Source organism: Lissotriton helveticus, chromosome 9 (assembly GCF_964261635.1).
Source record: "Lissotriton helveticus chromosome 9, aLisHel1.1, whole genome shotgun sequence".
In the NCBI taxonomy this organism is placed as follows: domain Eukaryota; kingdom Metazoa; phylum Chordata; class Amphibia; order Caudata; family Salamandridae; genus Lissotriton; species Lissotriton helveticus.
This window is the reverse complement of record NC_136070.1, coordinates 1,153,070,258-1,153,142,346: the sequence shown is the minus strand read 5'-3', so window position 1 is coordinate 1,153,142,346 and position 72,089 is coordinate 1,153,070,258. Positions and strand designations below refer to the sequence as shown.

Here is a 72,089-nt window from a genome sequence, read left to right as displayed (position 1 = left end):
GTAAGCATGTACAGAATTATTTAATGATGGTCATCCGGATAAGATTAATAAGAAGAAGCACTATAATAGGAGTACATAGGTGGAAGTTTGAGGCTGGTAATGGCCTCAAGCCCTCAATTTTGGTCTACATAACGAGTTGCCCTAATTGGTCATGCAGTGGTTCCTGTGAAATGATATACTATGAGGTTATGATACATGAGCACAATCGTAATATAGAGGGTAAGATAATGGCAGAGCGCAAAGGAACAACTAACACACCGATTCCAGTGTAGTATATTTTATGGATTTTTTAAACAATAAAGTTAGGAGTAAACATTACACATCAAAACAACATTTGTGCATAGTGTCCCAAGTGACAAAGGGAACCTAAACCTAAGTGACAATGTGAATATTATATACAAGGTTTCCAAAGTTTGTACAAGTCGACCATTATCAAAATAATTCCATGTGAAAGGCAGCTATATACAATATGTGTTGGGAAAATGGTTTGCTTCTTCTGTCTGTCAAACAATAAAAATAATGGTCGACTTGTACAAACTGTGGAAACCTTGTATATAATATTCAGATTATAATATAATATTTCAGTGGATATGGAAGTGAAAAGAGGTGTATATTTAATTGTATAGACAGATGACACAATACAGAGATTCAACATAATATGTTGGCATCTCTTATTCAAGAGATAACAACCAACGTACCCCCTGTGAGAAGTTGGCCTGGTATTTGATGTCCACAGTTCTGTGGGCACCTTGTATCAGTCCAAACAATCCCTTATGGTGATGGTTGTAAGTCAACCTTATAGACAAGCTATCCTAGGGGTAGCATGGACTAAGAAGCCTTAAAGGCTTAACTCAAGAGGGCATGTGAAGCCAGCTGTTTTACCATATGCAATCCTGTAATATCAAATGAAAGGACACCACACAAGTTATATATTATAAAAATATATGTATTTATTCTCAGAATAATCCCCACTACTCTTTATGAGCAATGAAGCACAAGCGTTTAAACAAAAGCACAATATAACATATGAAAGTTGCACAATTATGGATGAGGCCGGTGGCTACTCAAACCATATATCAAAAAAGTGGTATAACAATCACTAATCGATCAGGGGAAAGGCCTAGGGCCTTGGGCATCGCTGGGACTACACTGGACTAACAGCAGTTAGGACGGGAGTAGCCCGCGGAATTCGGGTGCAGCGCTTAAAGCGCACGCATGCACCAATGCAAAGTCAATGGTGCGTAAAAGTTATCGAGTTACAGTTTTAAGAGTCTTCCGACTGGACTAGAAGGACAAAACTTTAGACTTAGACACTAGAGGTGTAAACCTCTACAGGAGCATCGGCGTTCAAGAGTTACCTCACCCACAGGAAGCGGGTGCACAGGTGCAAAGATGTGTCGGGTTTCGTCACGCAGTTTTATGGTGCCTGGAGATGAAGATGCTGCAGACGTCCAGAAGAGAAGTGTACGGTACGATCCAAGGGTGGATCGAAGTTGAAGAGTACCTGAAAGCAGAGGGGACAGAGTCTGGGTCACTAGCCAGTGACCAGGAAGGAACCAGGCGATGTCGGGCGCAATCAGGTTGATGTCGGGAAGCTTGTCTCCGCTGCCACATGGACTCTGGGGCACCGAGGATGTCCTGGAGTGGATCACGAGCTGTCCCACGAAGGCTCTCGCTGTCGGCGGTGTCGGCTTCCGGATTGGAGCTAACACGCCTTGGCAAAGGCAACCCACGCAGGAATCGAAGATCGCTTAATACTCGGACCAGCAAGGTCAGAGCGGGTGCTCCTTTTCAGGGGAGCGAGGGCCAGTCTGGAGCAACCAGACCAGCGGTGTAAATTCTTAGGTTCGTCGGTTCTGGGGCCACTAGCCAACGGGCAAGCGACCGGACCAACGCGTCAAGCAGGAAAATGCAAAAGGGCCCCACGCAGCACTAGTCGAGTGTAGAGGGGTGAGCTTCGGTGCAAAAGCTGCTCGGGGCTGGAGCTTCTCAAACTCCAATGCACAGCTACGAGGGAGCCTCGGATGCTGCACGGTCAGCGCTTCGTGGTTTTTCCAAGATGGCCGCTCCCACGCTTCAGGTCGCCTCCACGAGTCTCAGCTTTGCAGGGACTGTGGATCGGGCTGTTAGAAAGCAGGCATGCTGGGTCTTGTCGAACTCTGTCGCTAGAGTTCCAGCGGGAACTGCAACAAAGCAAACATCGAGGTGCTGGATGGTGCCTGTTTGCACAGGGTGGTCACTCCTTGACCACAAGGGAGATTCTTCAGTCTTCTATGTCGAGTAGGATGTCGAAGGGTCCAGAATTTCGTTTCATAAGTTTCAGTCAGGATAATCTGATGTGCATTGGCACTGCTCCCACCTATATTCCAAATCTGGGGGCTGGATTACCTGCTAGGTCCCTCTGGGTGCGACCTGGGAAGGGGGTGGTTACACCCCTTTTCCTTTGTCCAGCTTCCCGCCAGGACTGGGGCTGGAGTGCCCCAGAACCGGTTTGGCTGCCATTTGCTTGGGCACACCTTGTGCGCCCCAGGCAGTGTCTAGTTTCTTTCAACCCTCCCTGCTACAATCCACTATCTCCTGTCTGGGGTGGTGTGACACCTCCTTGTGACAGGAGATCCTTTGATCTAGCGTCCTCTGCTGAGTTTCGGTCAGCAGCAGGAGGCCAGACATGTGTCTGTGGCAGCAGCATCCATTTTGTGATGCTGGAGCTCTGGTTAGGATTAACCGCGTTTTCAGTAAAGTAACATGCCTTTTCCCTCCAGAAGGGTGGAATGCTACCCCCGTCCCCAGAACTGGCGAGGGGGTAGTATTCCAAAGTGTATGACACCAAACACCACATGTTTTGATAAAGCCAAACCAAAGTTAGCATTAACCGCGAGGATTATAATGCACTTAAGAGTATATGGTATGGCAGTATCACTGGAACAGCTATAAGGAAATTGTTCCGAAAGATGCAGACAGGCTCAGCTCATGCTAGAGCACCATCTCACATAAAACCAAGCACTCTGCCTCCAGGATTGTTAAGGCCTGCCATAGGAGTGGCTGATAGGTATATATGTGTCCAGATTTAGGTTTAGATATAGGTATACTAAATCTAAGCAAGGGGTGAGTACACCACCTTGCCCCAGCTGTGTGAACAGCCAGTTGTGTCGATTTAAGAACCAGCCAGGGGTGGCAAAAGATATGCTGCAGCCCCTGGTAGGCTTTGGATGCACCTATGCCCTGAGCACCTATAGTGCATGGTACCGGGGCTGACAAGGTGTCCAGTACCAAATTGGTTATGTACCTATAGTACATGGAGTCCATTTAAAGAGAGAGCAGATAGCCTGGGGCCCTGATTAGCAGGATCCCAGGCCAACTAAGTCGAAAACCAGCTAAACACAAGGCAAAAAATCTGGGGTAACCATAGTCAGGTATCCACCTTCCTACACCCCCCCCATACTGGTCCCATAGGGTGCATGAGTGGGACGGCTCTATAGTCACTCACTACTTGGAAGAATAGAATGTAATACAGATTATGAGTGCAATCAAAATGGTAATGGCGTATGGTAGTATTGTTTGAATAGTTTGGCTATCCAACAAAGTAATACCTCAAAGATTCCTGCTGCACTTGCTTCATCAAGAGCTCTAGTTGGAGGGTATTACTTATTAAGCCAACTGCACCCCTGCATCTTACTGTTTAGTGTGCAAGTCTTGCCTTTTGAGGCTTCTATCTTCTGCAGTAGCAAGCCACATGGTCATTCGTACAAATGTCGCTTAGCATCTGATGTCACAACGCCATGCCGCAGACACAGTTCCTTTCATATGTGCAATAAGAATTGTTTTTTGTGAAACTGGCCTGTTGGCCATAATGCATGTTTGATGTTTGCTCCTGTCAAAAAATCAAGTCCATGCACAGGTGCGTAAAGTGAGTGCTAGTCTAGCACAGTGGTCGAAGTGAGCAGGATCGGAGGAGCACAACGAGCCCATACCCTTTTAATGTAAGGAAACAGTCCCCTAACTTTCTATGAAAAGACAACCATCCCAGGATGCTTACTTCAGAGAAATGAATTGCTGCAGCAGCAGTGTAAGGCAGGGAGTATATATGCTGTGAAACTGAAGGTGGGCAGACAGCTAAACAAGCCTTATTGCCAGGGTGAAAAAACACAGCTCAAGAGGTTGTGGTGAAAGTAGCCACACTCTGACCAGTTCCCAGTGCTCAATCCCAGGGCCAACCACCCAGAAATGCCCCATAGTTAAAGCTAACACCAAGGAGGGAGAAGCACTCTTGAAAGCATACAGAGAAGGCATCAATAACTGAATATAAACACTGACTCCCCTAGTATTCAAAATAGGTGCTTGGGAACAGAGCCATATAGCTGGATATAAGTATTCAATGGCACATATGCAATAAAAACAAATGGATACATCACAGAGTGCTATCAGGGAACGAGTGTTTCAGTAGTTCACATTATATAACTGCCCTGGTACACAGGCTGCTGGAGAAGACCCTGGTCGAACCATTCATTTTCCTGTGCTGAAGGCTGAATATGTACATGCAAATTGGTCTTGTCGCTGCTACTAAAACTTGAAAGAAACAGAGGTCAGGGTTGTGCCTAATAGTTTATGGAGGAGGACGAGTAGTAGTAGACTCTAAGGGGATTGCATCTGTCTTCGCTCACAACTACAAAATGCTTTATGTGGACCAGGTACGCCCGGAAAGTGAATCTACCACCCCCTGAGTCGCAAACTTCCCATTAAGTCGGCTAAATGCAGATCTCCATCAGACCGTGGACCGGGTGACCGAAGTGGAAGATACAGTGCATGGTCTCTCTTCTGAGAGTACCGGTCTTGCAAAATGCCAGGGCTTTACAGGATCGCTCGAAGATGCCGAAAACAGGCCCTGGTGCAACCTCCTCCTCTTCATTGGCTTTCCAGAGGGAGCTGTTTCGGCTCCGGTACCCTCCCGTGAACAAAGGATTAGATCCTGGATGGATGTAGACGATTTCTTCCTCTTTTTCGGTCTTGCCTACGCAGCGCACATGTGCTACGTAGGAAAACGACCTTTAGAAATGGCTTGGGCTTTTCAGCTAAAAACGTGCCCGCATTGCATTGCTTTCAATGGCAATGCGAGCACGTTTGGTGATTCCCTTGCGGGAGCGAGCTTTGGCAACATACGTTTGCTCGCTCCCGCAAGGGAATCACTGTGTTCTCTCGCACTCCCCCCGCCCCTCCTACTTGTTAGCCCAGTACTGTTTCAGTTTCGCGGCTGTGTTTGTGTTTCAGCGCTTGTTTTTCTCTTCCGCTTTTCATTTCCCTTCAGTGCCTTTTTCTCCTTTAGCATCATAAGAAGTTTACCTTCAGTTTGCAACTGTCTTTATACATTAGTTATACACTGATGAGTGCCAGACAACAGTATGTTTTTAAAAAAAAAAAAGTTTCTACAGCGAGAGAATGAAGTACTTGGAAACTAACTGCAAGGTGGGAAATGTCTCATTCAACACACTTTGTCAAAATAAACAGTCTGCGTTTCCTACAGTGCATTCACGAAGCGAACAACACTTCAGACACAGCCGCACATGCACAAACAATGTAAGTGTGTGCAAGCCTATCATCTGTATTCCTGTGGGTCATTTTGTGTTGCATGTGTTTACTGTCTGAAGGTTCTCTGCGCGCGCATACTTTCTGCAGTGTTTTCTCCTTGTGCATGCACTATAGAAAAGACAGTTGTTGTCTCCGTTACTGCTTTTTTATTTGCCCGTTCATGTAAACACACTGTCTCTCCAGGTATGGTGCCCTATGCAATGGCCTATTCAAAGGTTACAAGCATTGGCTTTGTCAATGTTTGTTTAATTTACTCTTTGACTAATTCTCAGAACTTGACAGTGTCAAAGAGAGGCCTTCAACCGTGTGCCAACAACTTAAATAACTAGAGATGTAATGAAAATACAATGTTTATAGCTGACTTCAAGACCTGGAGTCTTTCTTTTTATCAATGGCAGTTAATGATGACGTGGCAAGGCCTTCACCCAGTGTTTGTGGATGATGGAGGGGCTGGCTTTCCACTCTTTACTGACTCGCTTACGTCTGGATTTTGTACCGAGGCATCATGAGAGACCCGGAGGAGCATTACAGTGATGCAATGGCAGGCGTCACAGAGAAAAGACGCCGAACTGCATGTCTTCCACAGATGTCCCTGCTTTATTAAGTTACAAACAATTGCTATTTAAAATTATTACAAAGACAGAAAGTGGCGGATCGAAACAGCTTCATTTGCTCGGGCGGTCGTTACAAAGGCATGCATTATATACAGATAGCAGGGGAGGCGGGTGGTGAAGAAAGTAGCAGCAGGTTAGGTAAGGTGAGGCAGGAGTAGTGTAGTAGGACCCAGTCTTGGGAGGGTATATTGTCCTGCAGGTAGGTTAAGGGGACAGCTGGCCTGAATGTCTTTGTAGGAGAACAGAAGGGCTTTCAGCTCAGTTTTGAAGATCTGAAATGCAGTGGTGGTATGTGGTTTCGGTGTCAAGAAGTCCCACATTCTAGTTGCACTACCCACGATGGATTGTGCCACGAGGCATTCCTTTTTGAAGGCCGGAATCTGAACAGCAGAGTTTACGCATTTCCTGAAGGCCTGGCGCCTCCCGGGAGCTTTAGTTCTCTAGGTAGCAAGGAGTGACAGCAGGCGCGCAGTTACCATTGGGCTGAGAAGGTTTTACCCTCTCTCCCCGTCAGGTACCCTGGCATGGGCTGGCAGGGCTGAGGCTACTGGCTTGACCTTCAGCCACAATTAAAAGTATTCCTTGCAATGGGGGTTAAAGCCCGACAAAGCACTGGCCTGGGTGTTTTATTGCTTTCCATAATCTCTGCTGCCTTCCGGTCTCATATTATACAATATGATAATTTTAATTCCATAACAAACAAGCATTGGAATAGCCAATAGGTCTTGCCTTTGGGACCTTATAAGTGTTTAGTCATGCAACAGTTGATGTTGTTGCACCAAGGATTTTGTTCTAAATAACTAAACACTTATAACGTCCCAAAGGCGAGACCTATTGGCTATGCCAATGCTTGTTTATCCTTGAGAGGGTCGAAGGTCTTTGGCCCTGAAACCTCCCATACCCCCCTTCCCCTTTCCGATGATTGCAAGATTTATAAATGATAGAGACAGGGATGCTGTTCTATGAGGTGCAAGGGTGAAGGAGCACCTGATGTTCCAATCCGGCTGCACTATGAACTTATCCTATATGCTTCTTTATCCTGCCCGGCTGCGCGTCATCCATGATTACAAGTCCATATTCTCTGACACCCTGGAGGAGGTTATGGCGTGGCCTACTAAACATGTGTCTCGAACTGTGAACCATCCCCGCAGTGGCATTCGTCCACCCCCACAAAGACTGGAAGTCATCGGCCAGAAGAGACAAAGGATACATAATGACGTAAAAGTTCAACAGTGGCAGAGGGGCACAACAGAAGCTGATGACTCTATGGAGTCGAGGGGGAACGAAAGGAACAACCAGCGACCAAGGTGCCCATGGACCAAGAAGGGTTGCAGACAGACTCTGCTGAGGGCAGGGGCACTTGGCCGGGGCAGGACCCCTATGAGGACTGAAAGGCTTTTCTTGCACACCAGCACCAATGTATCACAATATTACTTGATACGGTTCCTCGGGAAATGGATGGGTGAATCGTTTAGACAATCGAAGTATAACAATCTTAATTTAGTTCTGTGTTTATGTTGGGTTTGGGTGACAGTTTCTTAAGTGTGAGAAGTATAGGGAGGGGGGAGTTGGGGGTATGGGTTTTGTTCTTTTGTTATTTCCTTGATCGATTGATTTGTTTTGTTGCTCAATAACACTGTGTTCAGCAATCAGTACTCACACATTCTGTTCTGCATAACTGCCTGCACGAGACCCACTGGGACCTCCACGTAGGAGGATACCAGGACACACAACACACTGGGACTCATCATGTCAATCCACTACCACCACCACGCGGGACACTCGGTCATGGAGCTGTACTACAACTTGCACATATACTTAATCCAACAATCTTGTTACACCAAGAAACTCATCAACAGGGAAACAACGGTCAGTCCCTGTCCGCAGGGGCTATGACAGAGTGTATCATGCGGAATTCTCCAGAGGTTCGCGGGGTGGCCATCCTTTTCCATAGGACACTGCCCCTTGTAGTAACTAAAGTTGCACAGGACGTTTAAAGCACATACATGATCCTAGAGGGCTCTATAGAAGATACCCCTTACAACATAGTCAGTGAATACATTCCACCGGCCATACACCACTCTACACTGATGACCCTTAAGGAGCTAATAAGTGCCCTGACTCATGGGGTAACAATTGTGGGGGGGGAGACTTTAATGATATCACGGATGACAGGACTGCTATGGATCCATGCGTGGGCCGCCGAAGTAGGGGAGAGGCATGGCAGACTGGTTGGCTTGTTGGGATTAAGTGAATCCTGGTGCATTTGGAACCCTGAGAGACATGAATATACTCATGCCTCAGCAGCACATAGGTTGCCCTCCTCCATTGATTACCTGTTCCGTCCGGCATCATACCTTCTACACACCACAGGGTCACAAATCCTCCCCCAAGGAATATCAGACCAGGCTCCGGTAATAACTCACTTTGGGTCCCTGGTCAAGGGAGATCACCCGGTGTGGTGACTGAATACCTGGCTTCTCACGGACGAGCATTTTACTAAGAATGTATCTGACAAACTGAAAGCATTCCTTCACCTGAATAAGGGTACTGTGGAGTTGGCAGGAAAACTGTGGGGGGCATGCAAGGCTTCGATGAGGGGGTATCGCCTACTCCTATGCCAGGAGGATGGACCGCGAGAGCAGGGCCAAATTATGGACCTAGAGTTGTTATTATTGTCACAGGAAGGGGTGGAGGAGAGTAAACAGATGGCTCTGATGCAGCGCCAGTTGGCAATTGACAGGCCATATGCAAATGTTGGGTGACCTCCACAAGGAGGGTGTACGAATGGGAGAGGAGGGAAAACCAAAATCAAAAACAAGCAAGCTTTTGCACTGATTAGCCACGAAAGAAACAAAGGCTATGGTGGTACCTAGTATAGTAGATGAAGCATGACGAGTCGTGTAGGAATCTAAGGGGATTGTATTGGTCTATGCTCAATACTATGAACTGATTTATGCGGACCAGGTACACCGGGAAGGGGAGTCTACTGCCCCCGTGGTCACAGACCTCCCATTAAGTCAGCTGAATGCAAAGGACAGAGCAGTCTTAGAACAGGCACCTACACACCCATCCTTTTTGCGCTGGCTATCAAACCCCTGGTGGTCTAGGTCTGATGCGATGGTCTGGGGCTAGGTGACAGAGGACCTCATAGCACTATACGCAGATTATGTGTTGCTGTTCCTCTCTAGACCCGCTGAGACTGATCCTAGTTTAATTTATATCCTAGTGACCTTCTGGGCATCCCTCCTGGTACCCATAACTGCCAAGATGAAAATTTGCACCACTGGATCCCCATATGCCGCATTAGCTTTTATTTTTTTTACCTTGGAATGCATATTTCCTTTCAGTCAGGAGTCACATGGAGCATCAATTGTTCCCTAGCAGGGAAGGCCATAGAAGACATGTCTCGGTGGGATAAGCCCCCCCCCCCCCCAAATCCTATGGGCAGAATAGCCCTTTTTAAAATGATGATCATTCCGTGGCTACTTAACGTTTTAAAAAAACTATCGCCTCCATATTTCACAAGCCTGGTTCAACTCTGTGAAGGCCACGGGAGGGGGGGGGGGGGGGGTTATATGGGCGGATAAATCCCCAAGAGTGTTTTTTGGCAAATGTGTTACTCCATTTTTGAGGGAGGTCCCGCCATGGCAAACGTTCACCTCTATTATTGGTTGGCCCAACTACTGACCATAAATGAATGATGCATGGGGAATGGGGATAACTAACATAGCAGAGTGAGCTGTCCCTCCCAGACTTGAATAAAGTGATCAGTATTGTTTAAAGGGCACAGATTCCAACAACCCTCCCAGAACTGACCCACGTGGTCTTCCTGGCATGGAGGGTGGGCTTAGGTGGATAGGTTGGAACTGCAAATTCACACTTGAACCTGCCTAATGGGAAGGCTGATGGCTGGCTCACATAGCAAATCTAGAGGGCGTCAGGGGATTGGACTGCAGAATGAGATCTCATCTGAGAGATGTATGGGATCAGGACTAGATCAGGTCCTTTCAGTACCCCTGCACAGACTTCCAAATGCCCAATTACCATTTTTTTCATTGCTTACAGTTTTGACATGCGCTACTTGAAAACCAGGGAGTGTTGGACGACGTCCCAGAGTGTAGTCCACAAGAGGGCTGCTTGCTTATGGGTCACCTGGGTCGAGGTAGGATTTCGCCATCTACAGGGCCCTGGCACCAAACTCTCCTGACCTGATGGGTCATTTGAGGGTGAAATGAGAACGATGGGTGGGTGCCCTGGAAGGGGCTGAATAGCGAGATACATGCCTGTTCTCCCCCCTCCCCCACCCCCACCTCCCACCTCTTGGCGATACAGGTAAGGCTATGGCTTGTACAGTTCAAATATCTTCACCAGGCATATCTCATACCCCTCTGGCTATGGAAGGCCAGAGCCAGCGTGCCTTCCTCCTGCTACAGATGCCACGGTGAGGGACTTCTACCTTATGGTATGGTTGTTCCCCATTATCACACTTGTAGTTCGTCTGGCACTCCCAAATTATTCAATTGTATACTGCATACAAAGGTTCATTTTGTGCTACTTACTCCTTTAAAGTGCTTTGTCTAGGTGCACTCTTATAAACGAACAAACACATGGAGAAAGTGAGCATTCACTTTCAAATGGAGTTGTGCACTATGTTATCTTGACCTTGATGGTCTCGTCTTGATTTTTTCATCTTTTTCATATGAATAAACTTTTTCACTCTGTGTTTGAAATTTCAATCATTTCATTTTATTTTCATCAATTTTCCAAATTAATTTGCATTACTTCATTTGTTGAAAACATTGAAAATGTTAACATTTAACTTCTACCCAATGCATTTCGGGTCGAAATTGACCCTTCCTCGGGGGTCTGTAAGGGAAACAAGGGATTATGTGAGCACTACAGCACTTTCAACAAGTTAACACAGTAAAGTCATATCAACATGAGTGTCAAACAATGTATCAGCAACCTATTTAAACTGTCCAAAACACAAGCGTTGCCACATGAATTTAAATTTTATCAACGGTCTGCCCACATTTCAAAAATATTTAATGAAAAATACTCAATTCCGTGATTAAAACAAGCGTTTCCACCTTCCACGCGCTAAGCTTTCCAAAAACGATATCACCCTGGTGAAAAGTGCTAAATACTTTAAATAAAACACTTTAAATAAAACAATACTTAAATGAAACAACCATTTCAACCTCACTCGCGCTAAACTTTCTGAGAACGCTGTTAACATGGATAACCAAACGTCTCGATCTTTACTCACAGTTAAATGTCTGGATTTTCGCGCTGTTCTCGTTCAACCAATCGTTGTACGGGTAGTATAACCAAGCTTAATAATACCCATGTCAATCTCTGAGATTGGTCCTCATCGCGATCACGTGATCGCTATTCTAATCTAAACATATTATGTCGCACAAACTAGTGTGTTAAACAAAGGTTTGACTTTCGTTCCGATTTATAAATCTAATGCTCAGGAAACTGAAATTTCTGTCTTTAAATTTCTTCGGGTTTTGCGATTAAAGAATTTCTTCAACAATGTGCAACCGATAGAAGGACCAAAAAGTGACCTAAAAGAATTCAGAACGAAAAGCACATTTTGTGCTCCAACATCACACAAAACTATTGATGCCTATGAAAGAGTCATAAAGAGTGAGATGAAAAAGATAAAATATCATAGTGGGACCAAAAGTAATTTCTCGAGAAAGGAATGGCAAACTTTGAAATCTTTAACTGAGATGACTGAAATAACTATACAAAAAGCAGATAAAGGAGGAGCAATCGTAATAATGGACACAGAATTTTACAAAGAGAGTGTACGTGCTCACCTTCAAGACATTGACACATACCAGAAATTAGAGGAAGATCCAACTAACACATTTTCAGCAACTCTGAAAATTATTTTGGATAGCTTTAGAAATGAAATGGATATCAACAAAAACGTATCAATTTCTGAATTGTAAATATCCAAGGCGACCTCAATTTTACATGTTGCCGAAGATTCATAAGAATGCAACAAAACCGCCTTTCAGACCTATAGTGTCGGCATGTGGCTCATTATCCGAACCACTAGGTCAATACCTAGATTGGTTCTTACAACCACTAGTACAGAAATGGGATACCTATATCAAAGATACCACTTCCTTTTTGAATTTATTGATGTCACTGGAGATTCCATCCAATCAGGAAATTTGGCTCTGCACTATTGATGTGACAGCGCTGTACACATCTATCCCTCACAGCGAGGGCATTGAAGCGATGGAGTGGTGTTTACTCCAAAATGAGATCAGTGGAACGGACAAAGTTTTGCTGCTTGAATTACTTCAATTCGCATTACTACACAGCTACCTTCAATGGGAAGGGGATTTTTACGGTCAATGTAGTGGTACGTCCATGGGGTTTGCGGGGGCACCGTCCTACGCGAATACCTTTATGGCAAAATTTGAATATGACCACATTTTGAACAACGCAGACTGGACACAAAGTTTGATTACATTTAAAAGGTATATCGATGATATCTTTATAATCTGGAGTGGTACAAAAGAAAAACTGATGGAGAATATTCAAGTTTTGAATTCACAACATGAAAGACTGAAATTCACATACCAAATTGATCAGAATGAAATACCATTTTTGGATGTGTTAATCAACATTGAAAAAGGAAAAATTAACACAAGGGTGTACACAAAAGAAACAGATAGAAATAGTTGTCTTCATTTTACCAGCTTTCACCCATACTCCTTGAAAAAACATTTACCATTATCTCAGTTCATACGACAGAAAAGGATAACATCTGACCCCATGAACCTTGCCACCACGTTCGAAAAACAGATCCAAAAATACTTAACACGTGGATATCCAAAGAACTTGCTCGAGGAATCTAAAAACAAAGTACTGACCATGAACAGAGAAACATTGCTACACCCTAAAGAAAAATCCGATATGAAACTCACAGTATGTGTTCTGAAACATTCAACGCAATCAACAAGAATTGCGAACATCATGAGACAACACTGGCATTTAATCACGGATGAACCTGAGTTGCATTCATTATTTTCTCCAGAGATCACTTTTGCATATCAACGGTCAAAAAACATGCAAGAACTATTGAAAAAAGGAACACCTGAGACTTCTGATACAACCTTTAAAGGGATGCAAAGATGTGAGAATTGCATGCATTGCAATAACGTGATGGTGGGAAGAATGATTACACATCCTATGACAGGTAAAAACATTCCTTTATTACATTCAAGCACCTGTGATACCAAGGGAGTGATTTATGGCATCAAATGCCCATGTGGGAAATTATACATTGGTCAAACAGAGCGCAAGATTAAGATAAGAATCACGGAACATAAGAGTAGCATCCGCTTGAAAAATGTGAAATCAACAGTAGCAGTGCATTGGGCTGAAACAGGTCATAACATAGCGCAATTACGTTTCACCATACTGGAGGTGATCAAACCTAGATCTGATCAAGACACTCACAAACAGAGATTAAGATCGGAATATTTTTGGATCCACAAATTGGGAAGTCTATACCCACAAGGACTGAATGACAGGATCGAGCTATCCTGCTTTTTATGAACACTTTGAGAACGCTTTAGTATTTTCCTGCTCATGACATATCATAGAGAGGAGTATCATCCCATTCTAAGATGGCTGCCACATTTTTGATAAAGTCATTTTTAAACTGTCTTTCACTGTTCACATATACCATTCTTGTTTTATTATTCACTTTTCACATTTTTTAATTCATTTAAAGCATCGTACATTTTCATATAGATTTTTTTCACAGGTCCTGAAATAAGTATTCGTTTAAAACCGTCTTCATGTGAATATGTAATTACCATTTTCCAGTTAGATGTGATGCTATATTGCGCATTTACTGTGGTGTTTGGCGAGCATTTACTGTTAAACAACATAATATGTTTAGATTAGAATAGCGATCACGTGATCGCGATGAGGACCAATCTCAGAGATTGACATGGGTATTATTAAGCTTGGTTATACTACCCGTACAACGATTGGTTGAACGAGAACAGCGCGAAAATCCAGACATTTAACTGTGAGTAAAGATCGAGACGTTTGGTTATCCATGTTAACAGCGTTCTCAGAAAGTTTAGCGCGAGTGAGGTTGAAATGGTTGTTTCATTTAAGTATTGTTTTATTTAAAGTGTTTTATTTAAAGTATTTAGCACTTTTCACCAGGGTGATATCGTTTTTGGAAAGCTTAGCGCGTGGAAGGTGGAAACGCTTGTTTTAATCACGGAATTGAGTATTTTTCATTAAATATTTTTGAAATGTGGGCAGACCGTTGATAAAATTTAAATTCATGTGGCAACGCTTGTGTTTTGGACAGTTTAAATAGGTTGCTGATACATTGTTTGACACTCATGTTGATATGACTTTACTGTGTTAACTTGTTGAAAGTGCTGTAGTGCTCACATAATCCCTTGTTTCCCTTACAGACCCCCGAGGAAGGGTCAATTTCGACCCGAAATGCATTGGGTAGAAGTTAAATGTTAACATTTTCAATGTTTTCAACAAATGAAGTAATGCAAATTAATTTGGAAAATTGATGAAAATAAAATGAAATGATTGAAATTTCAAACACAGAGTGAAAAAGTTTATTCATATGAAAAAGATGAAAAAATCAAGACGAGACCATCAAGGTCAAGATAACACAGTGCACAACTCCATTTGAAAGTGAATGCTCACTTTCTCCATGTGTTTGTTCCCCATTATCCACATTTACTGGAAAACAGTCATATATACTTTAACCAGTGTGATGGGGATACATATCAAGGCATACTGGGAGATTTGAAAGATACCCAGGGAAATAGGACACTGGTGGGGCTGGGCATATTGGTGGCTAAAAGAGACATAGTCAGGCAGTGGAACTTCCATGTAGCCCCATCTATTGCCGCATGGACGAATGGTAAGGATTAGTGCATCAATCTGTCAGAAACAATATATATGGCTTGGGGATGTCCCCTCAAATATTAGAAAATCCGGAAGAGACGGTGGACACATTATGGCCTAGACAGATGAGGTTGTAATGGAACAGTTTAATAATGTTTATCTGTAGGATGCTACAATGGGGGGGGGGAGGATGAAGACTAGATTGCATCTTGTAAATGCTATTTACTCCAGAAGAGCAACTGTTTGCATTGTTTTCAATATCGATAAAAATAAAAGTGTTTCTATACAAAAAAAGTTGTTTTACCTTTGAATGCAGTCATATACAAGATGTACAATGTAACATTTTTTAGAAACAATAAATATATTTTAAATGTATTTAATGATTGCCTTATATTTAACTCCAAAAAATGATTTTGTAGCTATTGCACACTCACAGTGAGATGCAACTGCAGACAAAATAAAGTGGGGAAAAAAGTTAACAAAAGAAAAATGTAATGTCCAAAGAGCAACTCACTTGGCGGTGCTCTTTATGGAAAGGAGCACACATCTATTAATTTAAAATAGGAGATCAGTCTACAATTGGCTTCTTACAACTCTAAAAATCTACTGCCTTACATTAAAATGGAAGACTTAAAAAAAAAAACCTAACAAAATATTACAATTTTAAAATTAAGCGGCCAAGAACATGGATAGTTTGAGGGCACAGATGTTAAAAGGGGATGCTGGGAGTTGGATAGGGATCACTTTCATCAATTATTTTAGCCCTTTAAATTATATACTATGCCATAAATGGTTAACACTCTAAAATTCCCCTACCATTCTTTGATTAGCTGGTTTCGTATCTGCATTAATAGCTCAAACGTTATTTAGTTTTGTCTGCTTACTAGGAAAGCCTTTAAATAAAACAGCTATTAATCAGCAACATGGTGTTCATCTTATCATGAATATAGAATGGCGGAACTCTAGCATGGATGAGGAAGATATTTAAAACCTTTTCGAAAATGTGCCATTATTTTAGCATTCTTGAGTACCAACCATAATTTCTGTGGCTTAATGGAACTTCTCATTTTTCTTGAAGTCTCCTCTGTATAAAATTATTTCAATTCTCCAGCACCTATTTAAGTAACAAAACACTTGTAACTTATTTTTGTCAGGAATGTAGAATGTTAGCACTCTAGTTGTTCATTAAAACTCTTTGCTGAAGCTCCAGTAAAACACTGAGGAGTTAAATCACAGCCTGCTGCGGAAAACATTTTTGTTACTAAGCATATCAGGCTATTTCTCACATGGATGGGGAAGGTGTTTGTGAATTTATAGAAAAGGTGTTCTCATTTTAGCTTCTGGAGCTATACAATGGATAAAACTTTAAAAACAACTCTTAATCAGATCACTGGAACAGCCTCCAATTGTGAGGTATACAGTAAATAAACAGTTAACAGTGATAAAGTAAGACGTATATTAGTAAAGCACAGGGGGAGCAGGTCTTTGTCCCAGCTCCCCCTGCAACGGTCCTCCTGTCCAGCTTGCCCGCAGTCTGCTACCCTCTGCTGCCTTCGGTTTTGTGACTCTCCTGCTCGTTTTTCTGTCTCTTCTCTGCTCACTCCTGCCCTCTATTTTGCAACTGGCTGCTCATTATTTTGCCTTTCTGCTCATTTCTGAAATTTTGTCTCTTTCCGCTCGTTTCTGACCTTTATTCTGCCTCTTTCTGCTCACTCCTGTCCTCTATTTTGCCTCTTTCTGCACATTTCTTACCTTTATTTTTCCTCTTTCTGTTCATTTCAGACCTTTATTCTGCCTCTTTCGTCTCATTTCGGACTTGAATTTTGCCTCTTGCTGCTTGTTTCTGACCTTTATTCTTCTTGTTTCTGCTCGTTTCTGACCTGCATTTTGCCTCTTTCTGCTTGTTTCTCGCATCCACAGTGCCCAGATACCCCAAGGGATGACAGTGCTGCGCTATACAAATGCTGATTGATTGAACTATTCTTTTCAGAAAGACAGGAGTCAATATTGCAGTCAAAATATTTGCTAATAATTTTAGACATAGTAAAATGTACACAAACTATACAAAAATGCTTCAAGATGCAGTCCAGCCAAGCTAGATACATCATTTTACCAGACAGAACCTACAATCATGAATATGCAACAAAGGTCAGCCTAAAAATGAAAGGATTCCAATCTACCTCGTCCCCGATTACGGGTGATTTGGAGTAAAGCTCCAAATGAAAGATCAGAATTGCTGCTCACCTGTTCTGCGGCCATGTAGCCAAGAGTGAAGCAGGCTCCAAGATGAACAGACATTTTAAGTTATGTATTTCTACAGTACCGGTGTATCAGTCTATTGTGCAAAGTCAACAGATTTTGTCAGCTTGAAGGACTTTCAATTGAACTGCCAATGGACAAGTAAACATTTACAATTTTACATTTGCGTTTCTATTACACTGGATCCTAAAACAAAGGAATTCCCAGTACAATGTCATTAACTGTTAAATAACAGAGCAATTTCGGTTTAGACATGCACATTTGCTACGTCGGTGTTTGGGCCTTCCTCTTCATTCTTCTATATTATCCAGCCTTGCGTGCAAATGTACAAATCCAGCTGCCTGTTTCAAAGAACAGGCATTTACCTAGAGAACAAAATATCGAATGTATTAGTATCATTTGATCAAGACTTTATGACTAACACAAAACCGAAAAACGTTTTAACCAATTTTATTAGTTAAAATAAACGAATACTCTATTTTACAGAATTAAAGCTCCCATATGGAAATTTAAAGGAGCACGGCAGCAATGAGTCCAAAGCTTGAACCTAAGGTAAGGAACAAATCTTATCTGCAATGTGATCATGTGCTGCAAACTTAAGTACTCAAAAGTGTCAATCACAACGTGCAACCCCCAGACTCTTGAAACAGGACGTTCAGCCCTCAAACTATTAATAATTCCATAACTGCCTTACAACTACATGGCATAACATACAATGGCACGTATATGGAGCGGTTTATTTTGTAACAAATATGTGGTGAAAATAAAAATTAAAACACCAAAATAAAACTGAGTGACACGTTGCTCCGTCTCCATCAATCTAGCTAAGCTAATTACACCCAACACTTTTCACGTTCTGTGAGAACTGATGAGAGTTATTATAATGGATGTTAGGCTTTTCAAACCCTCGTTATCAGAGCTGTAAAATGAAGAAAAACTCTCCTAGAAAATAACTTTTATGACTTATTAATGTAAGAAACGCCTTTTAAATTTGCCACGGGAGCCCAATTTGCAGGTTATTTTCCCAAAGCGTTCCGATTATCTCTAGAGATTAGTCCTGATTCCACCAGATTTGTGGGTTGTTTGGTCCATCAGGATCAAGGATGAACGTATATCTATGCATAAACTAAAATAGTTCATTTTCAATGTCAAGCACATGTGCCCCCCACCCATTCAACCTTTTTGAGGCACCCACTGTCTTTGATAAAGTCATACATCCTCACTCTCTCCATATTTGGAGATCAGTCCTGGCAGACAGGGCCAAGCATGGAGGAGTCACTAGAGGGCGTAACCTTTATTTACTCAGATGTCCATGGTCTCCACTTCCAGACTCTTGGGACGGTGTTATGAAGGAAGTATGAGTAGTACACCCACCAAAGAAGCCAAATATATTCTTTAAGAAATGGAGCTATTGAAGGGGGGCCATCAAAGCACTGCAGCTGGGGGGGGACACTCTCTTCTGTAGTCAAACTTAACAATTTGAAGGAGACCTAAGGCACAAATAGCTCCAAGCAGCAGTAGTAGTACTAGTAGCGGAGGTGGTGGTGGAGCGGTTGCTCAAGGCAAACAAATAAGATGTGGGATTGTAGGACTAGTTTCATGGCTCCTAGCTTTTGGAAATCTTGAGCTTGTTCCAAAACGTCCGGGGTGAGGTAATATCGGAATAACGGCATGGGAGAGTGACTAAATGCTTTACGTGGCCTGCAGCAAGAAGAGAACAAAAGACTTAGTGGAAGTCTGCTACTTTATTCTCTGGCTGCTGTCGGACCACTTCCGTGGTTCGAGAATTTACAACATTCATGGAATGTCACTAATGCTAGCAACAAGGGTCTCAAAACCATGCCCTTTAAACAGTGGGTGAAAATGAACATTAGGTTATGAACATCAGAAGAAAATATAGCCCCCTCTAAGAAAAACGTCTTGTTTAAATAGAAATAAATATTTTGAAGCTGAATCAAGTGGATGGTGCAGTATTTGGGAAAGTGAATTAAGCAGGACAATTGGAGTCTGGATATTTTAGTTTATTAACTGACTATATTAGGTGAAGGTAAGGTTTCGACAGGTCATGAGCCCTCTCGCTCTCCTTTTTAACCACGAGTCTTGTCTTGTACCAGAATCAGAATAGACCAGTTCACACCAGCTTCTGACATCACTGACACAAAGCTCTGAAATGCTTGCAATTCCTCCACTGGGTCAAAATTGTGAAAACTTCTCATCTGGGAAAAGCTAAAATGAGAGTCTTAAGAAGTTTTTGCATTGCTGAGGGGAAAGGTAGAAAATGGAGACACATTTTACCAGATTTGCACAGCTACATACAGGAAGGAGCTCACTAGCCCAGTCAAGGCACTGGGAATCAGATGGATAACTGTACTGTACTGGGTATTAGCGGATTACTGGAAAAGGCACATTTAGTATCTAAACTAGGGCTTTAAAGGCATTTTACTACAGATACTAGATGTTGTACTAGTATTGATGCTGTCATCTAGTATAAGCAGTAACAGTTGTAACAAAAGCATTAATAGAACAGGCACTAGCAGTAGTCCAAGTGTTAACACTGCTAGTATTGGTAATCCTATTTCAACAATCTCTAGCTTGGTTACCATTGGTACGAATGCTGCTACTTCTACTGTCAGCAGTACAACAACTGCTGGTCCTTGCTACTAGGACGGTTGCTATTACTTCAGTAGCAACACACTAATATACTACTTGTTCCAATGCTATTGTTGATACTACCAATAGTAGAAGGCAAATTGAAGAAACAAGGCTTTGGTGGCAGAATATACTATTTAAGGTAAGGATTAATGGTGGAAAATAATCTACTGTTGTGATACTGCTTCATTATAGTATAATGACTAGAATAAAACCTCAGGAAGGTGAAATGTTTTCAGATACCATTGCAGCCTACTTCACTTACATAGGAGGCCCGTAGAAAGACATTAATTCGATCAAGTCTACGTTATCCATAGTTTGTTCCTTTGCACTGCTAAATAATCAACAGTTTGAGCTTGAAAAGTAAGCACAGTTCAGTACTTAATCCCTCTCCCTCTACTGAGATTTGTAAATTTCTATTAGCGGGAATGTTTCAGTAATGTAAACAACTGTGTAATGGCCAAGGGCTGTACATGAAAAACGGTCAAGTCCCTACCAACATTGAATCAAATGAAGGCTGTAAAAGTGAAAAGATACACAAGCTGAAGACTCAATAAATCCTTAAATCAATTAGAATATAACCGGTATAGTGAATGGTATACATTTATAAATACCTTCCTCATCCACCTCCAGCCATTGGTGGGGCAGAAGGACCTCCACCCATGTGATTAATTCGACCCATCCTGCGGCGTGGATATCCAGGTGGCCTGCAACAAGGGACCAAGATGTACATAAGTTAAGAATGCACTTATTTGATGAATTAAGAATGCACCTCAGATGTAGGTGTAAACCCTTTAGTAAACCCAACTCTCATTTTGGTTTAATTTAAGGCAATACCCTGCCTCATAAAAAAGATAGAAAACATAAGCCATGCAGTGAACATGTGATTGTCAGAATAGAGAGGCTCATATTTAGTCTTTACCAAGCTGCATAGGAGGGAGACAGAATTATCTATGCAGTCCTAATTCTGGGCCACGTGTTGAAAACTTAATTACTCTAACAAATGGTATTTTACACAGGAAACAAAGTTCTGCACCACAGACATACAAAAGTCATTTGAAAACTCAAATCAAATGTACTTAACTATCCCATCTATCATAAAAAAAAAAGATGTTCTGAGTCCATCAGTGTCTTGATTTGGGAAGATCGTTAAACAGTGCTGTCCAATATTTTCTATTAAAGAAACCTAATTTCTGACCAAAGGAAAGTATCATAAACAACCCAAATATATCACTTTTAACAATACTGAAAATGTTTTATCAATATGATAGCCAACACATGGATCTTAAACAGGCACACAGTGCAAGAAGAGGTCTTTAGTGAGGAGTTGCTTTAAGCCCTGGTTTGGAATAACATCAGACAGAACAGTATTTGTGCCACTTGCAGCATTACCTGCACTGCATTCCTGTTATGCGCCTAATTTGGGACTGCTTTCTGTATGGTTTTACTTACCTTACTCAAGGGCAATTTCTGGTTCCGTTTACCTTTGCCTGTGCTGAATTTATTAAGCTTTCTAGATCTGCTGCGCCGTTCTAGGCTGGGACTCCTCCTGTCACCACCTTCTGGTACCCTACTGTGCTCCCCAGACAGAGTATGGACCTCACATTCCTCTCCACCTGCCCGCTTCTTGTAACTATACGGGTAGTTGAGTGGACTGCCCACCAACAGAATCACATGACCTGTTTAGGCCAACCATTCGACATCACCTCTTTCGAGGCCTGGAAGAGCCGGCCATCTTAAACTGGTGATCTGTGCCCAAGAATGTTCTTGTGCAAGATCACTGCTAAAGCCTGGAGCTACGAAACAAAATGACTGAGAATACATTTGTTGGTCGCAGTGTTACCAGTAATTTGTTCTCTTTACCTGTGCCTAAACTTAGGCTAGTCTATGTGTGCTTTGTACTTGTCTGAATCAAGTGTTGTTTCTGGCTGATTTCCGCTTATAGTTGCTTTATATCCAGTTGGTATTTTACTCCAAGTGCTGCCCCTCCCTGGACAGTCACCAGTTTCTTGTCCCGCCCTCGGTCTACCCACTACCTTCCCTCGAGAATTAACCATAAGTTAATTGCAACAGCACCCACACAACTACTCATGTGATCTTCAATGTCAACCCTCGTCATCTCTCCTGCCATGCTGTCCCAATTAAAGGCTGAGAGATTAAGACATTCTTCCCTGTTTAGGTCTGCTAAGGGCCTTGGGCTCAAACCTCTTCTCCTTGTATATCCCCCCCGAAGAAGAGTACGACCTCACAGAAGGCACATGCCCCACTCTCATCCCGTACTCTTAAGAGTTGTACCAGATGATAAACAACTGAGTACAGGTAAATCAACTGCCTTCAGGTAAGCTTGATATTTGCTATTGCTGAGGAGCAGTAAAGCATAAACTAATCTCTGCCTCTTAAAATGTGTTTCTACCAGTAGTTGCACCAATGCAACTCTGATGTGGACCCCAAAGAATCTCAATTACGTGTTGGTAGTGGAAAACTACATCTTCCAGTGAGTTGCACCTACAACACACAACGGTGGACTCTATAAAAGCTTACTTGACCAGTAGGTCTTGAAAACTACTTCCTCCGCAGAATCTTACTAATTGGTAGATTAGAAAAGCTGTGTCGGATACAGAATCTAGTTGCATTCTCCATAGAGCCTTAATTAACCTGTTGCTTTGGAAAGCTGCATCTTCCAGAGGGTTTACACCTTCGCTCTTAACTACGCCCCAAGAAACGAAAGCTCTTGCCAGCCTCTCACCTGAACAACTCCTCCTCTCCCTTGAGCACTATGTTGACTCCATACCTCTCAACAGTTCCGGTCTCTCCTCAACTATTAAGCAACCCACTTTACTATCTCAATTGGCCCTTTAAATAAATCAGGTTTGTTTTCCACATCTTGGAAGTTCTAAGATAAGCCTGGCCACTATCCCCAATCCCTCCTCCCTCTCTTCTATGTAGCCCTCCCCGTCATGAGCCCATCATGAACCCAGCACTCCACAACCAACAGCTAGCTAAGCTGAATCCTAAACAATGCACAATCTTTGAAGAACTGTCTAAATATCTATAACTTTATCTCAGACGCCAATCCAGACATTTTATTCACTCCTAAACCGAGGCTCTAAGATGAGGCTGCATTACACGGTCATCCAACACCATCTCTCCATACAGTGCCCCAAGAAGACTGGCGGAAAGCTAGTCATTCATGAGTATCTTAACAACCATGAGCTTTCAAGACTTTGCCAACTACATGTGAATAGCAACTCATCTGCTGTGCAGATACAAGCAAGCAAACACATGCCAATGCTTTTACGCATTACCTCTTCCCACATTAACATTACCAACAACAATCTCTCTATTCTGGGCAACCTAGACCTCTGGTTTGAGCTACCACATCTGAGACCCAAACAAGATAGATCCTTTCTGTGGAACCCAGAGGCTCTCAGCATCTCTCCAACTGTCTTCAGGCCAACACAGTCAGTTGGACATATCCATGGCTCATTCTTCTCCCCGTAAGTACTCATTGCAGGGACAGGAAATCTTCTCATCATCTGGAGTAACACCACTTCATCTCCTTCAACGTACACCCGCCACAAGTACCACTACAATAAGAAAAACAGACAACACATTCCACAGACCATGGAACAAAGTCATCCACACTGCGCTTGACTCTTACCTAGCCACCTCAACGCACAACAGAAGAGAAACAATTCTATCATAGGCTATCCAAAGGCTTTGACAGAGTAATAACCTGCAAGAACTTCTCGCTCCCTAATAGAAACAGAACATCAAAATAAATAATAAAACTATCCAAATTATTACAAAAGGTCCACCAAGAAAGCCAAAAGACTACTGTCCCAGTAGGTCTCCAAGGCAAAATACTCATTTTAGGAGTTATAAAGGCACCTTTCATAATCTTGTAATCCAGAATATATTGCTATAAAAATCCTGTGGACCCTTCTGCGACTCTCTCGCGCACCATCTTGTCACCAAGACCTAGAAACGCCACATCTGAAGCACATTATTCACCAATGCTCATATTTAGAACAAAAAGAACAAGAGGAGATCTGCCAGCATACAGAATTTCCCAGCTATCTTTAAGCAACTCTCTGTCACCCAATTCAAAGGAACTGCTCCAAGGAAGCAGTCTGGCTAGCATGTCCCTAGGACCTATGCATCACGAAATGCAATATTCCAGGAAGAATCATAATCAGCAACTTGCTAATCTTTAACATGTTTCCCAAAGACGTTAAACCCCCTAAAAACACCGATCATAAAGAAGAACCTTGAGCTAGTAGACAGAGCTAGCTACTGACTAATGGGCGGGCTGCAGAATTGACAGAGTTAGCTGTACTCCGGTCTCCAACTTCCTGGCCCAAAACAACCTACTCCCAGACCACCAAACTGGCTTTCGGGGACAGTAACAAAATTTCCCCAGATCTGCTTTTGGGATGGCAAAACAACCACAACCAATTGACACAGAGCAGCCATCCAGCTACATTTGGGCAGGTCGCCTCGGAGACCGTACCAACTACTGAAATCTTTGAATTAGGGAGCTCTCCTAAAGTGAATCTCTTCTGACCTATCTGATGAAGCATCACCCAAATTCTTCTGTGCTTTCCAGCTACTTTCTACCCATACTCCGGTGTTTCTCAAGTTTCCATCTTCTCTGTACTACTTTCAGCAACTACGTTAGCCTGCTACTGAACATCATCAAATACTTCATCTTAACCAGATAAAACTGCACCAATGACTCATAAGTTCTGTTGGAAATGGGGGTCTCTAGTTGGCAGAGGTAGGTATCTTTGACCAAATAGGGACCCTTGCTTCAAGTCAGGATAAGAGGGAAACACACTGTAGATAACCCCTACTCACCCCCTTGGTAGCTTGGCACGAGCATAAAGGCTTATCCCCAAGGCAATGTGTAAAGTATTTTGCACCAACACCCACAGTAACACAGTGAAACACCATAAATGGACACCACACAGGTTGTTATAAAAATAAAGATGTCTATCTAAATTCTGCAAGACCAAAACGACAAAAATTCCAACATACACATTTAATCTTTTCTTGTAAGTGTCCTCTTGTAGGTTGTGTACTTCACAGATGTGACCAAAAGTGAACTGGTAGTGGTAGTAGTCTCTTTAGGCACATAGAATGTAAGGAAAACAACAGTCCCCAACATACAGCACTTGTAGGGACTGTATTCTTTAGGGTAATCAAACAACTTAACAATTTAGTTTCTGGGCGCCAGTTATCGGTGTGCGGTGCCTCTCCTAGCCTTCAAATGGCTATGCCACCTAAAACTGCGGACTCTGCGGTCAACACTGCCAAATAATGCCCCCAAATGTATTCAACGGAGGAGGGAGGTGTAGCTCAGGCCCCGGGGCAGCCGATCCCGTTCTGCATCTACACGACAGTCAGCAGTCCCCCTTCGAGCCATAACCCGTCCCCAGGGCAGCGACACACGCTGTGACTCCGGACTTCGATCCGAATCTTACCTGTGGAATGCGGTTCGTCTTCTGTTGAGTGGTCCCGGTCGGCAGTAGCTGATCAGCGCGGAGGAGCCCCGGTTACCAGGCAACCTTCCGTAACCGCTCCGGCTGTGACGTGGCTCCTTCTTTGGCGATCCCAGCCTCGGGCAGTCAACTCGAGCAGTGGCAGTGGAAGCAGGCTCGCAGCACTTGTGTAGATCGTGGGCCGGCAGCGGTGAAAGCAGGTATGCAGCACTTTTGTAGATCTCGGCCAGCGGCGGTGAAAGCAAGCACGCAGCACTTTGTAGATCTCCGGACGGCGGTGGTGAAAGCAGGCCCGCAGAGGATCGCAGCTTCCTCCTGGATTCCTCACAGTCACAAGCTGGGTGCTAGAACATGCACTCGGCAACGTAGAGGCGATCACGAGCAAAGCCCTCCTCAGCAACACAGGCTCCACGCAGGACACAAGCTGGGTGCAAGCACACGCACAAAGCGTCGAGAAGACATTCTTGGACACTTTTATATCCCCGAGTTTCTGTAACATGAGGCCAACTCTCCTCAGGCACTTGGAGACGCTTCCTTCAGCACACAGCAAAGTCATTTTCAAGCAGGGGAGACACAGCACACAGCAAAGTCCCTTGTCCACTCCTCAGCAGAACAGCAAACTGCAGGCCAGCCCCAGACACACAGCAAGGGCAGTTCTCCTCATTCTCTTCAGCTATCCTAATTGGCAGCAGGTTCCTCTAGATCACGAAGTAGTCTAAATTACAGGGGTTTCAGCTCTCACATTTATACCCCAAAAGTCTTTGTTCTATATGTGTAAACTGACCCAGTCCAAACCAGTTCTGGGTGCACTCTGCCAGTGCACAACTTCCTTCCTTTATGAAGGTGGGCCAGGGTCTTCAGGCACCCCGCAGGAGTTGGAGCCAGTCTTTTGTGGAAGGCAGGCACAGCCCTAGTCAGGGAAAGATACTACTCCTCCCACCACTCCAAATGCAGATTGGCCTCTTCAGCTCAGGCTGACTCACACAGACTCCTGGAACCACCCCAGCCCCTGTCATTCCAAAGCCACACACCCAATCCACAACCAGGCAGAGGCACACAGAAAGGTTGAACAAGAAAATAGCCACTTTCTAAAAGTGCTATTTTCAAACACAGAATTTAAAAACCATCCTTGGTAAAAAAAAAAAATAGATGTGTTATTAAATTCTGAGTTCAGGGATACCAGACTGCAATTTTCCATCTCACTCCTATGGGAAGATATGCAGGTAAAATGTTACACAGCATTCCCCATTCTGTCCTATGAGCAAGATAGTCTTTCAATCGTGAAAAAACGAAATTAGGAGTATTTCGCTATCAGGACATGGTACACACATCTGTACATGTCCTACCTTTCAAATACACTGCACCCTGCCCAGGGGGGTACCTTGGGCCTGCTATAGGGGTGCCCTATGTGCACAGAAAGGGAAGGGTATGGCCTGGCAAGTGGGTGCACTTGCCAGGACGACATGGCAGTTAACAAATTGTGTGCAGGCACTGCGGTGGCAGGCCTGAGACCTCTTTTTAGTGCTACTCGTGTGGGTGGCACAATCAGTGCTGCAGGCCCACTAGGAGCATTTGATTTACCAGCCCTGGAACACTTAGTGCACTTTACTAGGCACCTACTAGTAAATCAAATATGCCAATCAGGGAGAACGAATCATATTCACAATTTACACAGGGAGCACTTGCATTTTGACACTGATCAGCAGTGGCAAAGTGCCCAAAGCATCTAAGCCAGCTAAAACGAAATCCAGCATAGCATCAAATACACAGGAGGTAGAGGCACAAACGTCAGGGGAAACCACACCAAGGAAACCAGGTCTAACAAGTTGGAAACCCCAACAGATCTAAACACCTCTGGCATGGAGCGCAGGCTTTGAGCCATAGACCAATGGATGTGGGTCAATCATCTGACACTCAACTCATCCAAAACAGGAATCTAGACTTGTATAACATGAGAGGACTGTCAGCCTATGTCCATCTTGCCCAAAGTACTTGGCCATTCCCCAACATCATCATGTGGAGTAAGAAATGTAGGAGCAAACATGCATTTCAACCTCTCGCTTGCTTCTCAAGGGAACCAAATTACCAGAAGCACATTCTTCACCATGAAACAATCAGACTCATTTTCCCTTACTTCGTTTTTCACAGAAGGTCCCAGAGTTCCTCACAGTGCTGTTGCATCAGGACTAGCTAAAAAGACTTAAAACAGGAGCAACACTCCAACTACCGCAGGGATGTGGAATTCCTATAGTCCGACGCCCAGGACATATTGTTTGAGGTCAAGGCCAACAAGTTTTCATGTGTATTTTGTCCTTGGGACAAGTTGGCCCAACACCCTGCAGCACAAACCCTTTGGCTGCCAGTTTGCAGTACCACATTATGGATCAGTGTATAGCCCTGTCTGCAGTTAAGGTAATATTTGTTTCCATATGTTAATGCTGTTCAAACTTGTATTTATGATTCAATAATTGAATGCCTTTATGATTAGGGTGAGCTCACTAAGTAAACATTGTAAGCTTTGACTGCACTACTGACAGTGGTCACAGTATAAAACTGTGTACACACGTTTTCGAAGTTTAGCAATATGAGGCTATGTATAAAGCTCCCAAATTTGCAGAAGATTGAAAGCAAGACTGATGATTCTTTGCTTTCAAAATAAAATGAACACAATTGATGGACGGAATGCAGAACAAATCAAAACATTCACCCCCAGTCAAGAGATCTGGGTTAAAGCCATTGTTCTTTTGCTCACCATGCCACCAAAGTTTAGACCCAGCCATATGCAAATCAGTCTTGACCCTGTGCCTCAAGGAAACAGTCCAGCCTGAACTGCCAAGGTAGGTCTTCCCTGGACCGGAAACATGCATCTTGGGTTGCATACGGCTGTAAGGATGCTTGTTTACGTTCCAGGGAGAACCTGGCTTTGCAGTTCGGGCTGGACTGTTCCCATGAGGCAGAGGGTCCAGACTGATTTGCATATGGCTAGGTCTAAACTGGGGTGGCATGGTGAGCAAAAGAACCATGGTCTTAACCCAGATCTCTTGACTGGGGTTGAATGTTTGTTTAGCTCCGAATTCCATCCATCATCTGCGTGCCTTTTGCTTTCTCACTCGAAGTGCACCAGGTATGCCAGACATAGGTCCCTGGCTCACTGTGTCACTGGATTCAAGCTAGGCTGGCTGATGAGGGGTGATGCCCCAAAACCGGTCCCAGGATGCTTATTTCCGGTCCCGGGAGGACCTGGCTTGGCAGTTTGGGCTGGACTGTTCCCATGAGGCACAGGGTCAAATCTGATTTGCATATGGCTGGGTCTAAACTGGGGCGGCATTGTGAGTCAAAGAACGATGGATTTAACCCAGATCTCTTGACTGGGGGTGAATGTTTGATTTGCTCTGCATTCCGTCCATCATCTGCATGTCTTTTGCTTCAAAATAAAATGTTCATTAAAAAATGAAAGCGGGAAAACAAACATTTTTGCTAAACTACTGTAAAATGTCAGGTACCATTTCTTTGCAGCATCATTTAGTAACATGTGTTGATACATGCTATTATTTCCCAAAAATATTCATAATGGTAAATCAGTATAACCAGTTTCAATAAGATAACAGGAAACAAAAATTAACAGGCATTGGCAAAGTCAGAAGGTCTAAAATTGGAGGTCAGCTTTTTAGTTTTGTCAATGTGGGACTTGTTTTGACATGGTTTTTGTAAAACCTAAGTGGTGTGGAACTGCTGGGCCCTCGCCATTATAACAAACATTAGCAAAAGCAAAAATTGTTTTTGGTCTCAAAAAGCACTCACTGCCACAGTAGTTACTGGCACTTAGCAAAACTACTTTGTGCACCGATATGCTCCTTGTGGAAGAGCAGAATACTGCCACTCACAGTGAAGCCAGTCGATACACAGAGAGAAAGAGACAGAATTTTAATAAATGCAAAAAGGACATGTCAACGCCAGACCAAATTATGGCCCCAATAATTAAAGAAAGACTCAAAAGTGCACCCATGTTATATGTATAAATAAATATATATATATATACACACATACATACACACACATTATAAAGTGCAGCTATACTGCTTTCATGAATTCCCAAGAATTTAGAGAAGTAGGAAAAGAAACAGTACTCCTAGAAAATATTTGTAAACTGCATTTTAGCATGAGCAAATATGCATGTGTAGATTTTCGCATGCGAAAATCTAATCTGAGTGTTTGCACGTTCACTTTCACTCCAACCACTTTTTCCCAACTCTGGAAGAAGTTTTATGTCTGCCATTGTCAGGATAAAATTTCCAATATTTCTCAGTATGGGAAAAGATTAAAGAGTTGTTGAAAACCCTTAAAACATGCAAGTTATTAGGTTTGCACAGACTCAAAAGGGGCATTGTAACCCTGGAACTATTGCTTACCACTACCTTCAGCCCCCGTATGTAGATCTGCGGAAACATGGCAATTTAAGGGGATTGCAAGTATTCAGAGCCAATATAATGATATGAATAGATTTATGAAGCAGCGTGCCCCATGGGCAAGTAGATATTTTATTAAACTTCGCACCTCTGTACGGACTTTATAAAAGGAAACTTTTGAGCAATCATAAAGATGTGCGACTTTGTTGGAGAATTAACATATGTTGTCCAAAGTAGATGGCATTGCTCTTGTACAGTGCTCATGAAAAGGCCACTGATTTGGATTGAAGTACTCTGTGAACAGGGGCAGCTATTCTCAATTTCAACTAATTTTACGTAAAGGAATTGGAAGAAATGATTTTAGTGCCTTAAATAGTGAACATCAAAAGAAACGCAACTTGGAAGAAATCTGAAAATCACCAACTATATTGGCACATATATGTAAACTGGTATACACATATTTCCTGGCTACAATGCTGATCCTGGGTGGTAGTGACACACTGAGTAAACCCTAGGTAACCGCTATTTTTCACAGCTGGCTAGGGCCTAGCACAGAATTATGCTATTCCACACAGGTGTGGCAGATAGATTTCAGATTCATGACTTTGCACAACAGCCAACCACAGTCAATACCACGGCGAAATGGGATTTGAATCACTGTTTCTTGAGCTCCTCAGCTATTCAAGCACGCTGTGGCATAAAAGGCGAGTTCAAGTTTCTCCCCGCGAGTGTGGCTGTGTTTTTACACGCGAGCGCCCATATGTGGATGGACCCATCACCATCCTGTTACCGCACCCGCCAGAAGAGTGCAGCAGCGCCATGATGGAAACGAGCTAGCAGTGACCCTGCATACACGCTGAGCACCGCCAAGCAGCCTCACGGTAGGAGCCGACCAGGGGAAGCATCCAGCTTGCTAGTTCGACGGGCATACATCCGTCTGCTACTCCGCTACCGTGAGGTCGCCTGGTTGGCGAGGGGAGACCACTTGTCCGCCCTGCTCCACACATGGGGCGCCAAGACTAAACAGGACTACCAGTCCCATCAGGCACTGGGACATTTGGACTGCCCACCAGGGGCGTGCCATGGTCATTATCAGGGCTGGTACCTGCATTCCCATCATCAGTTCGCCAAATCCTCTGAAGAGAAGGCGGGAGCCTTCGAAACGCGTCAGGAATACCACGGCGAAATGGGATTTGAATCACTGTTTCTTGAGCTCCTCGGCTATTCAAGCACGCTGTGGCAAGAAAGGCGAGTTCAAGTTTCTCCCCGCGAGTGTGGCTGTGTTTTTACACGCGAGCGCCCATATGTGGATGGACCCATCACCATCCTGTTACCGCACCCGCCAGAAGAGTGCAGCAGCGCCATGATGGAAACGAGCTAGCAGTGACCCTGCATACACGCTGAGCACCGCCAAGCAGCCTCACGGTAGGAGCCGACCAGGGCAAGCATCCAGCTTGCTAGTTCGACGGGCATACATCCGTCTGCTACTCCGCTACCGTGAGGTCGCCTGGTTGGCGAGGGGAGACCACTCGTCCGCCCTGCTCCACACATGGGGCGCCAAGACTAAACAGGACTACCAGTCCCATCAGGCACTGGGACATTTGGACTGCCCACCAGGGGCGTGCCATGGTCATTATCAGGGCTGGTACCTGCATTCCCATCATCAGTTCGCCAAATCCTCTGAAGAGAAGGCGGGAGCCTTCGAAACGCGTCAGGAATACCACGGCGAAATGGGATTTGAATCACTGTTTCTTGAGCTCCTCAGCTATTCAAGCACGCTGTGGCAAGAAAGGCGAGTTCAAGTTTCTCCCTGCGAGTGTGGCTGTGTTTTTACACGCGAGCGCCTATATATATATATATATATATATATATATATATATATATATATATATATATATATATATATATATATATATATACACACATACATACACACACATTATAAAGTGCAGCTATACTGCTTTCATGAATTCCCAAGAATTTAGAGAAGTAGGAAAAGAAACAGTACTCCTAGAAAATATTTGTAAACTGCATTTTAGCATGAGCAAATATGCATGTGTAGATTTTCGCATGCGAAAATCTAATCTGAGTGTTTGCACGTTCACTTTCACTCCAACCACTTTTTCCCAACTTTGGAAGAAGTTTTATGTCTGCCATTGTCAGGATAAAATTTCCAATATTTCTCAGTATGGGAAAAGATTAAAGAGTTGTTGAAAACCCTTAAAACATGCAAGTTATTAGGTTTGCACAGACTCAAAAGGGGCATTGTAACCCTGGAACTATTGCTTACCACTACCTTCAGCCCCCGTATGTAGATCTGCGGAAACATGGCAATTTAAGGGGATTGCAAGTATTCAGAGCCAATATAATGATATGAATAGATTTATGAAGCAGCGTGCCCCATGGGCAAGTAGATATTTTATTAAAATTCGCACCTCTGTACGGACTTTATAAAAGGAAACTTTTGAGCAATCATAAAGATGTGCGACTTTGTTGGAGAATTAACATATGTTGTCCAAAGTAGATGGCATTGCTCTTGTACAGTGCTCATGAAAAGGCCACTGATTTGGATTGAAGTACTCTGTGAACAGGGGCAGCTATTCTCAATTTCAACTAATTTTACGTAAAGGAATTGGAAGAAATGATTTTAGTGCCTTAAATAGTGAACATCAAAAGAAACGCAACTTGGAAGAAATCTGAAAATCACCAACTATATTGGCACATATATGTAAACTGGTATACACATATTTCCTGGCTACAATGCTGATCCTGGGTGGTAGTGACACACTGAGTAAACCCTAGGTAACCGCTATTTTTCACAGCTGGCTAGGGCCTAGCACAGAATTATGCTATTCCACACAGGTGTGGCAGATAGATTTCAGATTCATGACTTTGCACAACAGCCAACCACAGTCAATGTTTTTTCCTTCAGGCAGACAGATTCAGCTGTGTGGTCGTTTACAAATTTCCACAAGAAATTCCACCTCAGGATACCTTTACCATCTCTCTATTAGGACCAAAAAGTATATTAAAGGAGGTAAAGTGCAGGGTCGCCCTAAACTCCTTCTATAACTGGGGTTCATGGAGGTTCAGCAGCCTGACATTTTGCTATGATCGCTTATTACGTCAGTCTTTTCTGAAAACTGAATTTTTGTAATTAATAGAAAAAAGGGGAACTGAGTTTTCACACTGCTAGCAAAGCAAACCTTTCTGTCAGTCATGCAGGAATGACTATTCAAGAAACCTACTGAATGAGCGCTTCCTTCAGCCCTATTAGGTCCTGTTGGACATATGTGTCACTCTCAGTGCAATTTACAGTTTCAGCTGTTTGCGAATTATCAAAAATTAGAGCTGAAGGGGTCTTATTAGGCTTTCAGAATTAAATCACATTCTGCCGAACACAACAGTCAAATGTGGTCTTTTTATACCCCACTTCACTTGACTCGTGCAATTTTGTAGAAATCACTTTCTCTTCAGACTCAAGTAACAAATAAGACAGGCTGGAGTGTATCCTCTAGACGAGCACTGGGCAGAATACAAATAATAAGGTTCTTGATGGCTATGAATGTCTCAGCTCAGTTCAAACCTCATCCCCTTCTCAAAGCGGTACAGATGTTTGTTGGTTTATAGTGCGAGCGATGTACTTAGAAAGGCCACAAAAGTAAATATAGTATACAGGTAGACCAAATAAATACTAGACTGGTTTCACAGATTTTTGAAAGAGGAGACATACATCACCCTACATGTAATGTGGCTCTACCCATCCTAAAGGGTGTGTTCGGTAAAATGTGCATTCTAGCAGTAAATGTTTTACGATAGTTTATTAAATTTTAGAAGTAATAATTATTCATGCTGCAGAAACTTTAACAGTAAAGAATACATCCACTATTATGTTCATTAAGAAGAAAACGGAGCTCATACTGAAATTAATATTTTCCTTATATTGTTTTATGCTGTTTAAATAACAGTTTACTGTCACTCAACTTAAAAGTACGCAATTTAGTCGTATGTGGCGGGGTGAAATGCTGAGTTGGCCTGGATCTGAACGGTTAAACTTCAGATCACACAGCTATCTGCCAAAGCGTGTAACCTGCTAAGCCAAAAAACGTAAAAAGTGATATGTTGAATGCCTGAACTTATCTCAGCCTTCACCAGTTCATTGGTTTGGTGCCACTATGCCACTCAGGACAGAGGGTAGCCAAATGCAACCAAACATGGTCTGGCTACTTTGGAATAGCCAAATTCAAACTGCTAGGCAAAGTCCCCTATGGGTGGGAAGCCAAGAAATCCAGACTAGTTAGGTCTTGTTGGACCATGTCAGTGAAGTTCAGATTAAATCCTATGGTACAGTGAGTACGGTATCCACTTCAGAGCATACCCTTCGCAGTTAGGACCTCAAAAAAGGTGATGGTGGTATACTTGAATTAATCAATCCATGCAACCTATTTTTTCTTTTTAATTACTGAGCAATCTTGCCCCCTCAACATGGAAATGTGGTGTGTAAATTGTCAGAATACATTTTATAGTACACGCTCTGTATTGAAAAGTATTCCCACTGTTGACAAATAACAAAAAAAAATCTAGGACAAATCATGGAGGGGGCTCCCCTCAACAGTTCTCATTTCTCCCTTATCAATTGCTTGCGAGCTAAAATTTAGGTAAGACCTTAAAAAATGTGTCAGGCACTCATTTTAACATCCGATTACAATGACCCTTTAAACAGTAGCCATTTCCGCATTATATAATGGACTCAAATCTAATGTATATTCAGAAGGGTGAACTCAAGAAAATATTGCAAAAGCTGACAGTGTGGGATGACTTTTCTATTAATGAGGTTATTAAACTGACTGAGGGGAGGTCTTTTTTTTTTATAAAACAACAATTACATATTTCAGCATATTCTGACAAAACAAACTGAATGAACGTGTATGACACCAATTACTTTATCGTTCTAATTTTTTCATCATGCAGAACAAATATCATAGCTGGAAAGATTCACTCAGCATTAGAGAATAATAAAATACCCTCTTCCATCATCTGGTCTTGAACTTGATGAAGACGAGATGCATCCCCTCCTCCTTGAGACATCAGGCTGAATCATGCTCTGAAAGCTAAAACCACCAGCCAGAAAAACATAAGTTTAATTTTTATGAGATGTATATCCAAATTCACACAAGAGTCTATGGAATAATTCTGATAGGTTATGGCATTGAAAAATACCAACAAAACACTATTCCTTTTATCATAAACTGGATACGTATTTTTTTTTATTTTCACTGAGACATTTGACATTACAATTAGGCGTATGGAAACCCAGACTTTTCAGGTAAAGCAAATGTTCCTATATGTAAACTAAAACAGGAAAACAAACGAGACTACAGCACATATCGATAAAGACCATATTATGTTCAAGGTAGGTCTTTTGTTATTTCTAAACTATGGAGCCACTTCACAGAGTGATTAAGCAGACTTCTCGCTCGGGGGGACAGTACCACAGAGTGCCACTTACCTGTAACGCCGCAACCTTGCCTCACAGCACCTGGGACCACGCCGCCACGAGTCACGGGGGTGTTGAAGCAGCGTCGCCGCCCCGGGACTACGATTGCCGGCAGCCTCAGTGGCGGCGCGCTTGTTTGACGCCGCGACTGCGCCAGGAGGCGCGTAAAAGCACAACAGAGACCGGCGGAGCTGGGGGACAGTACCACAGAGTGCCACTTACCTGTAACGCCGCAACCTTGCCTCACAGCACCTGGGACCACGCCGCCACCGCCAGGAGTCACGGGGGTGTTGAAGCAGCGTCGCCGCCCCGGGACTACGATTGCCGGCAGCCTCAGCGGCGGCGCGCTTGTTTGACGCCGCGACTGCGCCAGGAGGCGCGTAAAAGCACAACAGAGACCCGCTTCGCGGGACGTGCGCGGGACGAGCCGGGCCAAGGGCGGGCCCGTTCAAGCCCGTTAGAGACCGGTGGAGGCCGGGCTGGGCCAGTCCTCTAACGTTCACTTTTAACCTCGGTTGGTGAGTTGCAGTATGTACATTTTGTAAACATTATACACATTTCTATACAGCTACATACTGCTCAGACTGGTGATCTGTACCTCTAATAATGTCTACCCGAGGGAGCAGAAGCAAAACTGCTGCAGGAGGGGCCCTATCAACAGGCACCTTGGACAACTTTATCATAAGGGCCAATACCTTTATAGACCAAGGGATCACATTAATGGAGCGTAGGGTGTCCCAAGACCTCGCCTTGGCAAAGAAAAGATCTTCTATGGGTCCATTTGCCACGGCCAAAACTCCTGATCAATCTAAGGCTGTGGGCCTTATAGATGTCCAGGCAGATGTACATGTTAATAGATGTAGTTTGTCTAATACGGTAGACCTTTCAGTGTCTCACCTATCATGTGCTTCGCAATTAAGCACAGATTTGGAAAACACCCCGGAATTAGTTATCAGTCCCACTCAGGAAGACACAAGCGTTACTACACTGAGGGGCAGGAGGTAGGGCGCCATCCCTAAGATACAGAAATCAAAAAAGTGAGGGGAAGGGGACGGCATCAGAAAAAGACTACTAGGGTTGTCACCCTAAAACCAAACATAAACCAGGACCCTCAGGGCAGTGATGTTATAACACAGACTGGGAGTGCAGGGAATTTAGAAGGTCCAACTAGCTCGGTTAGGAGAATTGTTAGTAGGGAAGCGGCTGACACCCAAATTTTGTTGAAGGGAGAAGAGCTCCTTAAATGTTATCTCTCTCCTATCGAGAATAGGCTATCCCACATGGAAAAGCAACTAGCCGATCTCTGTACCAAGTCCATCTACCAAAAAACACCGGGGGCCCAAAAAGTTGGGAGCAACACATCAAGCAGTAAAAAAACTAATGTACAAGCCCCTAAAAACTCCCCACCAGTAGCGGTTAACACCAATCCTAATCCAGCCCCAGTTGCCGAGAAGAGAGTTGAAAAGGAAGGTATATCCAATACAGGCCACTATCTACGACGACTGTCCTTTTTCTACCCCCCAATGAGTGGGCCCACTCGGGATCCTAGAGTTAACAGCAACTGGCATAGAGTAGGGCATCGAGATTGGGGTTGGAATCAGGGGCCTTGGGGGGAGCAGCCACCCACAGAGCCAGTTTCTAGGGATAATTGGGGGGGCTTCCCGATTATGAATAGGTTTAGCTGCCTGGATATGGTGGATTGACATGCACTATCACCAAGTCTCTCAAATAGGGGGAACACGTTTCCTATAGCTGCGACCAATTGTGCGACTGGGAAAGTGGACCTTATAGCTCCCAATTTTTATGATAGCAGTGGGGCTGTTGCTACCCTACAAACAAAGATCCTGAGGGGTATCAGTGACACCAATTTACCCCTGGAATTAGCTAGTTCCTTAGAAGACACTAGTGAGCCTGTTTCCTGTGAGCAGGTGGGAATAAGGGATCCACCTCTGACTTGTCTGCTATAGGCCACAGGGTTATCCATTTGCTATCTTGGAACGTGGCTGGGTTGCAAAAAAATATGTTTTTACCAGAATGGAATGCGTTCATCGAGAAGTTCGACGTATGCATGTTCCAAGAAACCTGGAGCCTGCTCCCAGTGCACAAATCTGGTTATGCAACCTTCTTCGTGCCTGCATCAAGCTGTGGCAAGGGTAGACCGGCGGGTGGACTTCACATCTGGGTAAAAATTGGATTGAACTGGGATATTACCATTCATGAATCAGTGACCAGGGATATCTTGCATATCTCCTTCCCAGGACATAGCAAGGGGAGCAGGATAGACCTTCTTAATATCTATTCTAGAGGGACTCCGGGGGACACAACCTCAGATACATTGACGATCCTAGAACAGGTATTAGCCAAATGTCCCACAACCTCTAAAATCTTAGTGGGAAGGGATTTCAATTGAACATTCAAACCCCTATCTAGGGATGACCCCCTGGGTATAGAGGAGGAGGACTCTAGATGGTCTATCCCAGCCCTGTCACTAGCTCCAATTAGAAAATGGTCAGCAAGGGCAATTCAGATCAATGCCCTGACCATGGAATTTAATTTAAGAGCATTAAATGCTAGGACAATCTCTGACCGTGATGGAGCAATGACCTTTAATAGGCTCAATGGCCCGTCCAGAATTGATTACATCCTATTGGATGTCATATTGTGGTGCGACCTAATAGATATGGAGGTCGTACCTTCGCAGGACAGCGACCTTAACCCCTTATGCATGAAGATAAGGTGGGGTAAATTAAAGGGAAGAGGGAATAAAGCCCCCTTGAAGACAACCAGCGAGGTTGTCCCTTGCAATGGTAATCGCAGGCTGAAATGGGATAAGGTTCAACTCCAGGAAGGGAATCTTGAGAGGATTAGGGCGCATGTAGCAGAACTGACAGTAGAGTTGGAGGATCTCGAACTGAGAAATGGCAGTGACCAGGGGCCGCCATTTTCCTTGGCTTACAAGAACACGATAGAGGAAGTAGGACAATACTTTGTAGTCCAGGGCAAAATGGGCAGAGGGAACAATAAACCGGCCACTTCCAGCAACCCGTGGTATTCAGACCAGTGTAAGGCGAAACAGAAGGAGTTAACAGTCGCCCTGCTTAAAAAGAATCCCTCACTAGTTAGAGCGGCTAGGAAGGAGTATGCAAGGGCGATAGTGTTGGCTAAACGAGAGTGGGAGGAACAACATTGGCAGGATCTTAAATCCGCTGCCAACATGAAGAATGCCATGCTGTTCTGGGATCTGATCAACAAGGCTAGGCAGCAGAGTGTACCACCCATTGCTAACCACTTAACGGAACAACAATGGCATTCCCACCTCTCTGCGCTGTATGATGGGAGAGAAGTATTAGACTCACCTCTCCCAGATTCAGATTCCAGGACCCAATCCCTAGCGGAGCTCGAAGAACCATTTCTGCCCTCTGAAGTAATAGTGGCCATTAGACATCTGACCCCTAGGAAGGCAGCTGGCCCGGACGGGGACCTTCTTTTGAGTGATCCTGATGCCTGGGGCAGACTAATCGCCCTAATAATGAATTTGATCTCTAAGGGTTATCCTGTGCCAGATTCATGGAAGGGAGCAGAGGTGGTAACAGTGTATAAAAAGGGCGCAAGAGATGACCCTGCCAATTACAGACCGATCAGTCTGATTGACGTGATCCAGAAGGTGGTTGGCAGGGTCATCATCTCTAGGGTGGGTGTCTGGATGGAAGAGGAGCATGTTCTCTCCCACTTCCAAGCAGGGTTTCGCCAGAAGGTGGGCACGATGGACCAGGTCTTCCGTTTTTTTGCAATCTATTGGAAGGCCGTGACCATCAACAAGGGTAGCCTATATCTGGCATTCATAGATCTCAAAACGGTGTTCGCCCTGGTCCCTCGGGTAAGGCTGTGGGACATTCTGGGGAAGATGGGCTTCCCAGGGCCACTTTTGGGTTTTATTGTGAAGCTACATGAGGGGAATTATGCGAGGATCAGATGGGGCACCCAGGGACAACTGACAGAAAGGGTGCCCGTGAGGAGTGGAGTCCGCCAGGGATGTGTTATGGCACCGACCCTGTTCTCCCTCTTTGTGAATGGAGTGGTGGATCATCTGAGGGAGGAAGCGGCAGATGTGCCATCCCTGGCGGGGGGAAAAACACCTACTCTACTCTTCGCGGATGACACCATCTTGATCTCTAAATACCCCACAGGTCTTCAAAAACTCTTGGACCGCTTTAGTGTGTTTTGCACTGATAGAGGCCTCACCATCAACACCTCTAAAACAAAGCTTATGGCCATTTCACCTTCCAAGAGATTCAGGAATAATGTCTCGCTCAATGGTGTCCCCTTGGAGTTGGTCGATTCCTTTGACTATTTGGGTGTCAGGGTAAACAGCCGGATGAAATGGAAAGATCACTTGGCCAAAATGTTATTAAACCACAAAAGAGTCTATGGGGTGGTTCTAAGGGAACAGCGGGAGTCGTCGAGCAAACCTGTGGCACCGACTCTTGCAATCTATGATGGTCAAGTATTGCTGGCAGCCTTATACGGATCCGAGTTGTGGGGGTTCGAGAATATAACAGAGCTAGCCACGTCTGAAAATAAGTTTATGAGAGACTTGGTGGCCCTCCCAGTTTCCACCCCGTTAATCCCACTACGGCTAGACCCAGGTAGGCGTCCCATAAAATATATAGTGCGTCTGCGCCCACTACTTTTTTGGGTGCGTTTGAGAAGGACCCAGGAGCTCCACAATTATGCTGCAGTTCTAGATGAACTCATCTTGCTCAACACAGGGAATAAGATCAAGTGGCTGTGCAACCTGAGGGAGCTGGTTGTGCAACTGGGCTTAAGTGAAGTATGGTTGAGCCAAACACCGCCTCCCAAGTCAGTGATCAAGAAGCTCTACTGGGACTGGGTACAGGAGATGGCCATATGCAGAAGTGAAGGGGGCCCTCTCTCCCAGCGATTCCTTGAGATCAAATGGATAAGAAAACTTGAACCCTTTCTGGATTATATAGAGAAACCACTGGACAGATCACTTTACCTAAAACTGAGGCTCGGGACCTTACCGGTGAATGACTTCTCTTCTGGGTGGAAAAATGTAGGTGATCTATCAAAAGCCTGTCCTGGTTGTGCAGCACCCAATGAGTCCGTGGCTCACTTTTTCTTTGCCTGTCCGGCATATAGGGTTGCCGGGAAGATATGGTTAAAACCACTATGCAAGGGGTTGGGCCTTAGATGTCACAAAATGGCCCTACGGGTCCTCTGCACGGATACGTCCCCTATTGCTAAGGTGTGTGGGGTAGCTAAATATTTGGGTAGTGCATGGCTGACACGTACAAGGAGGGCCAAGCCCACCCCCCATTTAACCTAACCGCCAGTTGGCCCCAAGGCTGGAAGTGTCTTTTTATGGTTTTCATGAAACTGTTTTTAGCCATATCTTAGTAATTTTAAAAATTGAGTAGTATGTGATGCTGTATGTTTACATAGGATTGGTGGGTCCCTGCACTTTTATCTTTTTAATGTACTGTATAAATTGTACACTTTTATGATGAAATTTTTTATCGAATAAAGTAAACTACCTACTTCTTGCTCCAAACCAAGAATGGGAATAATGGGCTAAAATGTGCAGATCGCTTGTCAGGAAGAGAACAATGAACATGGTCACATCTGTTGATATAACTTCATACCTAAGGAGTAATGTTTGTTATCCTTGAATAAGATGAAATTCTCGCATGCTTTCATTTTCAAGCCAGGTTTAGTTACAAACAAAAAACTCAAGTTTATTGTCTACCTTCAATCCATCACGTGCAGTAATTCCTACTGAAACGTTACAGTTCTAGGCACGTATAGCCTCACATTCACACTAGACATGCAGAAGCATTCCCTGCACATACACCACTAGAAACCATTGCTCTCTCAACTTCTCTCATCCCCATTACAAACAGTGCTTACTTGCCACTACTCACCTTCAATCTTAGGTTCGCTGGATCTGTTATGCCTAATTTTAAGTGTGGGAATTTGCATCCCTGAAACTCACCAAGCCAATTTAAACAATCATCCTTTAAGTTTAGAAGTCACACACATATAAATCACTCTTTAAATGAGTTGCAGGAGAGCAGAGCGTGAACCTTTTGGCATCAGCAAGAGTGGATATCTACAGCCCTATTGAATCCTCAGAGCATCTAATGGGTATCATAACTAAATCAAGACACCGAAGAAGAACACTGGTGCTTCAGAATACCAAGGAAAACCTATTTCTGCAACTTTCTTTTGTAATGGCTCCCAGTGCAAGACTGACCGGTCAAGCATTTAAAACAGACCAAGTTCAAGCCACTGAAAGAGCAGAAGTTACAGAAGCAGTACTTTGTTGGCTACATTTGGGATACACGTTCAGATGAGCAGACCATAAGCCTTTTAGTGAGAAACACAAACTTGAAAAATGTACTCACAACATAGCCACAAAGTCAGCCATTCCCCAAAATAAATCTGTGATAAACGATAATCTCCATGGCGATCGGCTTTGGCCATCCAATACTTGTCCTGTAGAAAAATAAAAAACAAAAAAACATGTATTGCACAAGGAGAAATTTAAAAATTAAAAGGCGACAGGTGTATATTGAATAGGAATATTCTTAAATACAAAGCAGCAAACCAAAATTAATGGCTCTAAATAAGTGCCTTTCTAAAGTAAAGTAAATGCAGTCATTCACAGAAACGAAGCCTTCTCTGCCAACATCCGTCACTTGGACTTTCCAGCAGGTGAAGGAAAGACATCAGTTTCTATAATTTGTTTCTGATCGCTGTTTTAGGCTCTTGTTTCAATCTACTGGCAGAAGTGCACCATTTACCAGCCTGTTTTTAAAAGAACAGACTCATTGTGTTTTTGCTAAGCTTGATGTCTTTCAGGTCACCGCAACCCACCCCTTAGTAGTTGCCTTAATAACAAAAGGTCTACTCTTCTGTAGATTTAAAAACATTAATCATAACGAAGCATGAATGTGCTTGCTTGAAAACAAGAAAGTTAAACAAAGAAAAACAAAGGAACCAGTAACCATTACACTATCACGTTTTCATGTTTGCATTTTTAGCCTACTCTTAGGCTAGCTTTGCAAGGCTTCTAAAAAAGCACAGATAAATTCAATGTATCCATCCCGTTTTATTTAGAATTAATATAGCCAGCAATCCAGGCAGAGCATGATTGCACATTAAAAAGAGCAATTCATCTGCACATGCATAGTTGTTTTTAAAATCCTGAGTGGCTGGTTGGTGTGGCTATCCTATAACGCACAATCGTTTGTTTCTTTCCAAACAAACAGGTGTTTAGATGCTTTTCAAAGTGCCAATAGGTTTTATTTGGGGGTATGTTTATCTGGCTGAGCTATTCCATTCCCAATGGCAATGCTAAAGGCAGCTTTGCCTTCTTTCCTCCATCAGAAGTAGTGACAGAAAGTACCAAAGATGCTGTGAGTTTTAGCAGTAGAAGGGGCCAGACTGGATATGTACATGTATATTTTAGGATGTCAGTTATGAGTGGTATCTGGAAGAGACCTTGAATGAGGAGGCCAAGGTGAACTGAAATTATTGGCAACAGTGTTCCCGCCTCTTTTTATTTTATTAGAGATGTTCCTGCACTTCCATTAAAAAACACCAGTTCCTGGAGTGTTAATCCTTTCTTTGACTTGACGGAAGGAGGCGTTACCTTTGTTTCAACTGTCACTTTCTCTTCCCTTTCCTTCTTCCCATTGTGCTCCCAGCCGCTTCCTCCTTTTTTCCTGCAAGCTCCAAAGAGAGAGGGGTAGTCATGGCAGAATGCGGCTGCTGTAGCCCCTCTGTAGCTCACAGCCCCAGGGAGATTAGTTTGAAATGTGGTCACTCTGCATTTCCTCTAGAGGCATTTATGAGCCCATCTCCTGCTTTACGTTTCCAAACGCGAAGTACATGACAAGCTTTGTTCGCATCAGTACAACAAGCATTGACTTAGCCAATAGGTCTCGCCTTTGGGAACTTTGCTCCTTATACAGATTTAGCAGCCCCTGCTACCAGAGGCTATGATGGCAGGAATGGATCACAGATGAGGCAAAACCATCAGTTCAAGGACCTAAGTAAGGCTAAGTCCTGCTTCAATACACATTTACATGACAGAGTTATTCAATAACAGTTTAAAGAGGACTGATCCAACCCACGTTACGCACAAAACATTAATTCTTGATAGGTTTGAAAAACATGAACCTCACACAGAATAAAGAACTGTGATTCACAAGCAAAGCATTGCAAAGTTTGTTCTTAACCCGCAAGCAGAATGCAGGGGGTGATTGCCTTTTTTCATACACTACCATATTTAGAGCTTTCTCAAACACCTTCACGCTCCAGTCGACAATAGAATGATAAATCAGTGAAATGGACATGAATTGAGATAACTGATGAGGATTGCCTTCGCTGTGCTGCTTAAAAAAGTCATGAGTAGCCACAATTCATGGGTAGAAGGACCAGATCGTTCGAAAAGTCCTTGTTCAGTCTAAACTAGACATGCAGATTCACCGTTATTCACATTCTAGGTTCCCTCCGTGCAGGCCTTTTTCTAATTGTTTAATACCCATCACCACTTCACCTTGCTGGCAGATGCTGCCCACGTTCGTTCCGCGGCACACTTGATTAGCATGGGTTATGACTAAGCCAAGGGATTGGGTAAGGGTGAATTTGGGGAGCAAGTGCACTGCAGGGCACTGATCGGTCTCGAGCACTACCAGTCGCTGGTCAGGGGCCAGTAAGGCACACTTGGTCAGGTTCACTCAAACCCGACCAGAGATTGCGCCCTGGTCGAATCTCTGAAGATGGCCAGCACTGGTCAAGATTGAGCTGCACCTCGACTATTGCTATTCTGGCTGTCTCACTGCCTGGACTGGGCTCCGCAACAGAAACAAAGAAGGTGGCAGTCTGTGCCTGGGAGAGCATGCAGACATCCTGAAAGAGGGAGATGGGCATGGGTGGCAGAGACTCCCGCGTTCCTCCCAGTCACAGACCACAGATCAGCAGAATGCCCGGCTGCCATTTTAATGAGGCGCGAGCTACTGCCATTGGTCTATGACCCACACCAACCGCCCCCAGTTCAGTCAATGCCCATGACTGCCTCGCAGAGTCCCTCCAGTATCCCCTCGCTTCTCACCCCAGCACTCTAGCTCGCAGCGCCTGGCAATACCACTATGAAACCAACAATCCCTAACGCAAAGCAGGCAACGGAATGCCGGACGTGATGTCACACGGGAGCTCTACGACCAGTGTGGGACTAAAGGTGCAGCACACAAGCTTAGGCCTTGTGTACGGCGTGAGCATGCAGTTTGTCGTGAGACTAGATGTTCGATAGGCAGGCGACAGGGTGCATTGTAGAGGGGAGGAAACTAGGCCAGTGAGGCAAAGGGGAAACAAGTCACTGTGTTGTGTGTATACTGTAAGCTTCCTTAGAACCCCGTCCCTGCTGACATCACTGTGCAGTCACGTGTAGATGGGGCACTGACTGCGTTGTCGCTGCTTGCAGATCCCCCCTCACCCGAAAACATACCATAGGGGTCACAAATCAAGCAGGGGTTCATCGTAAAAGAAACAGTGGCTACCTGTTCCTAGTCCTGGCTCCTCAGCAAAGTGTGCATGGCTTCCTGGTGGCAGCACAGCACGTCAAGAACTGCAATCTGTTACATAGCAAGTGAAAGCCACATTAGGAGCCACAGAAGGACAGGGCAGTAATCTGTGGCTAAAGTGGTGTAGCCCTTTGCTCTTATTTTAGTAGCCGTTAGTGTTACTCCAAGGCTGTGCACGAGGTGAGCAGAGTGTGCCTTTACCGCCATGTTATTTAATAAATAAATGCCTCATGGACTTTCTGTCCGGTCTGCAGCCTGCTAAATAAATAAATAATTACCTCATACATATTCGTGCTGTCTGCAATTAGCACACACTGCCTCCTTCACCAGTCCCCCTTCCTGAGAGATCACAAGGCCTCTGACACAACTAGAAAGTTATAACGCTTGGTCAACAGCGAAATAGGTTGGTGAGTAACATACCGTGATGGCCATTCATAACTTGAAGCTTCGGCGTACCAAAACAGACATCCTAGCAGTGGCAACAGAGGCAAAAAATGCAAATCCCACGTTTATATCCAGATATAGCTAAAGAAAACAACCTCTGACATTTGAACTCGGTCTTAAGGCACAGCAAATGTAAGGAGATAAGAACATGATTTACAGCCCTGTTTACAGATACGGACCTCAGAGCACTGAAACATCGAGCACTGTGGTAAAATGCTCTTAGAGAAAGGGAAAAGTAGTCCCTACACAGATGTTACAGTGGGACAACCTGACGCCTACAAGTCCTGGGGCAGTACCCCAGGTGAGTGAACAACTTGGGAAAAGGAAGCCAAATTACCCACTAACAAACAAGGATTTTTTTAAAGACAACCAACTAAACAAATCAAAGGTAACGGGAGGAGTCAAAGTCCACGAAGTACATACAACAGATCATCCTGACATTGCAAGTGCTGTCTAGTCTCGACCTAAAAACCACAGAAATGTTTGGAAAAAATTTTGGTTTGCAGTTAATTATAAGACATCGCGAAAAAGGAAAAGAAAGCTAAATGAACAAACAATACAGGACAAGATGAGGCGGACAATTAAGGAAGAAACAAGTAAACCCTTCAATTATCTGCTTGGTAGGGTGAAAGAAATGTAAATGTGCTAAATGGGTTCATAAACTGCTACGGTCACACTACATAACTGCAAATAATGCATTTTCACAATATTACATGAGCATGAAAGCAATAGCTCTTCCTAAAATAAAGTAGAGCATTTGATTTACTCAGTTAAACAGTAGTTGTTGTGGTACCCAGACGTACACAGCCTTTGCTAAACTGAGCGTGGTCGTGTTAATTATTTGGGCAAGGCTTGTCCAAGCGTGCGCTCCAGTGACTGCCAGTTTGCCATGTGATAGCAAAAATGTGTGTAAATAATACCACAGAAAGGTTGTGCAATGATTTTGAAGATACATAATGCAAACCTTCACATGAACAAAGTGTATCCTTTTGCTCTTGTTCCACAACACTAGTCTTCAAGGTTTTATGATACCAGCAGTTTGAAAAGCAAGCATCGTATAAAAGTGACTTTATTGAACCAAGAGCACCTGTTTAGAAAGAGACAAAAACAAATTCAACTCACATTTTCGGTAAAATGTTGGTAAAAAGGTAAGGCCTTCTGTTGCAGAGGGGTGAAAAGCTTCATTCCGACGTCAGTCAGGCCAGGTATTAAGTCGCAGCTGATGCCCAGTAATCTAGCAATGTCTATGGTTGAAGACGATCCTAATGTTTCAACTGTTGAATTCCACTCTCCTATTTTGTTTACTACTCTGCTGCTTGGCTACATCTACCCATTCTTCATCATCACCGACTCCCCATTCATACTATCTCCGTCAGGAAGGTCATCACTATTTTACTTGGTTACGTTTTCATCAATTCCACACAGAATGTTAGAAAAAATTAGATGGTATATATGTAGAGTTCTGTCAGGGGTATGTATGAAAGGATACCAAAGGAATCCGAAAGTGGGTTAATAATTTGCAAAGCAGAGACCCTTCCCAGCTTAATAAATACACCCTGGTGAAATCTCAAAACAAGTCTCAGAGAAACTCTCCTAAACCACTGGTAGGTAGCTACAGCAAAAGAAGCCAGCAATTCTCCGGAGAAATGCACGTTCATTTTAAAAAGTACCAACAATTTTAAAATTAAGAAAATACAATATAATTCCAACCACAACTAGAAAAACATACGGACCACCACGGCACGAAGAACGTTCAAATTAGATAAAGGGAACCGAAGAGAAGCATTTTAAAACTTTAAGGACAATAGACCCTAGATAAACCTAAAGTTCCATTGATAAACAATTGATCTGGCCCTACGTGTGATTTCAGGCTGACCGTGATGGGGCGGAGATTAGGTTCACCAAGCAGCAAATTCCAGTCAAAGTTTCTACCGCTGGACTTGGTCTCCAACAGTGGAATTAAAAATCCTTTAGTCTGGAAATGTCCTAGGCTGAGGCAGGTCAGGGTACCTTGAAGTTGGATATGTCATCACTGAGCTCCAGCTGATTCTGTTGATTTTGGCACTAAGAGATCAAAGAGGGACTACGTTAGATTTCATAGCTATTGAGGTCACTTCCTCTATGGGATGGATTTGCCACCTTGCCCAGTTTCAGTTTTTACTTTCGGACACAGTCATTTTTTTAGTTATCAATATACTCCAGCAGGGCAATACAGGAAGCTGTAGCCAAGCATGTGTCCAAAAATACTAATATTTTTATCGGAAGGACCATCAGGTTTCAGCACCCTATCCTGGTCCTCAGCGATAAAAAAAAATGTAAATCCCACTTTTCTCAAACTGCTGGGAAAGTTCTTTCTGATCAGTCAAGATCTCTTTTTAGCTATGGCTCATGCAGGGTCCAGTACTCTGGTCAGCTGGGCCTTCTTAGAATCCTTCTGCTTTGTGTGTAGCTAGAACGGCACACAGGACGAGAACCACTTTGAGCCCAGTTCCAGACCTTGACTACTAGCAGGAGTTAGGAGTCGTCTTCTTTCTGCAGGACCTTCTTTTTCAGGTGCAGTCTTCCCAAATCCAGGAACATTCTGAAGAGGTGGTGGTGGCAAGTTGCTAGTTTTATCCTGAGCACTAACCAATGATTGAATAATTGTCCCTACCCAGTCATGTCTACTTTCTTCCTCTTTGCCCACCTCCTTTTGCGGCACTTTGTTTGCTTTACCGTAAAAATTCTCAGAAGCACTAAATTCAAAATATGGGTCCCTTGCTCACTTTGTCACTGGATTCAAGCTAGCCTGGCTGATGAGGGGTGTTATCCCAAAACCGGTCCCAGGATGCTTGTTTCCGGTTCAGGGAAGACTTGGCTTGGCAGTTTGGGCTGGGCTGTTCCCATGAGGCACAGGATCAAGGCTGATTTTTAAATAGCTGGTCTGAACTGAGGTGGTGAAGTGAGCTAAAGAAAGATGATGGATTCAACCCAGATCTGTGACTGGGGTTGAGTGTCTGAAAAGTTTCAGCGCTCCGTCCATCATCTCCCTGTGTTTGCTTTGTTCATCCTAAATTGGCAGGGTATGCCCAGATGTGTGTCCCTTGCTCACTTTGCCACTGGATTCAAGCTAGCCTGGCTGATGAGGGGTGTTTCCTCAAAAACCGGTCCCAGGATGCTTGTTTCTGGTGCAGGGAAGACTTGGCTTGGCAGTTTGGGCAGGACTGTTCTCATGAGGCACAGGGTCAAGACTGATTTGCATATGGCTAGGTTTAAACTGGGGTGGCATGGTGAGCAAGAGAACGATGATGGATTCAACCCAGATCTGAGACCATGGGTGAGTGTCTGATAAGTTTCAGCACTCCGTCCTTCATCTCCTTGAAATGGCCATATTTTACCCTCTGAGGGCACTACAGGAAAACCTCTAGCAACACCCCTAATTAGATGAGTTCTCCTCCTCTCTGTCATAGTCTGAACTGGTTCTCTCTCCAGCTGGGTTTAGAAGCAATGGATCTAGGAGGGCTCTGGGAATGAATGAGACCAGAAGTCAAAAGAAAAAGTGTTTAAAATGCCTTTTGTTCCGACATCTGTCCTATATTCTTTCTAGATGGCGAATCCCTGCTAAGTGCTAAATTATTGACAATACTTCTGCCCTTAGGTACAGCAGCCAGGCTATTGTGCTCTGGCAGGCAGTCATCAACTACTGCCAGGAATGTTTATTGACATTTGGAGGTTTAAGGACTAGCAGAACTGGTTTTTGAAAGTTCTGGCTCAGGCAGCATAAAGTAAATTTTTACATAGTTACTTTTCCAATACAATTTATGAAATATCTGATATCGCCTGTAAATAATATGTTTAAAACTATGGGGAAAACTGCTTTTTTAGAAACCGTCAGAAGCAGAGATGTAAAATAAGTATTTTAATCTCGCACCATTATTGTCTTATGGAAAAGGTAGCTGAAACTACACAATATAAGTAGGTTTTAGGCATTCAGTCACTGTAATGGAACCTATGTCAAGTATATGGCATGCACTTTGCATAACCTAGGCACCCTATCCTAGTGTCTTGCACTTTAGACAGAACGCATTAATAAAATAAAAATAGGCCTTGGTTATAGCACTTTTCCTTGCCAAGTGCCTTTTAACTGCAACCCAGCCAGAGTACAGTGGTGCTCCTGGCAGTCATACATTTCTGTCATATGTGAGAAATGTAAGTGCCCACTGCAACAAACATATGTTTAAGGAGCTTCTGTTTTAGAGGGCTAAATATTATACTCGAGATCCAATGATTTCTGAAGAAAGATTTATAATTCAATCTTGATCAGTACATTCGTGAGAAAGAGCTTTTTCTCACAAATGAACTGATCAAGATTGAATTATAAATCTTTCTTCAGAAATCATTGGATATCGAGTCTCATTTCGCTAACACATGATCTTTACCTGAACTGTTGGTTGTCACATGAGAACCTACTACCCTTTGCGTGTGCACAGGACCTTGGTTACATTTGTTTGAGTAGGGGTCTTGTACCTGTGCCCTTTTCAGTGGCTGTTTCTGTCTGGGTTTGTTCCCCTGACCGGTTTGCACCGTTTAACCCTTGTAATTTTGACTTCCAATCGTACCTGCTAGAGCGCCAATTGTTCCTGTCATACACTCAAACCTAGCTCCTTCTCTTTAAAATACAAAAAATAACCAAAGATTCTTTACCCTTATAATAAAAACCGTAACTAACGCCAAACACTGGGTGTTTGTACCAAAAGGCTGAAAAGGTTAGGTTAACTGCTGAGATTTGGAATGTGGTAAATATTAACAATTTCTGAACTTATGTCTTACATTAACACGTAAGTGGGATTGGCTCCCAGTTAGAAAATTACAGAGGTTATTAGAACTTTGGTCCTGGGATATACAAAGGCTGAAGGGGCTATTTACTTTCCAAAATTACAGCTTGCAAGGGAAGTTCAACAATCCCCTAATTTTAAGTTCTATTATTGGGTAGCCAAGGGGAGAACAATGTCTATACAAATGACATTAAAGTCGGAGTATTCCGTATTCTTCATCTTTCAAATTTATTTGGGGACAAACGCTTATGTTTGCTTACTAGATTCTGGAATCAAAATTAATGTAAACTTGTGAAATTTAAGATATACATCGAACCTCTTACAGAAATTCTACGGAAATCAAAAATATCCTACCAATGTATGCAGATGACACGCAACTGTACATCAAGATTGCTAGCCTGGAAGACATAACCACAATGAACAGTGCCCTCAAACTATCGCTGAAATGGTTAACGAACAATCATCTCAAGCTTAACGCTAACAAAACAGAATTCTTACTCATCTCACCACATACAAATCAATCCTTAGTGAAAGAATGGTCCAAAATGATTACAGCATTAAATTGCATCCCAACTCTAGTGGACTTGGCGAAATCTCTCGGAATCACACTGGATGAGAACTTTGATATGAAAACGCACATTAATTCCATGGCAAAAAACGCTTGTTTCCACTTGAACTATCTGAGAAAGATGAAATCTTTTTTAACGGAGACAGACCTGAAACTAGCGGTGCATTCGCTGGTTATCTCGAGGATCGAATACGGCTGTACTACACTGGCTGGCCTACCAAAAACTTCAACTGCACCCCTAAAAGCCTGCCTCAATGCAGCGGCAAGGCTTATTACAGGGTCGAGGAAATTTGACCACATAAAACCGCACTTGAAGGCCTTAAATTGGTTACCATATGAAGCCAGAGTACAGATGAAAATGGCTTGTATCACCCATAAAGCGATTCATCACAACACACCTAAATATCTCGCCACAAAATAGAAATCACAGGAAGAAACAGACTTGTCAGGAGTGCCAATTATCTGCTCCTGAAACCTCCTATCTTTAAGAAGAAAAAAACATATGAAAGGACATTTTCAGGCGTAGCTCCCAGGATTTGGAACTCCCTTCCTGCAAACATCAGAAAAATTAGAAACACAACAACATTCAAGAAAGAAATAAAGAACTTTCTTATGAGCAAGTTCCTCCCATAAACAAGCTAAACGAAACCGAAGACTTAGCTTGGATTTTATGACCATAGGTTTTGATTGAACCTCTAAGAACTCTACCTCAGAACTTTATTAACTCAGGTCTTAACTCAATACCTTACATCAGGGGTACTCATAGTACGGCCCGCGGGCCGGTGGCGGCCCGGCAAGCCTGCCCTGGCGGCCCACGCAGAGTTCGTACCCGTGTTTTAAGAACACATTTTTATTAAAGAATGTCTGCAAACACTGCCGGGTGCAGCAGCGACACTGAGAGACTCTGCTGCTCTGTGGGGGCCGGGTGATTCAATCCAGTGATAGGCAGAGCAGCAGAGTCTCTCTCACACACACACAGCCACAACCGAGCACTTCCCACGTCTTTAGAAAGACAATTTGCATGTTAGTGGAGCTTTGTGAATTTCACCTCTTCTTAGGCCCCTGACCCGGCGCCCACAGAGCGGAGCTGCAGGGGCCTAAGAAGAGGTGAAATCAACAAAGCTCCACAAACATGCAAATGGTCTTTCTAAAGACGTGTGAAGTGCTCGGGTGCGGCTGGAAGCAGGAAGCTGTCTCAGCCCTGGCAGACACAGTCATGTTAGCAGTCTACTCAAGGTGACATTTTACCACAGAGTTGCACTGCTCTAAATGTAATGCAGCTAATTCCTTCAGTATCGAGTCAAGGGCAGTTTCCGATATGGTGGTGGGGGTCATGCGCTTCTTCATCCTGCTTGGGAGTGCCCAAGAAGAGCATTTGTCTATGCTGCTTTTGGAGAGACATGCAATGATTTTAGCATTAGAATATAATGCATCATAGTGTGGCAAGGGTCTCGGAACACCTCAGGGTTCACAAGGTTGGTGGCACTCTGTCTGGAGTGAGGGCACGTAAGAGATGCTACTTCCAGAAAGTGAAATGAATCAAGATTAGCCACTGCTGAGAATTAGTCCTATTGAATAGGAGTTCATGGGGCAAGAGCATTCTGAAGTTAGTGAAACTCTTTACGTCGAGGGAGACAGAGACAGAGGGACAGGGAGAGGGAGGGAGACCGAGAAATGGAGACAGAGAAAGGGAGACAGACAGAGGGCGAAGGTCGACAGAGGGAGGGAGGCGGGGGAGGGAAGCAGAAGTGAGGGAGTGAGTGAAGGGGAGTGAGGGAGGCGGGGGAGGGAAGCAGAAGTGAGGGAGTGAGGGAGTGGGGGAAGGGGAGTGAGTGAGGGAGGCAGAGGGAGGGAGGCGGAAGTGAGGGAAGGGGAGTGGGAAAGGGGAGGGAGAGAGAAGGGGAGTGGGGGAGAGAGGGAAGGGGAGTGGGGAGGGACAGAGGGAAGGGGAGCGGGGTAGGGGAGTAAGGGAAGGGGGAGCGGGGGAAGGGGAGTGAGGGAGGGAGTAAGGGAAGGGGAGTGAGGGAGGGAGAGAGGGAAGGGGAGTGACAGAGGGAGTGAGGGAAGGGGAGTGAGGGAGGGAGAGAGGGAAGGGGAGTGAGGGAGGGAGAGAGGGAAGGGGAGAGAGGGAGAGTGGGAAGGGGAGAGAGGGAGAGTGGGAAGGGGAGAGAGGGAGAGATGGAAGGGGAGTGAGGGAGTGAGGGAGGGAGAGAGGGAAGGGGAGCGACGGAGGGGTGAGGGAAGGGGAGAGAGGGATAGTGGGAAGGGGAGTGACGGAGGGAGTGAGGGAAGGGGAGTGAGGGAGAGAGGGAAGGGAGTAACTGAGGGAGTGAGAGAAGGGGAGTGAGGGAAGGGGAGAGAGGGAGAGTGGGAAGGGGAGTGCGGGAAGGGGAGGGAGTGAGGGAGGGAAGGGGAGTGAGGGAGGGAGGGAAGGGGAGAGAGGGAGGGAGGGAAGGGGAGAGAGGGAGAGTGGGAAGGGGAGTGACGGAGGGAGTGAGGGAAGGGGAGGGAGGGAGAGTGGAAGGGGAGAGTGGGAAGGGGAGAGTGGGAAGGGGAGAGAGGGAGAGAGGGAGAGTGGGAAGGGGAGTGCGGGAAGGAGAGTGAGGGAGGGAGGGAAGGGGAGTGAGGGAGGGAGGAAGGGGAGAGAGGGAGGGAAGGGGAGAGAGGGAGAGTGGGAAGGGGAGTGACGGAGGGAGTGAGGGAGAGTGGGAAGGGGAGAGTGGAAGGGGAGAGAGGGAGAGATGGAAGGGGAGTGAGGGAGGAGAGATGGAAGGGGAGTGAGGGAGGGAGAGATGGAAGGGGAGTGAGGGAGGGAGTGAGGAAGGGGAGTGACGGAGGGGTGAGGGAAGGGAGAGAGGGAGAGTGGGAAGGGAGTGACGGAGGGAGAGGGGAGAGGGGGAGAGAGGGAGTGAGACAGTCAGAGTGAGGGAGAGAGAGTCAGAGTGGGTGAGACAGAGGGATGGAGGGAGAGAGAGAGAGAGAGAGAGAGAGAGAGAGAGAGAAAGAGAGAGAGAAAAGAGAGAGAAAGAGAGAGAGAGAGAAAGAGAGAGAAAGAGAGAGAGAAAGAGAGAGAGAGAGAGAGAGAGAGAAAGAGAGAGAGAGAGAAGAGAGAGAGAAAAAGAGAGAGAGAAAGAGAAAGAGATAGAGATAGAGAAAGAGATAGAGATAGAGAAAGAGAAAGAGATAGAGATAGAGAAAGAGAGATAGAGAAAAGAGATAGAGAAAAAGAGATAGAGAAAGAGATAGAGAAAGAGATAGAGAAAGAGATAGAGAAAGAGATAGAGAAAGAGATAGAGAAAGAGATAGAGAAAGAGAGAGCGATAGAGAAAAAGAGATAGAGAAAAAGAGATAGAGAAAGAGAGATAGAGAAAGAGAGAAAGAGAGATAGAGAAAGAGAGATAGAGAAAGAGAGATAGAGAAAGAGAGAGAGAAAGAGAGATAGAGAAAGAGAGATAGAGAAAGAGAGATAGAGAAAGAGAGATAGAGAAAGAGAGATAGAGAAAGAGAGATAGAGAGATGTGTGTATGCCGGGTCTGGTGGCTCAGTGGACGAAGGCGTCCGCTGCAGGGACCTGTGTTCAACCTCATGGCCACAGTTTTTTTGGTTTGCTCTAGCCCCGCCCCCTCCCCCACTGACCCCGCACCCCCGGTGCGGCCCCTCGGACCCAAACCACAATGTAAATTTGGCCCCGGAGAGAAAGTTTGTGAGTACCCATGCCTTACATGTTGCTTCTCAAGCTATTAGCCTATAATTACTATGTCTAAATTGCCATTACTAAGTCAGCACGTCTTACTGCTCTTTGTACACTGCATTTGTAATCTATACCACATGATGTTAAGCGCTCTGATACCCATGGGTCACGTACGCGCTATATAAAACTGTTAATAAATAAATAAATACATAAAATATTTCTGCTGCTTATCACAAAGGGCGGGTGTGGCAGAAGTTCTTGATACTACTATATGTAATACAAAGGTTTGGCTTTTTATATTCTACGACAAGGGATATGGAACCACATTCTCTAATTTCAGAACTAGTTTAGGTGGTTCCCTTTCACAGGTTCTTCTCAGGCAGCTCTCCAGATAGCCTCGGTGCAAAGTGATGTTTCTCACAGCAACTAGATGTGAGACTCTCTCTAAGCAGGAGCATCCATCATATGGGTCTCTGCACCTGGCTGTCAGAAGTCTATTTAATGCAGAAAGCAGTGAGCTGTGACAGACAAAAGGCCAGGCCTAATATACAACCATCCTCGGCTTGGGCAACCAAAACTGCAGTCACGCCCTTCTCCTCTACCATCCACCAAATGGTAGTGCTCAGGAATAATTAATCAGCAGCCCCATGCACAAAAAAAAAAAAGACTTCATGGGCTTTGCAATTATAGTCCTGTCTCCATCCTCATCCTCAGTGTCTGGATCTCCACCTTCTAGCCACAGGAATGCAGGATATACACTTCCACTGTCAGGGAAAGATATCCTCATACACATACGCACACACTTTCAACAAACACATGAAAGGTTAGTGTAAGATTCTGGGTTCACGCAAGAGCCGAAAGTTACACCAGAGGGGTTAGGAAGCTGCACTCATTGGCACAGATTAAAAAGATATGGCCACATTATTAATGACAAAACCCTGTATGATGCTTAATCTGTACCCCCAAAACAAGACTGCTGTCCTCTGAACATTGCGAGGGCACACTTGGTATACCCCTCCAGATGACAGGAAAGTGCTGCCCACACGCTAAATTGATTAGCCTACTACCAGGGCCAAAATCAAAGCCACAATACCTAATTCACGAGCAGTTAAGCACTCTGGACTTAGAAACACACCCCTAAATAATGGACAATCCCATACCAACAACAGCTATTTAGTAAGTTACATCAGACCACTTGTCATCCACTTACACGCCATGCAATCCTTGAGTTCACAGGCCTGTTTCAAGGTGTGTCCCGGTATAGTATGGCCTTAAATCTCATGGACCCTGCTATACAATATCAAATTAGGCTAACAGTAAGGACTGATAGATAAAAGGCAAGAGTGATGGGATGATCGTCTCAGAGAGAAAATGACTGGAAAGACAGAAAGAAGAAGAAACAAGTGGAAAGGAACAAAATGTGACTAGTAGGAAGAAAGAATAGTGGATAATAATGGACATTAAGAAAATGTAAGGGAGATAGAAAGGGAATGAAGTGAAATGAAGAGTAATTGAGAATGACAGAGGAAGGAGACACAGCGAGTGTGACAGAAATGACAAACTGACAGGGCTATAGTGACAGATGGGGAATGATACCTCACTGGCAGCATTTACATGTATCATCTGTATGTTCTTTCCCATACAGAACAATAATCACTATAAACCATGGATCTCAATACCAGACAGCACAATCCTGCTCATTCTGTACTATCCACTATTTGTCTAAATCCACATTTTCTTTGGTGCTACCTCGTGAGAGGTTGTGCCCAAGGAAATGTTTAAGTTGCACTCAAGCCCCGGAAGCGTTGCGCTGAATAGAAACTTTGGGGCAGATTTATGATGACTGGCGCATCCCCAGGGATGCGCCAGTTATATTGCGCCGCTGCTCCGCCACCCATGGTGCGCCGCATTTACAATGCGGCGCACCATGGGGCAAAAACGGCACAAGTGGCGCATTGCTGGAGTTGCGTCGCAATCGCGACGCAGCTCCAGCAAGGCTCGGGGGTGCCCTATCTGACCAATGCTGCGTCAAGACCTACGCCTGCTTCAAGCAGGGGCAGGGTTTTGACGCAGCATTGGCCTGAAAGTGACTGAGTGAAATCTTATAGATTTCACTTAGCCACTTTTGCGAGGCGCACCTGCCCCTGGAACGCCCACCCTGCGCCGGAAAGCCCACAAGTGGCGCAGGGCTTTACAACGTGACGCATCTGCCTAGATGCGTCACGTTGTAAATGGGTCGTAGGGATGCGCCACGTTTACGCCGCAGTTGCGTGACGCAAACGCGTCGCATTACCAACATAAATCTGCCCCTTTGTTTTCTTTAATAGTGAGAACCTAGCCCAGGGGCGTTAAAGCAATTTACAAAGTAAACAGGATATGTTACACGTTTACTCATTTTAGGCACAAGGAGATTAAGCGATTTGCCCAAAATCACAGGATGATGAGCCGAGGTCGGGACTCGAGCTGGTACCCCGACTCCGTATTTTAAAGTCGGCATCTCCAACTACTAGACCACATTGTCCTTGAATGTAACATTTGATCATGACAATGACTAGTTTAAAATACAAGTATTGTAAATAATTTCGGATCTCTTTCAAATTATTACATTACCCAGTTGTGAGTGGAGCAGCTCACAACACATGCACCTCATGATTATAATTTTTATCATGAAAGGCAAAAATCTCGCCCCAAAGCAGGACCAAGATCAGTCTGGAATGCAGGGGTGATACTTGTCCGGGTAACGAATATATTAACGAATAAATAACAGAGGATAGACGTCAAATGTATTTGGTCAACAACGATAATGTTTTCCTCGAAGTGCATCTTACCAAGTACAATCCAGGGCGAGTAAAACAGAAGCACAACTTCTCATTCCTAGATATATCCTGAAATAAACCAGATATGCCATCTGACAGGAGCCCATCGTAAATTGCATTAGGCCCGAATGATTAGGGTGTAAGCTACTTTAAAATACTATCCAATGTGTCCCTGTTTAGAACTGACGCAATTAGTGATGGAAACAAAACATCAGCTTCAAGGATACAAAGAGGTGATCACAGTTTGAATCAGTGAGGTAGTCAGAGCCATGTCCCATTAACATATAACGAGAAAACGCATGTGAAAGACTAGCCAAAAAAGTATGATGTAGCAGGTAAGTGTGGGTACGTGAGCGGTCTATTGGGTAGCGGTCCAAAACTCTAGGTGGAACGTTCGTTCCTTGCTTATACGTGGCACTTTTTGCAAGATGCTTTCGGAGGACTTGCCAGAGACCTATGAAATAAAGGAAATCATCGCCTCGCTCAAAAAATAATCTCCCTTTCCCGAACTAAAACAGAAGGTTGTCAGTGCGTTCTTACCATTAGAAATGTACACCATATTGGCAGCAGTGCTGATCCTTGCCTACGCAGTACACTTCCGCTTTGAAAAGGCTTCGCCTAGCCTATTGCAGGCTCTGATATGACGTCTTAGGGGCGAAGATAGAGGTGGGCGGCAGTCATTGGACAAGGGACTGAAGTTTCTCTGTCGCAGTGGGGCGGGGGTATTTACGTCACTTCCGTCAACAGACTGCATTGTGGCGTCAAAAGTTTGTGACAAACTATGGTAGAAGATGATAAAGTAGTGCTAGGTCTTTTTTTTGTGTCGGAAGAGACGGATTGTATTTTAGAAAGCAGAAGTCTTTGAAGAAGAAAGCCCTAGGAATAGCAATTTAGGCGAACCTGAATCAACACCGTGATCCTGTAGCACATTTAAGGGCTTGAGGGTTGGTATGCAGCATGAACCTTGCTTCGAGGAGTCAGCATGTTATTTGCCCGATTCAACACTTCCGATTTAGGCAGAGACCCGCTTGTAAGAAAAAATTAAGAAGTTAAAATGTACCTTGGTCCAAGGCAATTTAAAGGGGAAGAATCGGGTCCGTAATTTTCCTCTGGGTCTCCTGTCCTTTATTATGACTGTGTCCCCTCTTTGCATCTTTCTGGACGTTGCTCTCCTTGTCTGGCTGGCAACCAGGGGGCATATGTATCAAACTAAATTGCGATCGCAAACGCTAAAATTAGCAGAATTTCAGCGTTTGCGATCGCAATTTAGCTGTTTGCAATATATGAGAAAGAAAACCACTCGCAAAATAAGGAATCGCAAAATTTGTGATTCCCTATTTTGCGATTGCATTTAAGGAATTGCACATTTTAATTCCTTAAATGCAATGTAGGAAGCACAGAAAAAGTGCGATTAGGCTGTAAGGAATCGCAAACTACCATCAACTTCAAGTTGGTGGTGTGGAGTTCCCAGTTTCCCCCCAAGGATCACTCAGCACTCAGGAGTAGGGAGACAGGAATGCGTTTATTTCGTATAACTAACGCTGTAGGAAGAGCGCCGGGCGTCTTACTGTGGTCGCGCCCCGACAAGCCCTGACAAGAGCGAACCGCCGTTAGCGCATGCGCAGTCATCCGCGCTCTCGCCCAGTGCGTGTTGTGTCACACGCATGCGGCGGGGCTAGAGCGCTAACACCACATATCTCCCCTTTTTACACAATGGAAATGTTAAGGTTCAAACTCCAATGTTCTATCCCACAAAGTCTCTGAGGTGGGCAGGCCTGACTATCTTCCTCCCAGCACGCGTGCGCCTTACCGGAGTGGAGGCTTCGTGGACGCCCTCGGTCATGGGACCTCCCACCTTCTCTCTCTCCAGGCCAAGTTCATTTCTCCTGGGCGTCTCTTCTTCGTCCGTAGATGTTTCTCTTACTCTCGGCTTACCGAAGTCCGAGTCCATCTCCTCCTGCACGTGCCTTTCCGGCCATTTGGAGTACTTGTCGACAACAACACACAAGTATTTAGCTGTCCCTTGATCGTCCAATATCGGGCCCAGAATGTCAACAGCAAGGTCCTCCCAGGGATTGCGGGGCTGTTCAAATTTTCCTAACGCAGGTCTCAATGGTTTGAGTATTTTGTCTGACCCCTGGCATTGGTCGCAGTCCCTAACATGTCTCTCAATCTGGATGTCCATCCCTGGCCACCAGTACATCTGTTTCACCCTTGACTTGGTCTTCACGATGCCCAGGTGACCTTCATGTAGTAGATTCAACAGGATCGGAATTAACTTTTCGGGTGGCACCACCTTGTCACCGCGATACAGGAATGTCCCTGAATCACTTATGGATAATTCCTCCCGTTTCTCATACAGTTTCCTCTGCGCCTCCTGTAGTCTTTTCTTGTCTGGCCATCCTTCTACTAGATTCTTCTTAACCTTTTCCAGGATCACATCCTCCTTGTATGCTTGCTCCCACTCTTGTAGGCTGATGGCCCTTTCCATGTCCTCTAACACCGCTACTGTCTCCTCGTTCTCCGTTACCGAAGTGGGCGCTTCCTCCATGGCTGAGGCCCTTCTCAGATAGTCAGCCACTTTGTTGCGTGTCCCCGGGATGAACTCCACATCGTATGTGTATTCAGGAGTTTGAGAGTCATTTTTGCTATCCGCGGGGTGGCCGTGGCATGTCCCCTTGAGGTAAGCACTTTGACTAAGGGCTTGTGGTCCGTTTGTAATCGAAACCTCGTCCCCCACAGGAACTGCCGGAACTTCCCCATGGCCCATGTGACAGCCAGCATTTCCTTCTCTATCACACTGAACTTCTGCTCTGTGGGAGACAACGCTCTGGACGCAAAACTGAGTGTTTCCACGGTGTTATCATCTCTCTCTTGTGCCAGAACAGCACCCAACCCTTTTTCGCTGGCATCAGTGGTGAGCAGAGTGCTTCCTGCGGGGTCATGCCCGAGTAGGGGTACTGCCTGGCTGATTTTCCCTTTCAGCTCCTCAAACTCCTTCTGAGCCTCGTCGTCCCACTGGAACGATGTTTTATCTCTTATGAGTTGCCTCAACTTGTGCGTTTTCGTGGCAAAATGCTGGACGAATTTGCTATAGTACCCGGCCATCCCAAGGAATGACTGCACCTCGTCCTTGCTGGATGGAGCTTTGGCCTCGCAGATCGCTTTCACATTCTCTCTTTTGGGTGTGATCCCTTGTTCGCTGATCTTATGTCCTAGATAAGTGACGGAAGTCATCCCAAATCTGCACTTCTCCCACTCTGCCGTCAGTCCTTTCTCCTGCAGTACACCCAGCACTTTATTCAATTTGTTGTCGTGGTCATTGCGGTCCTTGCCCATTATAAGGATGTCGTCTTGAAAGTACTGGATGCCATCGACGTCTTTGAACAGGCGATGCATACGTTTTTGGAACACCGCTGCGGCGGACGCTAGCCCGAATGGCATCCTGCGAAACTGGTAACACCCATACGGCGTGATGAAGGACGTCAATTTCCTACTTGACGGGTGCAGGTCGATTTGATGGTAGGCAGACGTAAGGTCCACTGTGGAGAACCACTTCACACCTCTTGTTTTAGCCAGCATTTCTTCGATCCTGGGGAGCGGAAATTTCTCTACTACTAAGCATTTGTTCAACTCGCGCAGGTCCACACATAGGCGCACCTTGCCGTTGGGCTTCCTGGCGACCACAAAGGGAGCCAACCACTCTGAGCTGTCTATGGGCTCAATGATCCCTTGTTCTTCCAGCCGGTGCAGTTCTTGTTGTACTGCTTCCCGCACCGCTATGGGTACATTTCGGACTTTGTGGGATACTGGCTGGGAGTTCTCTCTGAGAATGATCTTGTGCATGAACTTTTCCAGTTTCCCCACTTTGCCTCCGAAGACTTTGGGAAATTCACTTCTCACCTTCTTCAGGTCAGGCCAGCTGTCCACGTCCGTTAGTAGTATTTGTTCCTTTCCCCCTGGGTCTAGCTTGATTCCGAGGTCTCCTTGGTATCTCCACCCTAACACAGAGGGGCCTTTCTCTGCCACGTACAGCTTACACGTCGTGGTCCTCCCCCTGAATTCAAACTTCAGGGTATGGTACCCCACCATGGGGATCAGGTTGTTCGTGTATGACACTGGTCGTATGTCAGGTGGTTCTAGTTTGGGACCCAGGCCGGGTTTGAACTCCTCTTCCTATACCGACCTCTGCACTATGGTGTACGGGGACCCTGAGTCAATTGCGACTTTGATCTTAACTCCTCCAATTAGCATGTCAGCTCGCGGTTTGTCGGAGCGCTTGGTGTCAATGCCTAGCACCTGTTCCTCAATGCACAGCACTCTGTCGTCCTCGTCTGATTCTTCGTCCGCTCCTTCTTCAGATTGCGGATTCGCTAAGTACTTTTCAACTGTTCTTTTCTCTTTCCTCCGACAGACTTTCTCATAGTGGCCCATCAGGCCACAGAACGTGCACTTTGCGCGAAAAGTTGGGCAGCGTTTGTCTTGGGCCGTGTGGTTTACGCTCCCACACCTGTAGCACGTGGACTTGGTGTGTGGGGGTTGTTTCCCTGCTTGTCCGGGTCTCCCCGCCCACTTGCAGGCTCCTCTGCTGTCTCCGGGCGCCATTTTGTGTCTCCCCGATGATTCTGCGTCATCTATTTTGTTGACCATGATTCTTTGCGCACACTCCTTTTTCGCGGCCTCAGCACATCGCTTGGAAAGTTCTGCCTTCTTCACCATCGCGATTACTTCTTTCAGTGTTGCTTCACCGTGGGCCCACAGCTTGTCTTGTACGTTCTTGTTGGTGGTGTGCATCACAATCTGGTCTTTGATAAATTCTTCCTCCAGCCCCCCGTACTTGCATGTGACTGCTAGTCGTCTCAGGGCCGCCACGTAGTCGTCTACCGATTCTCCTTCTCCTTGTTTCCTTTGTTGAAAGTTGAACCGATCAATGGAGACACATACCGCGGGGCGGTAGTGGGTGTCTAGGTCTTCTAGCGCTTGTTTGAAGACGTCAGCATCGACAGCTTGTCGAGGCGTCGTCGCAATGTTCGTGAACACCCTTATGCCTTCTGGGCCCAGATTGTGTAGCAATATCCTCTTTCTCCTTGCCGGGGTGAATTCGTCACTGGATTCGTCTTCTAGGGCTTCTAGGTAATTCTTGAAGTATTCCCTCCAATCCTCCCACTTCATTTGGGGTTCGCCTGGCCTGGGTAGAAACGGGATGGGAGCCGTGAGTGACGACGCTTGGTTACTCATTCTGGCTTGGACCTCGGGTTCACCCCCTTGATTCCTGGGGCTACCGGGTGCGCTGTCGTCCCTTCCCTGATTCCTGGGGCTGCTTGGTGCGCTGGTGCTCTCTGCCTGCGACTTGCTAGGGTTCGGTTCTCCCCTATCCCCTTCCACTTGGTCACCCCTTTCTGCCAGGGTTTCGGCGGGGAGGCTTGCGTGCTCCTACCTTGCTTCCGTGCTGGTCTCTGCGTTGTAAGACCTCTGGGCACGTAGTGTGCTTGTCGCGATCTCTGCGCCTCTGCCGCGCTCTTCCCGTGCTTCCCGCAGCGTGTTGCGTCTCCCCCTTTCTGTTGCACGTGGTCAGTGTAGGCCTGTGCTTCTTGGGTCTTGCTTTCTCTCCACCGGTATTTATTTTCTTTTGTGGGGACAGATCCCACTCCTCGTCGCCACTGTGGAGTTCCCAGTTTCCCCCCAAGGATCACTCAGCACTCAGGAGTAGGGAGACAGGAATGCGTTTATTTCGTATAAATAACGCTGTAGGAAGAGCGGCGGGCGTCTTACTGTGGTCACGCTCCGACAAGCTCTGACAAGCGGGAACCGCCGTTCGCGCATGCGCAGTCATCCGCGCTTTCGCCCAGTGCGTGTTGCGTCACACGCATGCGGCGGGGCTAGAGCGCTAACACCACAGGTGGTAATTTGGGGTTTCTTTGAAAAATTCACTTTTTTGCATTTTTCAAAGTGCCATGTGGCACACAAACATATTTCAGGGGTGCAACAGGGTGTCCTTTTGACACCCTGGCACCCTTAAATTGCATTCTCAATTTGCGATTCTCTAATTGCTAATCGCAAAGTGAGAATGCCTTCCTATTCATTCCTATGGGCCTACTAGCCCATATGAATGAATGGGAAGGCATTCCTTATTAGCGAATCTCAATTTGCGATTTGCAAATAAGGAATATGTGGGATTCGCAACATTATTAGCAAATCCCACATACATATCATTTTGCGATTCTCAAATTGCGATTTGCTCAAAATTGCAATTTGAGAATCGCAAAACAACATTTTGATACATATGGCCCCAGGTTCTGTCTTTCTCTCTGCCCGATGGCATCTTCTTCGTTATAGGGTAGTGGTGCCCACCCAGGGCAGGTGGGGAGGGTGTCACGGCGAGCTCCATTGAACATGAGCGCCCATGGTGTTTGGAGTATGGTGCTGCGGGGAGTGCTTCGGTACTCTGGGAGGAACAGCTGCAGGTGCCATTCGGGATCTGTATTCTCGGCCATAGCGATACAGAGGGCCTTGTTGAGAGTCCCCACAAACCTTTCAATCTCTCATTAGCCTGGGGCCACTGTGGGGTAATGGTTCAGTGTCATCCCTTACTTCAGTCCCACCAGGAGCAGCCTGCCTGCTGCTCAGCCCATCTTCAACTGTCACAACTCATCCACACAGGCACCCAAGCATTCCATTCATCACAGTCACACCAACATTCCGATACAATCTCTCACTCTGGCTGAGCAGTTAGGAGACAGTTAGGCTGGAAAACATGCATAAACACTAAGAGGATATAACAATAATCTTGCTTCTGATCAGATCATGTGAAAAACCAGAGATAATTAGCATGCGTTCCAATGGTATAACATAAGGCATACACCAAATCAATAATACTAGGAACAATAATTAATCTTAGTGATGAATTTATCTCTTCATCACTAAGATTATTGATTGTTCCCATGAATATATCTCTTGATGCACAACCTGTTTGAACAGTTAGAATTGACATTATTGGACCATGTCGAAAATACTTAGCCAACTTCGAAGACTAATCAAATAATGGGAGGGTAATGATCGATAATCACAATTGGGAGGGATAATCCCCGCCTCCTCGTCCTTAATAGAATTGAAACTTTCCTTCACAAAAGCTAGGACATTTTGTATTCTCTGTAAGGACTGGAGGCTCAGTTATGTATGTTTAAAGCTAGTTGACAACCAAAGAAGCCATGCCAGTGATTGGTTTGAAGTAAAAGGCCTCAAATGTGGAGTCCAAAGACCAGCCCGCCGCTCTGAGGATGTCCTCAAGGCGGCTCCCTAGGGAAAAGGCCTTTGAGCTCCTGGCTCCCCAGGTGGAATGGGCCCCGAAGGCGGAAGTATCGATGCCTGCTTCCTGCAGTACCAATCTCACCCAGCGGGCAATAGTTGCTGCCAGTACTGGCTTGAAAGGCTTCTTGAGAGAGAGAAATAGTTGTGTTGCCCCATGCAGTCTATATTCCTCTGTCATGGATTCATACACCCTGAGACAGAACACCACACACAGTTTTGGATGACCAGGAAACGCTGGGTAGTGAAAGACACCCCTTTCCGAAGTGAACATACATGCTGTGACCTCCAGGGCCTGGACATCCGAAACCCATTTACACAAGATGAGGCATAGAAGAACCTTTAACTTACCTATTAACTCCTTACTGGGAAAGATATGTATTATCCTGCCATGATTGGAGTAGTTGTAGAACCACATTCACGTTGCATAGGTAAGAATACTTCGGTTGAGGGGTAAGGTCAAGGGGATACCCCTTAAGAATCTACAGACTAACGGATGTTCTCCAACCCGAACCTCATTTATGGGAACGTGGCCCACAGAGATCGCTGATCTGCTCACATTAATCGTTCAGTAAGCCAGACCCTTGTCTACCAACTCTGACAAGAAGTTTACCACATACACTATATCTGCCCCCACGGGATTCAAACCCCGTCACAAAGACCAGCATGACCACCTCCTCCATGCAGACCTGTATCTCATTACTAGAGTCTGCACAGGCTCTTCTGGTAAGAGAGGAATCCCTTGCCAAAGGGCCCTGGACCTCCAAACGTCCTCTGCAATCCTCCAACCCATGTGCCGGAGTGTCCCCTCCTGAACCAGATGGTGCAAGTTGCCATGCTAGTCCGTCAGCAGATGAGTAGTCAGGGGAAGTATGATTGGCAAATCCATAGAAAGTTCCAGAAGAACTGAATACCAAACCTGTGAACTCCAAAGCGGTGTCACCAAGATCACTTCCACCTTCTGACGCCGGATCAATGCAGTGAGTGTGGCTATCATGGAGAACGGGGGAAACACCCCCGAAATTGACTCCAAACTTGCATGAAGGCATCTGTCACTTCCGCAAGGGGATCCGGGTGCCAGCTAAAAAATCGAGGAAGCTGGTAATTGAGGCGAGACACAAAAAGATCCACTTGGCATGAACCTCATTGACCCATCAGGCTCTGGAATGGAGAGGGGCCCAACTTCCAGGCACTGTAGTCATGTTGATGCCCGTATTGATTCTGCAGTGATTGACAGCTTGTGAACCAAGCAGTAGTTCCAGAAGTCCCTGGCCTAGTCTGCCAGTACCCTGGATTTCGTTCCTTCTAACTGGTTGATAAATCTCACGGCATAGATGTTGTCCATCTTCAGCAAGATCACGCAGGAGACCTTGTTGGCCACCAGGCTCCTATAGTGAAGGATCCGGCCAGTAGGCCCAGATAGTTAATGTGTAGAGACTTTTCCTACTCTGACCATTGACCACCTGTGGTAGTATCCCCACAAGGGCACCCCAACCCCGCTGACTGGCATCTGATTCCATCACCAGGTCTAGGTTGATCCAAAGATGGCCCTCTCATTCCAGGCTTGCATGTGCTCGAGCCACCAATGAAGCTCCTTGCACGCTTCTGGGGAAAGAAATCTCCTGCGTGTATGTCAGGCCCTGCCGTAAATGCTGCACCTTCAGGCACTGAAGAGCCTGGTAGTGTAATGGACCTAGATCGAGGATGATAGGAGGCCCACAATCTGGACCAAATGTTGTAGGGAAAATTTCTCTCTCGCCAGAGTTTGGCACAACTCCCTGCGGATCAGAAGTATCTTCTTTTGGAGTAACTTGAGGCATTGGTGTACCATGTCAACCTCGAACCCCAGAAAAGTCATTTGTTGTGTTGGTACAAAGTCCGACTTTAGATCGTTCAAAACAAAACCCAAGTTCTGTAGCGTTGCAAGAGTAAGATCGATCTCTCCTGATGCATCAAAAGGATGTTGTTCAGTCCAGGTACACTATGAGTCGTGTACACGTTGCCTGCAGCCATTCCATGACTGGACCCAATACCTTGGTGAAGAACCAAGGCGCTGAGGACCGAGCGAATGGTAGGCAAGTGAATTCATAGACCTGGTCGTCCCACTGGAACTGCAAAAACCTGCTGTGGTGAGTGTATATCAGGCATCCTTTAGCTCAACCCATACCAACCAGTCGTTGGGCAACAATATGTCTCTTAGGAGGTGAATGAATGCCTTCCATTTTGAAATGGCAGTATTCCTGCAGATTTATTACTGGTCTAAACACTTTGTCCTTTTTCTGGACCAGAAAGATATTGCTCAGGAATCTCCTGGTGTGGGGAACGAATTGAACATGGTTTTTTTTCTGTAGTAGATCTTGCGCTTCCCTGTGTACCACATCTGTCCTTTCTCGAGAGAAGACTAAAGGATTGAGTTGGGAAAGATGGCATGGTGAAATTCTATGTGAAACCCTTTCACTGTTTGTAGCACCCATGAGTCCCCTGTAATGGCCATTCATTTGTGGTTGAAGCATTGCATTCTTTCCCTCACCCCTAGTAGGTAAAAAGGGATATTTCTTACCGGTGGTTCCACCTGGCGCATTGCTGGCTTTATGGAAGTTTCCTTTTCCGCTGCATCCTCTGTCATGACCTCTGGAGGGTAGAACCTTCCAAATATTTTAATGGCTTGCCACTGAATAGAACCCTTCGTCTGGAGCTTATGGGGGTTGGAGTTTTATGAGCAGCCGGAGGAGCTCCCCCTACCTCTTCCGGCCCACCCAAAAATTCGCTGGCTAAAAGCCTTCTTAATAGATTGTTGGGCCTTGTTCAGAGATGAGGACGTGTTAACGAAACGGGCCAACTCCTTAATGAACAGCTCACCAAAGAGACCCCTGTTTGCCACTGGGCCAGCTTCAGTGGTAACTAGTTCGCCTAGTCTGTGCTCTATTTTAATCAACAAGGAGCCCGTACGCTCCATCGATAATGCACAGTGTGCATTTTCTAGGACACATAGGGCCCTCTAAGCCCACCCCGATAAGATTGTGGAATCAATCATATGGCCTTACTCCCTGGCATCTTCCGCCATGTCTAAAATGTTTGTCAGGAGACCCAGAACATCCAAGCCTTCTCTTGACAGGACTGCCAAAAGCGGTCCAACTCTTCCTAGGGCCTTTAATAAAGTTGGTGTTGAATTTTGCCATTCGTGTGTCAATTTCTGGGGTACTGGCTATCTTATTCGCAGGGGGCATTCTGCTTTCAGGCGACCTCAGACCTCCGGGTCCATGGGTTTGCTGATATGGCTGGCCACATAACCTGCCACGTTTGGCACTGGGTTCTCAGTCCACAGAGCGGGGATGATAAATATATTCTGGGTTGAGCATGCCTGGTATATCTGTGGTGTCTTGGTTCTGAAGAGCTGCCAGCCGGGGCTTCTTGGTGCCATCCTCTGGTTGCCAGGGTCCGCTCCGGCCTGGTTCGTCACCTGAGTCCCCTTTGGGGTTATCAGGATCATCCCCGGTATTATCATCCACACCCTGCTGGGGGCAGGAATCGTCTTCGGGGGTAATCGTCTGGTTGGAAATCCTCATATCGTTTGAGGAAGACCTGGCACAGCATCTTGAAGGCATTAGATGAGGTAGCAGTCCTGCGGGTGGTTTAAGTTGGTCTAGCCTTGCCCTTGCCCTTAGTCATTACACCGAAAACGAAACTGAAACAAAGGGGCTTATTATGATGGCGGGTGGACATCAGTCTGCCCACCATCACAGCGGTGCTGGGAGCTGGCGGCATCACCGTTCGCAATGTTAAAATGCCACGATGTGCATTTCCATGCACAACGTGGGAGGCACCACGCGGTGCCTGCCATCTTGTGCATGGAAATGCCCTCCAGTGCACCTACACCCTCCCCCACATAGAGGGGGCCCGCAGTGGGCCCCCAAACCCTATCCCCGCCAGCTTTTCCAAGCCAGCATCGCCGCCATGGAAAGGCCTCTATCAGGGCACATCCTAATATAGCGGGCGGTGCCTGCTAGGCACCGCCGCCATATTAGTGGCCTTTTTCCACACGCCAGGCAATCTGTGCGATTGCCACCGCCGAAAAAGCGGCAGACGGACTTTGCATCCGCCGCATCCTAATTTGGCGGTGGGTAAATCTCATTGTGATGGCGGGAGGATCGCCACCGCTGTCTCGGCGGTGGCGGTCCTCACGCTTTCATAATGAGCCCCTTAGTTTCAGTTTCACAGTTTCGGTGCATGTGGGGCTATCTCAGCCCCCAAGCGCCGAAACACATGGGAGGGGTATCGTTGGAAAGGGGAGAATCTCCCCTTTCCAATAGTACCATTCCATGCAGGGATCCACCCACTAGCCACCAGGGAGTGGGCAGTGGCCTTCCCTCCACCCATAGATTTTTGCCACAGACAGTCTTTTTGCCCCCCAGGGGACAGATGGGGGCAGTAGCCTCCAATCTTCCCCCTGGGGGGCACAAAGCACCCTAGATCACAGGGATAATTTTTTTATAGGCCGGTGGGGTTGTCCAGAATGGGCATCCCAATGCCCCCACCCTACCCCCCAAAGATGGCAAAATATTCTCTGCCCCCCAGGAGGCAGATGAGGGCAATAGCCCCTGATCTGCCACCGGGGGGCAGAAAGCCCAATAGGCACCAGGTTTTTTTTGTGTACGTAGGGGTGGGGGCTGGCAATAATGGGCATGCAAATGCCCCCACCCCAAAAAAATGCTACAATCTCTCTGTCCCCCTCCTTGGAGGCAGATTGGACAATAGCCCCTTCTCTGCCAGGGGGCCAGAAAGCCCACTAAGCCCACTAGGCAGCCCCCCCCAAGAAATGCCACAGTCTTTCTGCCCCACCGCCCCCAGGAGGCAGATGGGGGCAGTAGCCCCATATCAGTCCCGGGGGGCGGACAGAAAGCCAACTAGGCACCAGGGTAGGGAAACAGGGGATTCATGCAAGCCATACCTCACTTGAATCCCCAGGGTGTCTAGTTTTTAGAAATGTGTAGGTTTGTTACGTTTTCCTCAATGGCCGCTGAGCCAGGGGCCATACACCCAGGTACCCCCCTTGCAAAAGTAGGTCATTTTGTGATAGGTAATTTAGATGTCTCCACAATACGTTTTTGGCCCTTGCCTGTCGTGGGTACTTGACCCACCCACACGAGTGAGGTGCCATTTTTATCAGGAGACTTTGGAGAATGCGGGGTGGGTGGAAGTTTGTGGACCAACTCAGATTCCAGAACTTTCCATCACAGAATGATGGGGAAAATGTTTCTTTTTTACAAGGTTTGATGTTTGCAAGGGATTCTGGGTAACAGAACCTGGTGAGAGCCACATACGTCACCCCATCCTGGATTCCCCTGGGTGTCTAACTTTTAAAAATATATAGGTTTGCTAGGTTTCCCTAGGTGCCGGCAGAGCTAGGGTTAAAAATCTACAGCTAGGCACTTTGCAAAAAAGGGGTCAGTTTTCACTGTAAAAATGTGGGGTGTCCACGTTGCGTTTTGGGGTGTTACCTGTCGCGGGCACTAGGCCTACCCACGCAAGTGAGGTACCATTTTTATCAGAAGACTTTGGGGGACCGTAGGGTGGGTGGAATTTTGTGGATCCACACAGATTCCATAACTTTCCATCACAGAAATATCAGGAACATTTTTTTTGACAAAGTTTGAGGTTTGCATGATATTTTGGGTAACAGAAACGGGTGAGAGTCATACAAGTCACCCCATCCCAGAGTGTCCTGGGTGTCTAATGTTTGAAACTGGATAGGTTTACTAGGTTTCCCTAGGTGCCGGCAGAGCTAGGGTTCAAAATCCACAGCTAGGCATTTAAAAAAGGGTCAGTTTTCACTTAAAAAATGTGGTGTGTCCACGTTGTGTTTTCGGCAGTGTTCTGTTATGGGCACTAGCCTGCCCACACAAGAGAGGTACCATTGTTTTTGGAAGACTTTTTGGAGTGCGGGGTGGGTGAAAGTTTGTGGATCCATGCAGATTGTAAAACTTTCCTTCACAGAAATGTGAGGAAAATGTGGCTTTTTTTTAACAAAGTTTGAGGTTTGCAAGGGATTCTGAGTAACAGATCCTGGTGAGAGCCACTCAAGTCACCCCATCCTATATTCCTATGGGTGTCTAGTTTTTAAAAATGTATAGGTTTGCTGGGTTTCCTGAGGTGTTGGCTAAGCTAGGGTTCAACATCCACAGCTGGACACTTTGCAAAAAAGGGGTCTGTTTTCACTTTAAAAATGTGAAGTATCCATATTGGGTTTTGGGCCATTTCCCGTCACAGGCTCTAGGGCTACCCACAGAAGTGAGGCACCATTTTTATTGAGAGACTTAGGGGAATACAGAATTGTAGAGCAACTGTTATCACCTACTGACTTTCAATGCATTTCTGCCTTCCAAATGTAAGACAATGTGTAAAAAAGAAGTCACTTTGAAAAATGGCCTATAATTCACATGCTAGTATGTGTACCTACAATTTTGGAGATGTGCAAATAACTACTGTTACTAAAGTCTACATTTTGTTCCTAATTTGGCAATACCTTGGTGTTTTTCATACCGATATTTCACTGTTTTTATTTTCCCAAATGAATTGCTATATACCCGGTACACAATAAAAAGCCATTGAAGATACTGCTGAGTTATTGGCTCTGGATCCTCGGGTTCTTGGTGAACTTACAAGTACAATATATCCACACAACCAAAAGGGTCCAGCAGATGTAATGATATATTGCTTTCAAATATTTGCCATACTTGGAAGAAGTTACAGATGAAAACGTTGGCCAAAATGTCTGTTTTTTTACCTAATTTTCCATTTTTCCTATTTTCAACTGTTAGTTTCTATAAAAAACCTTGAAGGATCTACACAAATGACCCCTTGCTGAATTCATATTTTTATCTACATTCTGAAATGTATATCTTTCCAGGTTTCATTATTGCTTTCATATTCATTTTTACCATTACCTGGAAGGAGGTTGAAAGCATAAACAAATAGCAAAACTAGGCTTGGCCCCAGTAAAATGTCAAAACTGTGTAAAAATTTTAGTTTTTCTGACAAAAGTCTGTCAGTCCCTATAATCTGGGAAGATGATGATTTCAGCACCACAAATCCTTTGTTGATACCATTTGCAGGGAAAAAACCAGAGGCTCATCTGCAGCACATTTTTCCATTAAAAAAATAAAATAAAAAATGTAGCTGTATTTTGGCTAATTTCTGGATCCCCTCCTGGGGAATCAACAACCCCTGGGTACCTTTAAAATCCAGATTATTTTGGAAGAAAATGACGCAAATTTAGCATGGATCCCTTATGTAGCCAAAAGGTACAGTGGTCTAAGAGCGAACTATCCCAAATAGCCAACAAAAAGGCTTAGCACAGGGGGGGAAAGGCCTAGCAGGGAAGGGGATAACGAACACCA

General features: G+C 45.1%; 1 protein-coding gene across 1 annotated transcript; it reads right to left on the bottom strand.

Annotated features, from left to right (window-relative positions):
- Nucleotides 1-15,254: 15,254 nt before the first annotated feature.
- SELENOK (selenoprotein K) lies at nucleotides 15,255-58,038 on the bottom strand. Its single transcript, XM_078661587.1, has 5 exons — nucleotides 57,928-58,038; nucleotides 41,872-41,962; nucleotides 34,971-35,057; nucleotides 20,651-20,743; nucleotides 15,255-17,752 (listed from the first exon to the last, which is right to left on the bottom strand). Exons 1-5 carry the CDS (start codon nucleotides 57,944-57,946, stop codon nucleotides 17,749-17,751), a joined length of 294 nt encoding a protein of 97 aa, XP_078517713.1. The 5' UTR covers nucleotides 57,947-58,038; the 3' UTR covers nucleotides 15,255-17,748.
- Nucleotides 58,039-72,089: the final 14,051 nt, after the last annotated feature.